This window comes from Oncorhynchus mykiss, chromosome 25, assembly GCF_057628025.1.
Source record: "Oncorhynchus mykiss isolate SJ-2025 chromosome 25, ASM5762802v1, whole genome shotgun sequence".
Taxonomy (NCBI): Eukaryota; Metazoa; Chordata; class Actinopteri; order Salmoniformes; family Salmonidae; genus Oncorhynchus; species Oncorhynchus mykiss.
Genome location: NC_143046.1, coordinates 24637282 through 24707859, shown reverse-complemented (window position 1 = coordinate 24707859; position 70578 = coordinate 24637282). Strand labels below are relative to the sequence as shown.

Genomic DNA, 70578 nt, shown 5'->3' with positions numbered 1-70578 from the left:
AGGAGGCCTCGTACCGGGAATAAATATATTCTACTTTCACCCTTGGTTACAGCCTGAATTAAATCAATCAATCAATCAAATGTATTTATAGAGCCCATTTTTACATCAGCTGATGTCACAAAGTGCTATACAGAAACCCAGACTAAAACCCCAAACAGCATCAATGCAGATGTAGAAGCACGGTGGCTAGGAAAAACTCACTAGAAAGGCAGAAACCTTGGAATAAACCTAGAGAGGAACCAGGCTCTGAGCCAGTCCTGAGCCAGTCCTCTTCTGGCTGTGCCGGAAGGAGATTATAAGAGTACATGGCCATTAAGGCCAGATTGACCACATATGTTCAAACGTTCATAGATGACTAGAAGGGTAAAATAATAAGGTGTTTGTAGAGAGTTGTAGAGGGTGCAGAGGTTGTAGACGGTGCAGCAGGTCAGTAATTCAGGAGTAAATGTCAGTTGGTTTTACATAGCCGAGCATTCAGAGGTCGAGACAGCAGGTGCGGTAGAGAGAGAGAGAGTCGAAAACAGCATGTCCGAGACAAGGTAGAACATCCGGTTAACAGGTCAGGGTTCCATAGCCGCAGGCAGAACAGTTTAAACTGGAGCAGCAGCACGACCAGGTGGACTGGGGGCAGCCAGGAGTCATCAGGCCAGTTAGTCCTGAGGCATGGTCCTAGGGCTCAGATCCTCTGGATGGGGGAGATAGAAAGACTACTGAGATGGAAAGATAGAATTAGAGGGAGCGTACATAAATTAATACAGGACACCAGATAAGACAGCGGAATTACACCAGATTTAACAGACTGACCCAAGCCCCCGCAACATAGACTATTGCACCATAGATACTGGAGGCTGAGACAGGCGGAGTCGGGGGACACTGTGGTCCCATCCGACGCTACCCCCAGACCAGCCCAATCAGGCAGGAAATAACCCAACCCACTTTGCCAAAGCACAGCCCCCACACCACTAGAGGGATATCAACAGGCAACCAACTTACTACTCTTAGACAAGGCTGAGTTTAGCCCACCGCACAAGCCCGAGGTGGCGCAAAACCAGACAGGAACATCAAGTCTGTGACTCAACCCACTCAAGTGATGCACCCCTCCTAGGGACGGTATGGAAAAGCACTAGTAAGCCAGTGACTCAGCCCCCGTAATAGGGTCAGCTGCAGAAAATCACAGTGGAGAGAGGGGAGCTGGCCAGGCAGAGACAGCAAGTGCGGTTAGTCAGATCCAACAGCAGATCTCTTTGTTTCTTGGGACCTAGAACTGGCAACTCTGATTTGTCCGAGTATAAAAGTAAAAAATGTGCCGCCATCCACTTCCTTATGTCTGAAACAAAAGCTTCCAGGGTAGGCAATTTTGGGGCTTCACCATGTTTCATCAGAATGCACAGCTATGTGTCATCCACACAGCAGGGAATGTTGACATTGTGTTTCTGAATGACATCACCAAGAAGTAGAATCTAAAGGGAAAACAATAGTGGTCCTAAAACAGAACCTTGAGGAATGCCAAAACTTACAATTGATTTGCCAGAGGAAAAACCATCCACAGAGACTAACTGATACCTTTCCGACATATACTGTAAGATCTAAACCAGGCAAGACCAATTAGGGCTTCTAATCTCTCTAAAAGAATGTGGTGATGATGGTGTGGAAAGCAGCAAAGGTCTACGAGCATCAGGACAGATGCAGAGCCTTGGTCTGACACCATTAAAAGGTAATTTACCACATGCACAAGTGCAGTCTCAATGCTATGAAGTGGTCTAAAACCAGACTGAAGCATTTCGTATACGTCATTTATCTTCAGGAAAGCAGTGAATTACTGTGCAACAGCTTTTTCATTTTTTTTTGAGGAATGGGAAATTCGATACAGGCTGATAGTTTTTTACATTTTCCAGGTCAAGGTTTGGCTTTTTCAAGAGAGGCTTTATGTCTGCCACTTTCAGTGAGTTTGGTACACATCCGGTGGATAGGGAGCTTGCTTTCTAATGATCATGATCTTTTCATGAATTCATCACTGCTGTAGTGAAAGCCATCCTCTCTTGTTGAATGTTGCTTTTAAGTTAGCTTTGCGACAGTATAATAAATACATTTTGGATTGTTCTTATTCTCCTCAATTAGGTTGGAAAAATAGGATGACCAAGCAGCAGTGAGGGCTCTTAGATATTGCACGGTACTGTGTTTCAAAGAAAGTCGGAAGACTTCCAGTTTGGTGGAGTGCCATTTCCGTTCCAATTTTCTGGAAGCTTGCTTCAGGGCTCGGGTATTTTCTGTATACCAGGGAGGAAGTTTCTTGTGAAAAAGGCTTTTTTTTTAGGGGTGCGACTGCATCTAGGGTTATATTTAGATCCTCAGTTAGGTGGTTAACCAATTTTTGTACTCTGACATCCTTGAGTAGGTGGCGGGAGTCTGGAAGGGAATCTAGGAATCTTTGGGTTGTCCGAGAATTTATAGCAGAGCTTTAGATGATCCTTGGTTGGGGTCTGAGCAGATTATTTGTTGCGATTGCAAACTTAATAAAATGGTGGTCTGATAGTCCAGGATTATGAGGAAAAACATTAAGATCCACAATAATTATTACACGGGACAAAACTAGATCCAGGGTATGACTGTGGCAATGAGTAGGTCCGGAGAAATGTTGGACAAAACCCCACTGAGTCGATAGTGACTCTGAAAGCCTTTTGGAGTGGGTCTGTGGACTTTTCCATGTGAATATTAAAGTTACAAAAAATGTGAATATTATCTGCCATGACTATAAGTTCCAATAGGAATTCAGGGACCTCAGTGAGGAACACTGTATACAAACCAGGAGGCTTGTAAACTGTGGCTGTAAAAAGTGATTGAGTAGAGTACATAGATTTCATGACCAGAAGCTCAAAAGACGAAAACGCAGTAATTTCCTAAAAAACTTTTATTCAATGTAGAGTAGAGTTATGTTTTTCAATTAGTTCAGGAGTAAAACATTTGCTTAACAAATCACACAAAAAATGGCGATTAAATCAATTTTTAACCCATTTTGGAACAAAACTAAATGTGGAAAAAGTCAAAGGGTGTGGATACTTTCTGAAGGCACTGTACATGTACATTATCTCAACTAATTAATACCCCTGCACATTGACTCCATAGCAGTAGTCCTTGTATATAGTCTCATTACTACCTCGTACCCCTGCACATTGACTCCATACCAGTAGTCCTTGTATATAGTCTCATTACTACCTCGTACCCCTGCACATTGACTCCATAGCAGTAGTCCTTGTATATAGTCTCATTACTACCTCGTACCCCTGCACATTGACTCCATAGCAGTAGTCATTGTATATAGTCTCATTACTACCTCGTACCCCTGCACAATGACTCCATAGCAGTAGTCCTTGTATATAGTCTCATTACTACCTCGTACCCCTGCACAATGACTCCATAGCAGTAGTCCTTGTATATAGTCTCATTACAACCTCGTACCCCTGCACATTGCATCCATACCAGTAGTCCTTGTATATAGTCTCATTACTACCTCGTACCCCTGCACATTGACTCCATAGCAGTAGTCCTTGTATATAGTCTCATTACTACCTCGTACCCCTGCACAATGACTCCATAGCAGTAGTCCTTGTATATAGTATCATTACTACCTCGTACCCCTGCACAATGACTCCATAGCAGTAGTCCTTGTATATAGTCTCATTACTACCTCGTACCCCTGCACAATGACTCCATAGCAGTAGTCCTTGTATATAGTCTCATTACAACCTCGTACCCCTGCACATTAACTCCATAGCAGTAGTCCTTGTATATAGTCTCCTTACTACCTCGTACCCCTGCACAATGACTCCATAGCAGTAGTCATTGTATATAGTCTCATTACTACCTCGTACCCCTGCACATTGACTCCATAGCAGTAGTCCTTGTATATAGTCTCATTACTACCTCGTACCCCTGCACAATGACTCCATAGCAGTAGTCCTTGTATATAGTCTCATTACTACCTCGTACCCCTGCACAATGACTCCATAGCAGTAGTCCTTGTATATAGTCTCATTACTACCTCGTACCCCTGCACAATGACTCCATAGCAGTAGTCCTTGTATATAGTCTCATTACTACCTCGTACCCCTGCACAATGACTCCATAGCAGTAGTCCTTGTATATAGTCTCATTACAACCTCGTACCCCTGCACATTGACTCCATAGCAGTAGTCCTTGTATATAGTCTCCTTACTACCTCGTACCCCTGCACAATGACGCCATAGCAGTAGTTCTTGTATATAGTCTCATTACTACCTCGTACCCCTGCACATTGACACCATACCAGTAGTCCTTGTATATAGTCTCATTACCACCTCGTACCCCTGCACATTGACTCCACACCAGTAGTCCTTGTATATAGTCTCATTACTACCTCGTACCCCTGCACATTGACTACATACCAGTAGTCCTTGTATATAGTCTCATTACTACCTCATACCCCTGCACATTGACTCCACACCAGTAGTCCTTGTACAGTATATAGTCTCATTACTACCTCGTACCCCTGCACATTGACTACATACCAGTAGTCCGTGTATATAGTCTCATTACTACCTCGTACACCTGCACATTGACTCCACACCAGTAGTCCTTGTATATAGTCTCATTACTACCTCGTACCCCTGCACATTGACTCCATACCAGTAGTCCTTGTATATAGTCTCATTACAACCTTGTACCCCTGCACATTGACTCCATACCAGTAGTCCTTGTATATAGTCTCATTACAACCTCGTACCCCTGCTCATTGACTTGGTACCGGTACTCCTTGAATACAGCCCCGTTATTGCTATTTATTCTGTTTCTATTTTCTTTAAATATTAAGAAATATTTCCCTCTTAAACTCTGCATTGTTGGGAAAGGGCTTATACATAAGCATTTAATGGTAACTTGTGACTTGGGACAAATAAAATGTTATTGATTGATTGACACACAGACACACACACAGCATACACTACACCAACATAGCACATACAGTTGAAGTCATAAGTTTACATACACTTAGGTTGGAGTCATTAAAACTTGTTATTCTACCACTCCACAAATTTATTGTTAACAAACTATAGTTTTGGCAAGTCGGTTAGGACATCTACTTTGTACATGACACAAGTAATTTTTCCAACAGTTGTTTACAGACACATTATTTCACTTATAATTCACTGTATCACAATTCCAGGGGGTCAGAAGTTTACATACACTAAGTTGACTGTGCCTTTAAATAAATTGGAAAATTCCAGAAGATGATGCCATGGCTTTAGAAGCTTCTGATAGGTTAATTGATATAATTTGAGTCAATTGGAGGTGTACCTGTGGATGTATTTCAAGGCCTACCTTCAAACTCAGTGCCTCTTTGCTTGACATCATGGGAAAACCAAAAGAAATCAGCCAAGACCTCAGCAAACAATGTGTAGACCTCCACAAGTCTGCTTCATCCTTGGGAGTAATTTACAAACGCCTGAAGGTACCAAGTTCATCTGTGCAAACAATAGTACGCAAGTATGTACACCATGGGACCATGCAGCCGTCATTCCGCTCAGGAAGGAGACTCGTTCTGTCTCCTAGAGATGAACGTACTTTTGTGCGAAAAGTAAAGGACCTTGTGAAGATGCTGGAGGAAACATGTATAAAAGTATCCATATCCACAGTAAAATGAGTCCTATATCCACATAATCTGAAAGGCCGCTCAGCAAGGAAGAAGCCACTGCTCCAAACCGCCATAAAAAAGCCAGACTATCGTTTGCAACTGCACATCATACTTTTTGGAGAAATGTCCTCTGGTCTGATGAAACAAAAAATAGTGTTTGGCTATAATGATCGTTGTTAAAAAGGGGGAGGCTTGCCAGCTGAAGAACACCATCCCAACCGTGAAGCACGGGGGTGGCAGCATCATGTTTTGGGGGTGCTTTGTTGCAGGAGGGACTGGTGCACTTCACAAAATTGATGGCATCATTAAGGATGGAAAATTATGTGGATATATTGAAGCAACATCTCAAGACATCAGTCAGGAAGTTAAAGCTTGATCACAAATGGGTCTTCCAAATGGACACTGACCCCAAGCATACTTCCAAAGTTGTGGCAAAATGGGTTAAGGACAACAAAGTCAAGGTATTGGAGTGGCCATCACAAATCCCTGACCTTAATCCCATAGAAAATTTGTGGGCAGTACTGAAAAAGCATGTGCGAGCAAGGAGGCCTACAAACCTGACTCAGTTACACCAGCTCTGTCAGGAGAAATGGGTCAAAATTCACCCAACTTATTGTGGGAAGCTTGTGGAAGGCTACCCGAAACATTTGACCCAAGATAAACAATTTAAAGGCAATGCTACCAAATACGAATTGAGTGTATGTAAACTTCTGACCCACTGGGAATGTGATGAAAGAAATTAAAGCTGAAATAAATCATTCTCTCTACTATTATTCTGACATTTCACATTCCTAATACAAAGTGGTGACCCTACCTGACCTAAAACAGGAATTTTTACTAGGATTAAATGTCAGGAATTGTGAAAAACTGAGTTTAAATGTATTTGGCTAAGGTGTATGTAAACTTCAGAATCCAACTGTATACCCTTACACAGAACGCACTCACTTCAAGCACGTGCCTGCATATAGGAAATCCTTATCCACAAAATATGCCCATCACCTGATCGACTCTAGCTCTTGTATAACTGTGAATACATAACCAGCTGAACTTGGTGGAGTGTGATAATGTTTTGTGAGAAGGTCTCTGTGGATGAGGATTACTTTCCATTGACTGAAGGATGGGGCTCTCGTACTGTACACTACAGCACTGAAGACAGATACCCTCATCTGCTCAGATCTCTCTCTCACTGGATCATTTCTGGGCCTTCCTGAGATGGCATTAGGTTTTATTTTTATGACAGGGTATGCCACCTGTAAAATGAGGCCTGATTCCTGTAGTGTGAGAGGCTATCGTCTGGCTGGGTTAGGGTTATGGCCTGGGTCGGACATAGCGCAGAAAGGCGTGTGACTTGGCCGGACTCGCACAAATTCCTCAAACAGAGTCAGAGGGGATGATGTGGTCAGACAGAACCGTACTACTGCAGATCTCACTCTCCTCTCTTTCTCTCTGTTTCTCTCTGTTTCTGCATTTCTCTCTCTGTTTCTCTCTCTCTCTCTCTCTCTCTCTCTCTCTGTCTCTATCTCTCTCTGTCTCTCTCGTTCTTACACTTTCTGCCCACTGTCTTTCTGTCATTGTCAATACATTTTTTTTTATTAATGGACCTGCCTGGTAAAATCAAGTTTACAATAAGTAAAAAATAAAACTCTCAGTTTTTTCTATCTTTATTTTTTGTGCTGTTTATCTGTACAGTGTTAATATTTGCACACTCTATTTGCACACAGTCTCAGTAAGAGTTGACACACAATCCAGAGACTTCCCATCATACTATAATTGAGACATCATGTGCACTGAACTAAACTTATACCTGACACAAAAAGAGCCAAAGCCACAATTAACACACTTCCATGGAGGTAAAATGTCCTGGAAGCACAGTGAGTGTAACAGTGAGTGTAACTTGTGATGAGTTGTGAAAGGAATTTTATATGGAAAGTCTTTAAACATCCTCATCATCATCCTCCTCCTCATCATCCTCATCATCATCTTCCTTCTTCCCCTCATCATCAACTTCCTCCTTCCCCTCATCATCCTTCTTCTCCTATTATTCATCATCATCATCAGCTTCCTCCTCCCCCTTATCCTCATCTTCATCATCATTATCATCTTCCTCCTTCCTCTCAGCATCATCTTCCTCCTCCCCTCAGCATCCTCCTCATCATCTTCCTCCTCCCCCTCCTCATTCGTCATCATCTTCCTCCTTTTCCTCACCATCCTCATCATCAATATTATTCAATGTCGTTGCATATAGTCTAGTTCTTGTGGCAGTTTTGTTTGGCAGTCAAACCTGGGTTGTCAGCACACTTCAAGACCATGTCAGTACGCTTATCTAAAGCCTAGGCTCGGGTCTCCAGGTCTCAGACGAGATCACTCATTATGCACGCATAGCTCACTGAACCACCTCCGCTCCACTTGTACGCAGAGCGACAGATAATCAGATAAACTATACCAATTAAGCAAATTTGCCCTGCCAATGGAGTCTATAGTCCAGTCAAGTTTTTATCAGACTGACTCAACTTCTACTGACTAAACTCCTACCGAGAATGACTCAACTCTTACTGAGAATGACTCAACTTTTACTGAGACTGACTCAAATTCTACTGAGACTGACTGACTCAACTTCTACTGAGACTGACTGACTCAACTTCTAATGAGACTGACTGACTCAACTTCTAATGAGACTGACTCAACTTCTATTGAGACTGACTAAACTTCTACGGAGACTGACTCAACTTCTACTGAGAATGACTCAACATCTAATGAGATTAACTCAACTTCAACCAAGACTGACTCAACTTCTACTGAGACTGACTCAAATTCTACTGAGACTGACTGACACAACTTCTACTGAGGCTGACTGACTCAACTTCTAATGAGACTGACTGACTCAACTTCTAATGAGAATGACTCAACTTCTATTGAGACTGACTCAACTTCTATGGAGACTGACTCAACTTCTACTGAGAATGACTCAACATCTAATGAGATTAACTCAACTTCAACCAAGACTGACTCAACTTCTACCTAGACTGACTCAACTCCTACCAAGAATGACTCAACTCTTACAGAGACTGACTCAACTTCTACTAAGAATGACTCAACTTCTACTGAGGTTAATGCAACTTCTACTGACTCAACTTCTACTGAGTATGAATCAACTTGTACTAAGTAATCTTAAATAATCTTAGGAAAGGGTTCTTTATAGCACCATACAGGTTCCATTTAGAACCTTATGAGCATGGTTCTTTATTTAACCTTAAAAAAAGGTTCTATATAGCACCAAAAATGGATCTGCAATGGTTACAAGCCAAAGAACCCTAATTTGGCACTAATACAGAACCATTTTCTTTGTATGTATTCTCCCCTCTGTCTCTCTGTTCTGATTGTCTCTACCCTCGACTCTCTCTTAAGAAACTGTCAATCAAACAACACTGTGGACAACCATCACTTTGCATCACCTTAATGTAACCGATGTGAAATGGCTAGCTAGTTAGCGGGGTGTGCGCTAATAGCGTTTCAATCGGTGACTTCACTCGCTCTGAGTCCTTGAAGTAGTTTTTCCCCTTGCTCTGCAAGAGCCGTGGCTTTTGTGGAGCGATGGGTAACGATGCTTCGTGGGAGGCAGTTGTTGATGTGTGCAGAGGGTCCCTGATTCAAGCCCAGGTAGGGGCGTGGAGAGGGATGGAAGCTATACTGTTACATTAACAAAAGTTTATATAGAAGGTTTATGACCACAGTTCCTATGTTATAGAACCATATACATTTAATAAGTGCAATAAAGCTCAGTTACTGTGTGCACAATCAACCCATGCCTAAAAAATCCCTCAGTATTCACTGCCATTAATTTAAGGTGGGTCATCCCTCAGTATTCACTGCCATTAATTTAAGGTGGGCCATCCCTCAGTATTCACTGCCATTAATTTAAGGTGGGCCATCCCTCGGTGGATGTTTCCTTCTATCACCCTTTATTTGTTGCTAAATGATTGTGAGTAATTACTCTCAAGGTCCTCCCTTGGCCAACCCTACAAAGTTATAAACCTCCATGTCATGATTGTAAAATTACAGGGATTGGGACGATATCACTGCCCCACTCACAGTAATAGTTTGATAAAGACTGGACTGAACTATAGACTCCATTGGCAGGAAAGATTGAACATGCTTGACCTAGTTGCTCTTACTATCTGTAGCTCTGCGTGCAAGTGGAGCGGAAGTCGTTCAGTGAACTATGCTTGCATGATGAGGGATCTTGTGTGAGACCTGAAGACCCGAGCCCAAGCTTCATCTCTGTGGAATAGCATGGTCTTAAGGTGTACAACCCAGGTTTGACTGCCAGGTGGTAAGTCCAGACTGCTAGAGTCGCCAAACAAAGTGACCACAACAACTAGACCAGCCTATATGCAAGAACATCTAATAATATTGATGATGATGATGAGGGGGAAGAGGAAGATAATGAGGATGAGGAGGAGGATGATGATGATGAGGATGTTAACAGACTTTCCATATAACATTCCTTTCATAACTCATCACAAGTTACATTCCCGGGTTCTTCATAACCATAACTGATGATAGAAAATAGAAAAGGAAGCTTTACCTCCATGGAAGTTTAAGAATGCCTTGGGTTCTTTTTGATGATGCAAAGTGTCAGGTATTAGTTCAGTTCCTTGCACATGATGTCTCAATTATAGCATGATGGGAAGTCTCTGGAATATGTAAGGACTGGATTACAGTAAAACTTGAGTTCTAGGAAGTAGTCCACATTGCAGTATAAAGTTGGTTGTATGTTACAGTGAAAGGGTGGTTACCCTAGTTGCCTTGGAGACGAGGCCGGGGGTGGAGCCCGCGCTCGCGGAAACTGGCTTTAAATAAGTGCTGGGAGTGAGAAGTTTTACACAGTTTCATTTGGATTCTACTCAGGAACTACTGACGGTAGTAACGGCGTAAACTACCACGATCCGGCCATCGCCTTGAACAGTATCGATTTGGACAAGACAATCAGAACCATGTGTGGTAAGGTCAAATAGAGCTACATCTTTTACTGTGCATCATGGAACTGGCAATCTGGAGTGCCTAATCAGGAGACAGTTTACGCATTATGCAAAAACATGACGGTAGGTTAGTTTAGTTTAGGCTATTACTATTATTGGAATCTGACAATTATTATGTATGTTGTTATTGTAGGCTATTTTAAACCAGTCCGTTCAGACAGTTTGTGTATGTGCGTCACTGAATGCTGAATGAAGTGCCATCCTTGTAGGCAATTTACATGTCAGTGCAGGCACTTTTTATATCTAAATATAAACCTCGATTAAATGTAGAGTTCAGCTGCGGTCCTCAGTACAATATATTGGTGGGACACTGATCCTCCCGCCGTAGATAACATCCCTCTTCCATGCATCCTGAACAGGACGTTGAGTTGCTACGTGTCAATTTACCTCCTCGGGGTAGGCCTGTCAATGACAGCTCAGCATTGTATTGTGAGCAGGTTCTGATGATACACATCAATGTGATATTATCGCCCCATGGAGCTTCATTTTCAAATGTCCAACATTTGGTAAAACGAAACGTAGCCTATGCTTAAAGATGTAGGTGTCACCAGAGTCGTTGGATTCTAGGCCTACGCACATTTATGTTGCTGAAATATGATTATGCATTATCATGAAAATGTAGGATTGTTTAAGCAATAAGGAATGTTGTATATGACCAATATACCACGGCTGAGGGCTGTTCTTATGTATGACGCATCTCGGAGTACCTGGGTACAGCCCTTAGCGGTGGTATATTGGCCGTATATAACAAACAAACCCCGAGGTGCCTTATTGCTATTATAAACTGGTTACCAACGTAATTAGAGCAGTAAAAATGCATGTTTTGTCATACACGTGATATATGATCTGATATGCCACGGCTGTCAGCCAATCACCATTCAGGGCTTGAATGAACAAGTTTATAAATACTATTAAATACTTTTAGTTTAATAGTAACTATTTTGCCCCTAGGTGAGAAATCTAAGCAATGCGTTACAACAGACACTATATCTATGTCGGCCAGTTTGCTTTTCTCAGCCACTCAAAAAAATGCTATCTAGAACCTAAAATGTTTCATCGGCTGTCCCCATAGGAGAACCCTTTGAATAATTATCCCTGTTTTGTTCCAGGTAGAACTATTTTGGGTTACATGGAGAACCCTTTCCACAGAAAGGTTCCACGTTCCACCTGAAACCAAAAATGGTTCTACCTGGAACCAGAAAGGCTTCTCCTATGTGGACAGCAGAAGAACCCTTTTGGAACCCTTTTTTCTAAGCGTGTACTTGGTTGAGGCGAACATTGCGCTCCACTCAATGGCCACCTTAAACCAACCTCCCTCCATTGCACAGCGCGCAGACTGGGAAGTTTAATTTCGCACATCACGGATCCCCTTTGAGGTGCTCCGGATACAGTGAAATGCTTACTTACAAGCCCTTAATCAACATTGCAGTTTAATTTAAAAAATATATAAATATAACAAATAATTAAGGAACCACAATAAAATATTCAGACAGCAGCAACTATTCTGTAAATGCTACCATTATATCCCCAGTTGGATAGAGACTAATTCATTGATATACACTTTAAAAAAAATGTATATATATAAATATTATGATTTAATTTCACTAATTTGTCCCAGTTGGCCATGTCAGTAACCCATCTGCATAGGCCACTGCTTCCATGTTTACAGTATATTATAGAGGAGGATTTTTCCAAACACAGGAAGAGAGGATTGTGAAATACATCAAACAACTGTTGGGTTACTGAGTGACACTTTATCCGTCTCTGCTCTCAAATTCTTACACTACTTTGCTGAGAGTTTTATTCTATATTTGAATGAATACACTGTAAAATATGTATAGTACAGGACTCATCTCATCAACTGATTTGATTTGATTTGAACTGTTTGCTGCACCATAGCAACAGAATAGGATTTACCCCCTGTGCTAACACGACTATGGGAAATGGCAGCCCCTATCCCTAACTCAACAACCCAGTATTGAATGTACAATCTACATTATAACTACACACTGTTGAATATGAAGATTGAAGAAGGAAAGGGAGGGTCAAAAAAGCAGTGAAAAGACCACAGAGCTGATCTATGTCTCTATGCCTCTATCTCGCTGTCTCTGTCTCTATCTTTATGTCTCTATGTTTCTATCTCTGTCTCTATCTTTATGTGTCTATGTTTCTATCTCTGTCTCTATCTCTATGTCTCTATCTTTACGTCTCTATGTCTCTGTCTCTATGTCTCTATCTTTGTGTCTATGTCTCTGTCTCTATCTCCATGTCTCTATCTTTATGTGTCTATGTCTCTATGTCTCTGTCTCTATGTCTATATTTTTGTCTCTGTCTCTATCTTTATGTCTCTGTCTATATGTCTCTGTCTCTATGTCTCTATCTTTATCTGGCTTTATATCTCTGTCTCTATTTCTCTATCTCTATATCTCTATGTCTCTGTCTCTATCTTTATGTCTCTATCTCTATATCTATGGCTGTATGTCTCTATCTCCATGTCTCTATGTCTCTGTCTCTATGTCTCTGTCTCTATGTCTTTGTCTCTATCTTTATGTCTCTATTTCTCTATCTTTATGTCTCTATTTCTCTATCTTTATGTCTCTGTCTCTGTCCTGTCTCTATGTCTCTGTCTCTATATCTCTGTCTCTATGTCTCTATCTTTATGTCTCTATTTTTATGTCTATGTCACTATGTTTCTGTCTCTGTCTCTTTATTTATGTCTCTGTCTCTATGTCTCTATCTCTATGCCTCTATCTTTATGTCTCTATCTCTATATCTATGTCTGTATGTCTCTATCTCCATGTCTCTGTCTCTATGTCTCTGTCTCGATGTCTCTATGTCTCTGTCTCTATGTCTATGTCTATGTCTCTATCTTTGTCTCTATTTTTATGTTTCTGTCTCTATGTCTCTGTATTTGTCTCTGTCTCTGTCTCTATCTCTATATCTCTCTCTCTGTCTCTATCTTTATGTCTCTATATATATGACTGTATCTCCATCTCCATGTCTCTTCTCCATGTCTCTATCTCTATGTCTCTATCTCTATGTCTCTATGTCTCTGTCTCGATGTCAATATGTCTCTGTCTCGATGTCTATATGTCTCTGTCTCAATGTCTAAATGTCTCTGTCTCGATGTCTATACGTCTCTATCTCCATGTCTCTATGTCTCTATCTCTATCTCCATGTCTCTATCTCTATGTCTCTATCTCTATGTCTCTGTCTCTATGTCTCTGTCTCGATGTCTATACGTCTCTATCTCCATGTCTCTATCTCCATGTCTCTATCTCTATGTCTCTATCTCTATGTCTCTGTCTCTATGTCTCTGTCTCGATGGCTCTATGTCTCTGTCTCGATGTCTATATGTCTCTATGTCTCTATGCCTCTGCCTCTGTCTCTGTATCTCTTGCTATCTTTTTCTCTCTCTCTCTCTCTCTCTCTCTCTCTCTCTCTCTCTCTCTCTCTCTCTCTCTCTCTCACTGTAGGGATCTTTGCCTACCTGAATTACTGTGTGCCTCGCACCAGAAAGGAGATATTTGAGACGCTGGTGAAGGGACTGCGAAGGCTGGAGTACAGAGGCTATGATTCAGCAGGTAAATAAATGAATATGTTTTATTTTCGCAGTTACATTTTTGCAGTGAAATGTGTTGTTTTACAGGCTCAGCCATAGTAGTACAGCACCCCTAAATCTTTCACCTTGTCGGCTTGGGTATCACCCTGAACACACACACACACACACACACACACACACACACACACACACACACACACACACTATTAATGTATCCAGACTTACTGTGTAACTGTACAGACAGTTCAAGGCTTATAGCACAACTCAACTCATAGTAAAGCACTATTACATCATAAAACCCTAAGGACTACTGATTTCTGCCCTGTGTGATTCAGGCCGGTTAGACAGTATTTGTACATGCTCTGTGTGGTCATACTGAAGGTATGGTATCTAATCACTTACAAGCCAGCTGAAAGCTCCCAGTTCCTGTCAGTTATAGATCATCCTGCTGAGTGCATTGTAGATCTAGGTCCAGGAAGCAGGGCTATGTTGACACACAGGTAGGACAGGTAAAATGAGGTGGGGTGTGGACATCTGATTACATGCTCCATCTGAAACTGGTGTGGGCACTCCATCTAGCTTTAATACCTTATTACTTCCACTATCTGTTCATAGCTACAGCTAGGGGTTGATTTGGGACAGGGAATAGGTCAGCAACGCTCAGATAAGTCTGATGAGTTGAACTTATAACAGAGAAGGTAGTAGTAGAGAGCCCTCGTGAGGAGAGAATCTGTAGCCTTTAGTTCTGTTCTGAGCCTCACCGTGCACCAATGATATCTGCCTCACTGGTATTTACTATTGCTTTGGCATTCCTCCAATGGCATATTCCAGAGTACACAGACACGCATGAACCCCCCCCCATGTTTGTTTATCCTGGAACACAGCCCCTTTCATGGCCGGTAAAACCCATATGCTACACACACACACAGTCATTACCTGTCATTCTATGTGAGCTGGTTAATATCCACAGGGGTTCCACAGTAATCAGCTCTTTGCTCTAAATTAACAACTGGATTAGGATTTGAAGTCTTTCAAACAAGCTTTCACATTGTCATGACTATTGTCTCAGTTAAAGTTGACCTGATTCATTGACTGGCCCTGCAGCCTACTAGCCAGTTAATATAGCCTGCATTGATGATGATTGGCTTAAGGTTGGTATTGGTATAAGTTTGCCTTGTCTCTCTGGTTTCAGGCATCGCTGTGGACAGTGACAAGAAGACAACGACAGAAGACAACAGCAAAATTGTTCTCATCAAGAAGAAAGGCAAAGTGAAGGCCCTGGATGAAGAGCTCTACAGTAGGTCTCATGACTACCTGCATCCATCACATTCCTGTTGTCCAGCGTCAGTATTATGTGTTGTTGAAGTATTCTATAGTCTGTAGCGCTCTCTCTTCTTGGTAACTCCTCTGTCCTTCTGCCGCAGAACCCTTCCAGTTTACTTCCCTCCTTCTTTGCCATAACTAATACCTGTCTAATGAAAGAGCCGACAGTGTAGGGTTACTGTAAGGGTAGCCTCTGCTGAGACCCCAACAACCGGATGTTCCGGTTTTCAGGGGAAATGAAAAGAGGGCGTGTGACGCGACCTCCGTTTTTCGACGTTGACAAGACGACACAACAGAGTTTCTAAACCTACGTACATACGTAACTGTCTCTGGCGACACTCCATCTTAACTCCTCCTCCACATTTACTGGATTGGTTGAACAGTGCAGAAGAGAACCTCCCCCGACAGTTTTTTTCCCTTCTCGTCAAGACCAGTATATAAGGGGTTCTAGTCTCAGAGGCCTTTCTTTTACACCTGCTACGTTAGGTAATGCTAAAAGGTTGAATTACACTTCCGTAGTCCTCTGTCAGCTTCACCCTTTATCACAGTGCTTTATAATGCACCTTTATGGACCGATGTAATGATTCTCCCTTTCATGTTACTGTGCAGACATTGCCATACATGTAAAATGACATGCTCATGGCATTGATCTTGATGGCATTGATCTTAGACAGGTATCACTCATTCATATATCCTTATGTACATATTCTTTATCCCCTTACACTGTGTACAAGACAGTAGTTTTGGAATTGTTAGTTAGATTACTTGTTATTACTGCATTGTCGGAACTAGAAGCACAAGCATTTCGCTACACTCGCATTAACATCTGCTAACCATGTGTATGTGACAAATAAAATTTGATTTGATTTGATTTGATTTGATGTGTCTTGTGAGCAGAGAAAGACTGCATGGATCTGGAGGTGGAGTTGGACACACACTTTGGCATTGCTCACACACGCTGGGCCACACACGGTGAACCCAGTGCCCTCAACAGCCATCCCCAGCGCTCCGACAAGAACAACGGTAACACACACTACACACACATACGCACACATGCCATACATACAGCTGCAAGAATACGTTTGTGAACCCTTTGGAATTACCTGGATTTCTGCATTGATTACTCATAAAATGTGTCACAATAATAGACAAATACAATCTGACTAAACTAATAACACACAAACAGATGTACTTTTCACATTTTCATTGAAGACATTGAGTAATCATTCATAGTGCAGCCTGGAAAAAGTAAGTGAACCCTTGAATTTAGTAACTTGTAGATCCTACTTTAGCAGAAACAACCTCCACCAAACATTTCCTGTAGCTGCTTATAAGACTTGCACAACATTGAGGAGGAAGATTTTTGAAATATTCCTCCCTACAAATCTGTTTCAGTTCATCAATATTTCTGGGTTGTCTTGATTCAGGTCAAGCCACAGCATGGTTAAGGTCAGGACTCTGACTTGGCCATTCCAAAACACAAATGTTCTTCCTTTCAGTCATTCTTTAGTTGATTTACTTGTGTGCTTTGGGTCATTGTCTTGTTGCATCACCCAACCTCTCTTAATCCTGAGGTCATCTGCCCTGACATTCTCCTGTAAAATGTCTTGATACACTTTTGAATTAATTGTTCTCTCAATGATTGCAAGGCGTCCAGGCCCTGAGGCAGCAAAGCAGCCACAAACCATGATGCTCCCTCCACCACGCTTCACACTTGGGATGAGTTTTTAGTGTTGGTGTTCAGTGCCCTTTTTCCTCCACACACATCGTTGTGCATTTTTCCCAAAAAGTTCAACTTTTGTCTAATCTGTCCACAGCACATTTTCCCAGAAGCATTATGGAACATCCAGGTGGTCTTGGGCAAACTTGAGATGTGCCGCAATGTTTTTTTTTAGACAGCAGTGGTTTCCTTGGTGGTGTCCATCCATGAACACCATTGTTGTTCAGTGTTTTTCTGATAGTGGACACATGAACACAGACTATTGTTGTTTGTATAGTTTTCTGGAGGTTTTTTGCTGTTACCCTTGGGTTCTTTCTCACCTCTTTCAGGATTGCCCTTTGTGCTCTTGGAGTGATCTTCGCTGGACGCCCACTCCTAGGGAGAGGAGCAACAGTCATGAATCTTCTCCATTTGTAGACATTTTGTCTTACTGTGGATTGATGAACACCAAGGTCTTTAGCAATGCTAATGTAACCTTTTCCAGATTTGTGCATCTCTATAATGTGTCTTCTAAGGTACTTTGAAAGTTGTTGGGATCGAGGCATGGTTCAAACTAACCAGTCATTCTGGAGAAGAACAGATTGGTCAGTAACCAGGTTTTGTGTGGCTTTGTTTAAAGGGCAGGGCACATGTGCAACCCACACATGCAACCCACTCATCTGCAACCCACTCATCTCATCTCCTTAATTGAAACACCTGACTCCAAATAGCTTTAGGAGAAGTCGTTAACACAGAGGTTCACTTACTTTTTCCATCCTGCACGTGAAGGATTACTCAAAGTCTTCAATACAAATGTGACAAGTACAACTGTTTGTGTGTTATTAGTTTAGTCAGATTGTGTCTGTCTATTATTGTGACTTAGACGAAGATCATACCACATTTTTATGAGTAATCAATGCAGAAATCCAGGGTTCACAAACGTATTCTTGCAACTGAACATACATACATGCATACTTACATACATACATACTTACATACTTACATACATACACACACCCACCCACGGCTCTGCCACATAGATTTCTGGAACGGAGGGGAGAGAGCTTTTTTTCTGTTTACCGATTGTCCAGAGATGTCAATGTGTAGTTACAGTTACAGCTCACAGAGGTGTCTGGCCTCTGACAGAGTCCAGACAGACAGAGTCCAGACAGACAGAGTCCAGACAGACCGACAGACAGGTTCTACTTCAGTTGACCATAGCCATGTCCTTCCTCAGGAACACATTATCATATTACACATATTTTGTACAATATCTTCACTGTATTCTCTCTCTCTTTTCCCCAGCGTTTGTTGTCATCCACAATGGCATCATCACCAACTACAAAGAGTTAAAGAAGTACCTGGTAAGTCCACTCCCCAGTATGTATTTCTGTAGTTTCACTATTTCAGTATCAAGGCTGTTTTGGGTCAAACCCTTGGTTATGGTCCGAGATATGATCAGAAGTGTCATAGGGTTTCAAGCCTTCTGTCATGCGAAGCTTTGCCTTTGACAATCTTAGGCCTGGGTCCTTTGTGTAGGGCTTTTTGACTGTTGCACTATTCCACACAAATGCAAGTGAATTGAAATGGCATTGAAAAAGTGGCAATGGGCAATGTTTACTTTAGGCAGAAGTCGTACATAGGCTGTGTAGAAAACCCTAAAGCGTTTGTTCAGCTCCCCTCTACATTGTGGACTTCACAGCGTGAGCAGCGCAAGTGATTTATATAAGGAAGGGAGTTTGTAAAATCGAAAAGTATGCACCTAAGAAATTGTTTTCAATATGAACTTTATATGCCCGAACTCAGAATCACTTGGGCTCTCCAAAAATAATATGGTCCCTGTGATAGAACATTTATGTTGATTGCCGATTACAGCTGTAGCAGGCTAACTCTCTCTCCCGCCTCCATTTTAACCCACACCTCTTTCAAGTGCCACACAAGCAGGCCATCCTGAATAGTTACTTATAGCTACCGCTACTGGTATTACTAGTTGCCACTCCTTATTATTGTGGTATATAATGTTGATACCTATACCATTGCAACTACACTGAGTATAAAAAAACATTAAGAACTCTTTCCATGATATAGACTGACCAGGTGAATCCAGGTGAAAGCTAGGATCCCTTATTGATGACACTTACAATAAACATACACCAGCGAAAGTTGCTGGGAAAGTAGCCCTGTTTCTGCCCTAGTCATGACTGTACTATACATGCTGTAAACTACAAAGGGAGAAGCCAAATTCTGAACCACACCCTTTTCAAGTACATACTCTGATACTCTTCACTCCGTTTTCCCCCCCATTTGACCAGATCTCAGCTATTACCAATGTTATCAGTAATTACTAGCAATTAATTTATCAAAAGCAGTTGATATGCTCTAACAATAAGTCAATAAGGTATGTACAAATGAATTTTGTCACTGTGTTCTGTCTCACTGGTTTCTTGTGGCAGATGAAGTCTCAATACGTACTAAAATACACTGAGTATGCAAAACAACTCTTTCAAAGACAGACTGACCAAGTGAATCCGGGTGAAAGCTATGATCCCTTATTGATGTCACTTGTTAAATTCACTTCAATCAGTGTAGATGAAGGGGAGGAAAGAGGTTAAAGAATACTTTTTAAGCCTTGAGACAATTGAGACATGTATTGTGTATGTGTGTCATTCAGAGGGTGAATGGGTAGGACAAACAATTTATGTGCCTTTGAGCAGGGTATGGTAGATGGTGCCAGGTGCACCGGTTTGGGTCAAGAACTGCAATACTGCTGGGTTTTCCAACAGATGAGTTGTTAGTCTAGAGGAGTTGTTAGTCTAGAGGAGTTGTTAGTCTAGAGGAGTTGTTAGTCTAGAGGAGTTGTTAGTCTAGAGGAGTTGTTCTGCTAGAGGAGTTGTTAGTCTAGAGGAGTTGTTCTGCAAGAGGAGTTGTTAGTCTAGAGGAGTTGTTAGTCTAGAGGAGTTGTTAGTCTAGAGGAGTTGTTAGTCTAGAGGAGTTGTTATGCTAGAGGAGTTGTTAGTCTAGAGGAGTTGTTAGTCTAGAGGAGTTGTTAGTCTAGAGGAGTTGTTATGCTAGAGGAGTTGTTATGCTAGAGGAGTTGTTAGTCTAGAGGAGTTGTTAGTCTAGAGGAGTTGTTATGCTAGAGGAGTTGTTCTGCTAGAGGAGTTGTTAGTCTAGAGGAGTTGTTAGTCTAGAGGAGTTGTTAGTCTAGAGGAGTTGTTAGTCTAGAGGAGTTGTTATGCTAGAGGAGTTGTTAGTCTAGAGGAGTTGTTAGTCTAGAGGAGTTGTTATGCTAGAGGAGTTGTTCTGCTAGAGGACTTGTTAGTCTAGAGGAGTTGTTAGTCTAGAGGAGTTGTTAGTCTAGAGGAGTTGTTAGTCTAGAGGAGTTGTTAGTCTAGAGGAGTTGTTATGCTAGAGGAGTTGTTATGCTAGAGGAGTTGTTAGTCTAGAGGTGTTGTTAGTCTACAGGAGTTGTTAGTCTAGAGGAGTTGTTCTGCTAGAGGAGTTGTTAGTCTAGAGGAGTTGTTAGTCTAGAGGAGTTGTTAGTCTAGAGGAGTTGTTATGCTAGAGGAGTTGTTATGCTAGAGGAGTTGTTAGTCTAGAGGAGTTGTTAGTCTAGAGGAGTTGTTATGCTAGAGGAGTTGTTAGTCTAGAGGAGTTGTTATGCTAGAGGAGTTGTTATGCTAGAGGAGTTGTTATGCTAGAGGAGTTGTTAGTCTAGAGGAGTTGTTATGCTAGAGGAGTTGTTATGCTAGAGGAGTTGTTATGCTAGAGGAGTTGTTAGTCTAGAGGAGTTGTTAGTCTAGAGGAGTTGTTAGTCTAGAGGAGTTGTTAGTCTAGAGGAGTTGTTATGCTAGAGGAGTTGTTAGTCTAGAGGAGTTGTTAGTCTAGAGGAGTTGTTAGTCTAGAGTAGTTGTTAGTCTAGAGGAGTGGTTATGCTAGAGGAGTTGTTATGCTAGAGGAGTTGTTAGTCTAGAGGAGTTGTTATGCTAGAGGAGTTGTTATGCTAGAGGAGTTGTTATGCTAGAGGAGTTGTTAGTCTAGAGGAGTTGTTATGCTAGAGGAGTTGTTATGCTAGAGGAGTTGTTATGCTAGAGGAGTTGTTAGTCTAGAGGAGTTGTTAGTCTAGAGGAGTTGTTAGTCTAGAGGAGTTGTTAGTCTAGAGGAGTTGTTATGCTTGAGGAGTTGTTAGTCTAGAGGAGTTGTTAGTCTAGAGGAGTTGTTAGTCTAGAGTAGTTGTTAGTCTAGAGGAGTTGTTAGTCTAGAGGAGTTGTTAGTCTAGAGGAGTTGTTATGCTAGAGGAGTTGTTATGCTAGAGGAGTTGTTATGCTAGAGGAGTTGTTATGCTAGAGGAGTTGTTATGCTAGAGGAGTTGTTATGCTAGAGGAGTTGTTAGTCTAGAGGAGATGTTAGTCTAGAGGAGTTGTTAGTCTAGAGGAGTTGTTAGTCTAGAGGAGTTGTTAGTCTAGAGGAGTTGTTAGTCTAGAGGAGTTGTTATGCTAGAGGAGTTGTTAGTCTAGTTACTGGTACATCTGGGAGTGCTGCTTCATTAAGCTTGTAACATTCATTCTGATCCCCACCCTCTTTAAGAACTCCAAGGGCTACGAGTTTGAGTCCGAGACGGACACAGAGGTCATCCCTAAACTGATCAAATATGTTTACGACAATCGTGAGAGAGAAGACTTGTCCTTCTCTACGCTGGTGGAGAGGGTCATTCAACAGCTGGTGAGTACTGGGACACCTCAACACTGTTCTAATATGTAATTACTATGGTGCTACTAAGTAATGTACTTCTATTACTATTGCTACTCTACTACTACTACTACTACTGGTGCTACTGTTACTGCTACAGCTACTACTATTACTACTACTATTACTATCATTACTCTGCTACTACTACTACTATTACTACTAATACTACTACTACTATTACTATTATTACTCTGCTACTACTACTACTACTAATACTACTACTACTACTACTAATACCACTACTACTACTAATAATACTACTACTACTATTACTACTACTATTGCTATTATTACTCTGCTACTACTACTGCTATTACTACTACTACTACTACTACTATTACTACTACTACTACTACTGCTGCTGCTGCTGCTACTACTACTACTACTACTACTACTGCTACTAATACTACTACTACTATTACTACTACTACTACTACTACTACTACTACTACTACTACTGCTGCTACTACTACTGCTGCTACTGCTACAATTATTACTACTACTACTACTGCTGCTACTGCTACTACTACTACTACTACTACTATTACTATACTATTACTACTACTACTACTACTACTACTACTACTACTACTACTGCTACTACTACTACTACTACTGCTACAATTATTACTACTACTACTACTGCTATTATTACTACTACTACTACTGCTGCTACTACTACTACTACTACTACTACTACTACTATTACTACATTGACTTCTACTACTACTATTACTACTACTATTACTATTATTACTACTACTACTATTACTACATTGACTTCTACTACTACTATCACTACTACTACTACTATTATTACTATTACTACATTGACTTCTACTACTACTATCACTACTACTACTATCACTACTACTATTACTACTACTATTACTACATTGACTTCTACTATTACTATTATTACTACTGCTACTGCTACTACTACTGCTACTACTACTTCTATCACTACTATTACTACTGCTACTACTACTACTACTACTACTATCACTACTACTATTACTACTGCTACTACTACTACTATCACTACTACTATTACTACTGCTACTACTACTACTATCACTACTACTATTACTATTATTAATACTACTACTGCTACTACTACTATTACTACTGCTGCTGCTACTAAACAAAAATGAATTGCTTGACAAAATAACAAGAACCCTCTCAGATTCCATCTTGCACTATGATGAATGCCAGGTCTTAAACAGCATTGTAAAATGGGTTTGTTTTTAACAACAACAGAGCAACAATATCTCCCAGTTCCTCTCGATGACGTCATCATTCCATACCCCTGTCCCGTAGCTCTGTGTCATTGAGTCCAATCTAGCCTAAAATCTGCCCCCCCCCCCCCCCCCCCCCCCCCCATCTATCTCCATTGAGCCCAGTATGACGTTACTTCACTTTCCGTCCCATTAATAGTGTTACATCATCACCAAAACAGTCATCATTGCAACCGCCCTAACAACATCTTTAGTGACATCACATCTGTATCTGGGGACCAGGAGCGAGACAGACTAACGTACTTAATCACTTTTTCACTTACTAGATTGTCCAGTCATTTTCTCTCATTTTCTCTCTGTCTCGCTCAGTTCTAAACACACTCTTTTGTGTTTAATGTTGTTCCGTTTTGTCTTATTGGAGACCGTCCCATCTCAGCCCCATCTCCCCTCTCCCTGGCTCATCCCAGCCCCATCTCCCCTCTCCCTGGCTCATCCCAGCCCCATCTCCCCTCTCCCTGGCTCATCCCAGCCCCATCTCCCCTCTCCCTGGCTCATCCCAGCCCCATCTCCCCTCTCCCTGGCTCATCTCAACCCCATCTCCCCTCTCCCTGGCTCATCCCAGCCCCATCTCATCTCAGCCCCATCTCCTCTCCCTGGCTCATCTCAACCCCATCTCCTCTCTCCCTGGCTCATCTCAGCCCCATCTCCTCTCTCTCTGGCTCATCTCAGCCCCATCTCCTCTCTCCCTGGCTCATCTCAGCCCCATCTCATCTCAGCCCCATCTCCTCTCCCTGGCTCATCTCAGCCCCATCTCCTCTCTCCCTGGCTCATCTCAGCCCCATCTCCTCTCTCTCTGGCTCATCTCAGCCCCATCTCCTCTCTCCCTGGCTCATCTCAGCCCCATCTCCTCTCTCCCTGGCTCATCTCAGCCCCATCTCTCCCTGGCTCATCTCAGCCCCATCTCCCCTCTCCCTGGCTCATCTCAGCCCCATCTCCTCTCTCACTGGCTCCCTGTAAAAGCTCTGAGAAGATCACAGAGGATCAAGAGTATCTTACAGCTTCACATGGTTTGGGCTAATAGAAACCAGACCAGAGCAGACCCTTTACAGTCTAAAGACCACTGCCTCCCCTCTCTTTCTTCTACTATCCCTCCTCCTTCTCTCTCCACCCTCCTCCCTCCCTCTTTTCAATCTTTTCTCTCTTCCCCGTCCTCTCCACTCACTCCCCACTCCTCTGCTCTCCACTCTCCCTGGCTCATCTCAGCCCCATCTCCTCTCTCCCTGGCTCATCTCAGCCCCATCTCCTCTCTCCCTGGCTCATCTCAGCCCCATCTCATCTCAGCCCCATCTCATCTCAGCCCCATCTCATCTCAGCCCCATTTCCACTCTCCCTGGCTCATCTCAGCCCCATCTCCACTCTCTATGGCTCATCTCATCCCCATCTCCCCTCTCCCTGGCTCATCCCAGCCCCATCTCATCTCAGCCCCATCTCCTCTCCCTGGCTCATCTCGACCCCCTCTCCTCTCTCCCTGGCTCATCTCAGCCCCATCTCCTCTCTCTCTGGCTCATCTCAGCCCCATCTCCTCTCTCCCTGGCTCATCTCAGCCCCATCTCCTCTCTCCCTGGCTCATCTCAGCCCCATCTCCCCTCTCCCTGGCTCATCTCAGCCCCATCTCCCCTCTCCCTGGCTCATCTCAGCCCCATCTCCTCTCTCCCTGGCTCATCTCAGTCCCATCTCCTCTCTCACTGGCTCATCTCAGCCCCATCTCCCCTCTCCCTGGCTCATCTCAGCCCCATCTCCTCTCTCCCTGGCTCATCTCAGTCCCATCTCCTCTCTCACTGGCTCCCTGTAAAAGCTCTGAGAAGATCACAGAGGATCAAGAGTATCTTACAGCTTCACAGGGTTTGGGCTAATAGAAACCAGACCAGAGCAGACCCTTTACAGTCTAAAGACCACTGCCTCCCCTCTCTTTCTTCTACTATCCCTCCTCCTTCTCTCTCCACCCTCCTCCCTCCCTCTTTTCAATCTTTCCCCTCTTCCCCATCCTCTCCACTCACTCCCCCCTCCTCTGCTCTCCCCTCTCCTCTCTCCTCCTCCCCTTCCCCTCTCTATCTGGGGCGGCAGGGTAGCCTAGTGGTTAGAGCGTTGGACTAGTAACCGGAAGGTTGCAAGTTCAAACCCCCGAGCTGTTGTTCTGCCCCTGAACAGGCAGTTAGTTAACCCACTGTTCCTAGGCCGTCATTGAAAATAAGAATTTGTTCTTAACTGACTTGCCTAGTTAAATAAAGGTAAAATAAAAAAATATTCCATCTCCCTCCTCTTCCCTTCCTCTCCTTCTCCCCTTCCCTTCTATCTCCCCCCACTGGTTTTATGTTTATCCCTAATCATCCCTCTCTCAACATCCCCATTACTACCCCCCACGAGGATCAATACAGGTTAAGAAGTCTATCCAAAAAGAGACAGGGAATTTCAATGTTGCTCACTGCTTGTCTGTTCGACTGAAACTGATGTCTACATTTTCCTCCCATGTATTTAGCATTTTTACAAATCTTCATCCTTCTTCTCCTTTTCATCTTCATCATCATCATGAACACTAACATATTCTCTCCTCTTTGTCATCCTGTTTTAGGAGGGGGCCTTCGCCCTGGTGTTCAAAAGCCATTATTTCCCCGGAGAGGCTGTAGCCACCAGGTCAGTATACATGTCCACTACCTCACACGTCTCTCTCCGTCTGGTCTTGTCTGTGAGTTCTCCACACACTAACGTATGGAAACATGATCAAAAAAATAATCAAGACCCATTGGCATTGACTCATCATCTATTGCCACAATAAAGCAATAAAACCTGATTAGCCATATATTGGTGTTCAGATTGTGTCTCTGCCTACGTCTATTCCGTCTATTCCATGGGTCACGTTTGATGACAGGAAGTTGAAACAGTCAGGGTTTACAGGAAAGGGGTGGAAGTGTGAGGTGGATCTCTCTTTAAGTGTGTGTGTGTGTGTGTGTGTGTGTCTGTGTCTGTGTCTGTGTGTGTGTGTGTGTGTGTGTGTGTGTGTGTGTGTGTGTGACTTTTAGATCCAGACAGGGGAGTGTGGTCCAGGTTCAGTCACTCCTTGCTGGGCCTCTCTAAAGCTGGCTGCTGGCCTCTTGCCTGGCTCTCCTCTACTCTACTCTCTGTGACTCATTAGGCTCTGCTCTGTTTCCTCTTGCTTCTCAGGGAGAAAACCCTGGCCAGCACCTATTACACTCAATCACCTCTGACGTCTTGATTTCTTCAATTATTTCTCTCTGTTTCCTCGTTGGTAGACTGAGAGAAGAGGGCGAGGGCTGTTGACCTATGGTTTATAGTACACAGTAAAGAGGATGATTGGTTGATGTTGGTGCTGTTGCCAGGGTTCAGTTAGTCCACCTGTTGTTGCTCCACCTGGATATAGTGGGTTTCACTGAATAATATAACTCTCTCTCTCTCTCTCTCTCTCTCTCTCTCTCTCTCTCTCTCTCTCCCTACCCTCTCTGTCTCTCTCTCTCTCCCTACCCTCTCTCTTCTCTTCTCTTCTCTCTCTCTCTCTCTCCCTCCCTACCCTCTCTCTTCTCTCTCTCTCTCTCTCTCTCTCTCCCTACCCTCTCTGTCTCTATCTCTCCCTACCCTCTCTCTCTCTCTCTCTCTCTCTCTCTCTCTCTCTCTCTCTCTCCCTACCCTCTCTGTCTTTCTCTCTCTCTCTCTCTCTCTCTCTCTCCCTACCCTCTCTGTCTCTTTCTCTCATTTTCTCTCTGATAGTTGCCTGCTGTTTTTAGCTTAGTCTTGTATTGAGAGCCAGGACTGAGCTGACAGTTAATGTCTTGCATTGTTAGCGCTGTCTCCCAGGGTAGAGGGAGAAACGGAGGGAGGAAGTGATTAAGCAGTGATGCTAGCCCCTGCTCCCTCTCTTTTTGGCAGAACTTATCAGCCCTCCATCAAGGCTTGCCTGAGAATCACTGTCTCTACATCTCTCTCTCTCTCTCTCTCTCTCTCTCTCTCTCTCTGTACCCTGCCATCACACCTGCAACCCTGTACATGTGACTATTAAACACTGTACCCTGCCATCACACCTGTAACCCTGTACATGTGACTATTAAACACTGTACCCTGCATCACACATGCAACCCTGTACATGTGACTATTAAACACTGTACCCTGCCATCACACCTGCAACCCTGTACATGTGACTATTAAACACTGTACCCTGCCATCACACCTGTAACCCTGTACATGTGACTATTAAACACTGTACCCTGCATCACACCTGCAACCCTGTACATGTGACTATTAAACACTGTACCCTGCCATCACACCTGGAACCCTGTACATGTGACTATTAAACACTGTACCCTGCCATCACACCTGCAACCCTGTACATGTGACTATTAAACACTGTGCCCTGCCATCACACCTGCAACCCTGTACATGTGACTGTTAAACACTCTGAATCTGAAAAGAACAGCACAGCATACTGTCTTTCAGCCTGACGTCACTCTGCCCAAGTGTACAGCTCCTTGTTCACTGCTCCCAGCTCCACGTACAGGGCTGACAGAGAAGACAAGGATACAGGGAACAGAGGGAAAGAAAAGAGTGTAATTGAGAAACTGCTGTTTTCTTGGAGCCTCAGGTGGGAATTACTCCAGCCAAGTGTAAGCTGTCAAACAGCACAATGCTACATACATAGGTGTAATTGAGATGTAGATATTTATGGAGTGTTAAGTACTTTTATCAGGTGCTTGGTGTACAGTGCACTCTGTCATAGGTCCTACTTGATCTATATACAGGTTAGGTTTGCCACGCCCTCTCTCCTCACCTGTTATGCACACACACACACACACACACACACACACACACACACACACACACACACACACCAGCCAATCAGAGAAGCACACATGGAGCACTGGAGACAGAATGCATGGCTGATGAGCTAGAAACATGAGCAGGAACTGACTCAACCACCTGTAGGGGAGAGGGAGGACAAGGAGCAGGAACCTGCTAAAAAACAAGAGAGAGACAGAGGGAACGAGGAAGAGGAGGAGGGGGAGAGGTGAATTAGGGGACAGACAGGCAGAGAGTAAAAGTAAGAGATAGTATGACAGAGACACACAGAGGAGAAAAAGGAGAGAGAGCGAGGAGTGCTCCAGGTACTTCATTATCGTGGAGTGAACAATGGGAGTCATTCAACAGCGACACTCGGGAGAAAGAGTTCAGCTGAGGTGTGGAGACCAATCCCAGCTCATGTTCCCCTGCTGAGGGAAATGTTACACTCACAAGACATTTTTTAAGACATTACACTGTGTGCTCGTTTGTGTTCTCTCACACAAGATAGAAATCTAACCATTTCTCCCCTTCTATCCCCTCTGTCTTTCCCCTTCATCCCCATCCCCCTATCATCCCCCTCTCATTCCCCTATCATCCCCATCCCCCTCTCATCCCCCTATCATCCCCCTATCATTCCCCTTTCTCTCTCTCTCCTTCAGGAGAGGAAGTCCTCTTCTCATTGGTGTGCGGAGCAAGTATGAGCTTTCCGCAGAGCACATCCCGATCCAGTACAACAGTGGTGAGCTCTGTTCCTCTCTCCCAAGCCTCTTCTCCAGCTGACGTTCTCACTTCACAGTGTTCTCCAACCTCGCTGTCTGCCCACTGTCCTCACAGAAACCTGACTGTGTTAGTTAACGCATCTGAACACGTTCTGTTCCATAATATTCATGGTCAGATCTCTAATTTGAGACACAAGTGTGTAACTGGAACTGACACATACATCATGCATTGATATTAATGAGGTTATATGTCTGTATCTCAAGTCATGATTCAGGTCAGTAGGAGTACACCCTTGCATAACAAACTAACCAACCTAATCAATCAATTAAGTAACTGTGTCCTAACCCTAACAGTAGCAGTACTTACTGTGAGCAGTACCCATATCTGTCCTAACCAAAGCAGTAGCAGTACTTACTGTGAGCAGTATCTGTATCTGTCCTAACCCTAACAGTAGCAGTACTTACTGTGAGCAGTACCCATATCTGTCCTAACCAAAGCAGTAGCAGTACTTACTGTGAGCAGTATCTGTATCTGTCCTAACCCTAACAGTAGCAGTACTTACTGTGAGCAGTACCCATATCTGTCCTAACCAAAGCAGTAGCAGTACTTACTGTGAGCAGTATCTGTATCTGTCATAACCCTAACAGTAGCAGTACTTACTGTGAGCAATACCTGTATCTGTCCTAATCCTAACAGTATCTGTATCTGTCCTAACCCTAACAGTATACTAACCCTAACCCTGTCCTATCCGTAGCACCATACTACTTTGTCCTGAGGGACTGTGCAGTCACCCCAGTGTCTACAGAGCGACAGGGGGCTGCTGAGCCCGTAGGTGCGCTAACTACCAAATAAACACGTGGGTGTTGTGGGTTCTGACCTCTGATTGGATTGAACCGCCTCATAAGAGTTGCATGACTAACAACAATCAGAATCCCTTTAATCAGACACACGTCTCCAATGATTCCACTGTTAAATGATTGTCTACTTGTGCAAAAATGATGCAGAATCACAAAAATTATGGTTATGAGAAATGAGACTCTTGCTTCTTGTGGAAATGCTGCCAGTACTGTGTGGAACCTCTATGGGTTATTATAGGTTAACATCATGATCACACTCAGTGGAAAGTAGTGTCAGGTTAATAACATAACAATAAGACATTATGTCTCTAAAGCGCCCTTTCTTCTGATGAATAGGGTGCTGAATCCTCATCCTCTAACTATTACCTAGAAACGAGGAGTAGGACAGCCCTCTCCAAATGATAGATTTCAAATTGACCTTGATATGCATGTTATAAAAAAATCTGCTCCTTACATACTCATTGGCCAGTTAATAAGAGTTCTGCGTTCTCTGTGTGTGTCAGCTATCTAAAGAATAGCCCGTAGATGTGTTGACTGCCTTCACCCTGCTATCTGTTAACTTAGCCCAGCTCCACTTTAATAGTGATGTATCCTGCCTGCTGGAGTCCAAAGTCTGAGGCCCAATGAGAAAGGAACCCGGAAGAGTAGGAGGACACTGGGTTGCATCTCAATGCTATAAAGTGGCTTCCTCCTCTCTGCTCCTTTCCCTCATCTCCTCTCATCTAAAAACACAAGATAGGTGAGGCAACATAGTGGATGGAAATGTATTTTCGCCTGTCGAGTGCAGATGAAGGAAAGAAACAAGGAAACAAGATGTCACTTATCACTATTAGGGACTAAAACTGTGACAAAGGACAAAGGTCACTGTGTGTGAGTCACCTCATAAATACCATGGACAAATCAATACAGATTGCAAATTGAACTCCCATATCCACCTGGTTATTGATTCCAGAATCTTCTGAGATGAACCAATGTAAACATATGATTAGCTTGTTTATTGGTGGTCAAAGGACCCTTGACTCCTCTCCTCTGCCTGTCAATCCCGATCACCTGTCAACTCTCATCCCACCTGTTATGTTTTGGTTTAAATCATTGGGTTGTTGATTAAATCCCTCTCTGTTTGTCATTGTTCACTGTTCACACTCGCAATCGTTAGTTTACAGCACTTTACTTGAACCCTCCACCTTGAAGGCTAAGTATCAAATCAAAACAAATCAAATTGAATTGGGCACATACACATGGTTAGCAGATGTTAATGCGAGTGGAGCGAAATGCTTGTGCTTCTAGTTCCGACAGTGCATTAATATCTAACAAGTAATCTAACAATTTCAAAACAACTACCTTATACACACAAGTGTAAAGGAATGAATAAGAAGAATATGTACATATAAATACATGGATGGGCGACAGCAGTGCAGCATAGGCCAGATGCAGTAGATGGTATAGAGTACAGTATATACATATGAGATGAGTAATGTAGGGTATGTAATCATTAAAAAAGTGGCATTGTTTAAAGTGACTAGTGATACATGTATTACATCCAATTATTAATTATTAAAGTGGCTAGAGATTGAGTCAGTATGTTGGCAGCAGCCACTCAATGTTAGTGATGGCTGTTTAACAGTCTGATGGCCTTTAGATAGAAGCTGTTTTTCAGTCTCTCGGTCCCAGCTTTGATGCACCTGTACTGACCTCGCCTTCTGGATGATAGCGGGGTGAACAGGCAGTGGCTCGGGTGGTTGTTGTCCTTGATGATCTTTTGGCTTTCCTGTAACATCGGGTGGTGTAGGTGTCCTGGAGGACAGGTAGTTTGCCCCCGGTGATGCGTTGTGCAGACCTCACTACCCTCTGGAGAGCCTTACGGTTGTGGGCGGAGCAGTTGCCGTACCAGGCGGTGATACAGCCCGACAGGATGCTCTCGATTGTGCGTCTGTAAAAGTTTGTGAGTGTTTTCGGTGACAAGACAAATTTCTTCAGCCTCCTGAGGTTGAAGAGGCGCTGCTGCGCCTTCTTCACCACGCTGTCAGTGTGGGTGGATAATTTCAGTTTGTCCGTAATGTGTGCGCCGAGGAACTTAAAACTTTCCATCTCCTCCACTACTGTCCCGTCGATGTGGATAGGGGGTGCTCCCTCTGCTGTTTCCTGAAGTCCACGATCATCTCCATTGTTTTGTTGATGTTGAGTGTGAGGTTATTTTCCTGACACCACAATACATAGGTATTCCTCTTGTCCAGATTTGATAGGGCAGTGTGCAGTGTGATTGCGATTGCGTTGTCTGTGGACCTATTGGGGCGGTAGGCAAATTGGAGTGGGTCTAGGGTATCAGGTAGGGTGGAGGTGATTTGATCCTTGACTCGTCTCTCAAAGCACTTCAAGATGACGGAAGTGAGTGCTACTGGGCGGTAGTCGTTTAGCTCAGTTACCTTAGCTTTCTTGGGGACAGGAACAGTGGTGGCCCTCTTGAAGCATGTGGGCACAGCAGACTGGGATAGGGTTGATTGAATATGTCTGTTAACACACCAAACACACCAGTAGCCACCATCATGATCATGACATACAGTATAAGCAGTTATATGCATGTCACAAGCAGTCACTAGTTAATTACAAATGACTTAAACAGTCTAGGTGAAAAGTTCAAGTAAAGCCAGAAGTGTTGATTACCCTGACCCAGTCTGAACCATGCCCTCTGTCCTGTAGGTCTGTTCAAGGAGGGGGTCCAGGATAAGAACAGCCACAACCGGCCAGACAAGCCAGACAACTCCACTGCTGTGAATTCAGCTGGAGACGGCAAGGCTGTAGAGTACTACTTTGCCTCCGACGCCAGGTGAGCTGAAAGCCCTAGGTGTGTGTGTTTGTGTGTGTGTGTGTGCATGCATGCTTGTGTGCTTGTCTTATGCTCCCACCTGTCCCTGCCCAGTGCCATCATAGAGCACACCAACAAGGTTATCTACCTGGAGGATGATGACATTGCAGCAGTGGTCGGGGGCAAGTTGTCCCTCCATAGGCTGAACAGCCTGGCAGGGGAGAATCCAGTCCGGGCAATCCAGACCCTCCAGATGGAACTACAGGAGATTATGAAAGGTCAGAGGTTAATCATAGGGCTCATCGCCGTGGCAACCTGGGAGTTTACTTGGAGTAGGATATAGTGTCCCAGGCCCTACACAGTAATGTAAGATCTGTTTTGTGCCAGGTTAGGATATGAGGAGGGTAGGCGAAACCTCATTGTAGATCTGTGTGCCTAAGGGTAACAAATACCTGGAGTGGTCAATACCAATACACATTCCTATTCACACAGAGATCATATACCTGGAGTGGTCAATACCAATACACCTTCCTATTCACACAGAAATCATATACCTGGAGTGGTCAATACCAATACACCTTCCTATTCACACAGAAATCGTATACCTGGAGTGGTCAATACCAATACACCTTCCTATTCACACAGAGATCATACACCTGAAGTGGTCAATACCAATACACCTTCCTATTCACACAGAAATCATATACCTGGAGTGGTCAACACCAATACACCTTCCTATTTACACAGAGATCATATACCTGGAGTGGTCAATACCAATACACCTTCCTATTCACACAGAAATCCTATACCTGGAGTGGTCAATACCAATACACCTTCCTATTCACACAGAGATCATATACCTGGAGTGGTCAATACCAATACACCTTCCTATTCACACAGAGATCATATACCTGGAGTGGTCAATACCAATACACCTTCCTATTCACACAGAAATCATATACCTGGAGTGGTCAATACCAATACACCTTCCTATTCACACAGAAATCATATACCTGGAGTGGTCAATACTAATACACCTTCCTATTCACACAGAAGTCAAAGATAGGGTATTGTGTCATACCTGAGAAACGTAGTCTGATTTACAGAGAGACAGGCCCATGGTTAACCATACTTTAATGCAGTCACTAGCTACAAGAACAGGAGAGCAAGATCTCCCCCTGTTGACGTTAGGGAGAACCTACACCAGTGTGCTATGAGATTGAAACGCAGTCATCATGCTCCGTGTCCCTCGTCTCTCTCTCTCTTTCTGTGCAGGTAACTTTGAGGCATTTATGCAAAAGGAGATCTTTGAGCAGCCAGAGTCTGTCTTCAACACCATGAGGGGACGGATCTGTTTTCACACCAACAAAGGTAGCTTACCATAGTGATGTCATATTCTGATTGATGTCACTCTGTTGTTTCGGGATGTCGGTGATACTGTGCTGTATCTTCAATCAATACTAGCACAGCAACTCACGGAGGCAAGCATAGGTTATTAACAGTTACTACATGGATGTATAGCGTGATTCCTCAGGAAACCCAGACAAAAATAATACTAAGATTTGGGGGGGGGGGGATTTTCACGAATTGTAATCCATAGAAGGGTCCTTTGGAGGAAGGAATATTTGACGTTTGTATTTTAAAGCATAATTGAGTAATAATTCATCAACGTTAGCATATTTATTGCAGGCCTCCTTTAAGACTCCATAGTCTGTAGGTGCCACAAAGAAAACATGCCATATGAGGCTTTACTGCTTGCTCTGTAATGTGATTAGTATTTTGATTTCCAATGTTAGTAGTAAACATTTTTTTATTTTTTATTTCACCTTTATGTAACCAGGTAGGCTAGTTGAGAACAAGTTCTCATTTACAACTGCGACCTGGCCAAGATAAAGCAAAGCAGCTCGACACAATCAACGACACAGAGTTACACATGGACTAAACAAACATACAATCAATAATACAGTAGAAAAATCTATATACAGCATGTGCAAATGAGGTAGGATAAGAGAGGTAAGGCAATAAATAGGCCGTGGTGGCAAAGTTATTACAATATAGCAATTAAACACTAGAATGGTAGAATGTGCTGAAGATAAATGTGCAAGTTGAGATACTGGGGTGCAAAGGAGCAAGATAAATAAATAACTACAGTATGAGGATGAGGTAGATTGGATGGGCTATTTACAGATGATCTACTGTATGTGCAGTGATCTGTGAGCTGCTCTGACAGCTGGTGCTTAAAGCTAGTGAGGGAGGTAAGAGTCTCTAGCTTCAGAGATTTTTGAAGTTCGTTACAGTAATTGGCAGCAGAGAACTGGAAGGAGAGGCTGCCAAAGGAAGAATTGGCTTTGGGGGTGACCAGTGAGATTTACCTGCTGGAGCGCGTGCTACCGGTGGGTGCTGCTATGGTGACCAGCGAGCTGAGATAAGGGAGGACTTTACCTAGCAGAGTCTTGTAGATGACCTGGAGCCAGTGGGTTTGGCGATGAGTATGAGGCGAGGGCCAGCCAACGAGATCATACAGGTCGCAGTGGTGGGTAGTATATGGGACTTTGGTGACAAAACGGATGACACTGTGATAGACTGCATCCAATTTGTTGAGTAGAGTGCCATATAGAATGACACATTAACACTATAAACCAGCTCTGTGAAACATGAATATTGAATTGGAAAATTGTTTCACTATATTGTTGAACATAATATACTCTATGGGCATATCAACGTTCTAGAGGGGGATCTCTTCTTGTGTTAAAGTTATGGCCCATTTTATATAGACAAACGTCGTTGTCAATGTAACCAATCACAGTCCCCCTTTCACTTGTATCCTGGCACATCCTGCAAATCACCAGCAGAGAGCGACCATTTTGAATCCATTTTCACATTCACTCTGTTGGTAATACTTACAAATTGGACCATAACTCTAAAAGTAGCAGAGATCCCACTCTGGAACTTTGATATGCTTGTTTCTCTCCTGAACTTACTTTGTGTCGTCAACGTAGTGTGATGTAAAGAGGCTCATAGTTACCCCTCTTACCTCCTTGGACAAATATGAATGCTGATGGTCCCCCCTCTCCTCTCCTCTCCTGTCTTGTTCTCAGTGATCCTGGGAGGGCTGAAGGATCACCTGAAGGAGATCAAACGCTGCAGACGCCTCATCGTGATTGGCTGTGGAACCAGCTTCCACGCTGCCGTGGCTGTAAGTGAACCAACCAGAAGTGTGATTGAGGAAGAGGAGGAGAAAGAAAAGATGATGATGACCATTGTAATTATGATAAGGATGAGTCTCTCTCTCTCTTTCTCTTTCTCTCTTTCTCTCTTTCTCTCTCTCTCTCTATCTCTCTCTCTCTCTCTCTCTCTCTCTCTCTCTCTCTCTCTCTCCAGACCAGACAGATTCTGGAGGAGCTGACAGAGCTTCCTGTCATGGTGGAACTGGCTAGTGACTTCCTGGACCGCAACACACCCGTCTTCAGAGATGATGTCTGCTTCTACATCAGCCAATCAGGTAATTCCTCAGAGCGATTAATCTGCTACACAATTTTGTATTGCTGGTGTTTCATAAAACTCTCTCTGGTGGAGACTAGATGCTCTAATAGAGAGAACTCTCTCTCTGGTGGAGACTAGATGTTCTAATAGAGAGAACTCTCTGGTGGAGACTAGATGTTCTAATAGAGAACTCTCTGGTGGAGACTAGATGTTCTAAGAGAGAGAACTCTCTGGTGGAGACTAGATGTTCTAATAGAGAGAACTCTGGTGGAGACTAGATGTTCTAATAGAGAGAACTCTGGTGGAGACTAGATGTTCCAATAGAGATAACTCTCTGGTGGAGACTAGATGCTCTAATAGAAATAACTCTGTTGGAGACTAGATGTTCTAATAGAGAGAACTCTCTGGTGGAGACTAGATGCTCTAATTGAGAGAACTCTCTCTCTGGTGGAGACTAGATGCTCTAATTGAGAGAACTCTCTCTCTGGTGGAGACGGAATGTTCTAATAGAGAGAACTCTCTGGTGGAGACTGGATGTTGTAATAGACAGAACTCTCTCTCTGGTGGAGACTGGATGTTCTAATAGAGAGAACTCTCTCTCTGGTGGAGACTAGATGTTCTAATAGAGAGAACTCTCTCTCTGGTGGAGACTGGATGTTCTAATAGAGAAAACTCTCTCTCTCTCTCTCTCTCTCTCTGGTGGAGACTGGATGTTCTAATAGAGAGAACTCTCTCTGGTGAAGACTGGATGTTCTAATAGAGAAAAGGCTGGTATGGATACTGTGGGTAATCTGTTGACTAAGGGAGAATTCTAGTGTGTTTTGCTGGTATAAATGATGACATGCCTTGGCTATCTCCGTCCTTCTCCACTCAGGTGAGACAGCAGACACTCTGATGGCTCTGAGGTACTGTAAGGATAGAGGAGCTCTGACCGTGGGGGTCACCAACACAGTGGGCTCCTCCATCTCCAGAGACACAGACTGCGGGGTGCACATCAACGCCGGTCCAGAGATCGGTGTGGCCAGTACCAAGGCCTACACCAGCCAGTTTGTGGCTCTCATCATGTTTGGTCTGATGATGAGTGAGGACAGGATCTCCCTGCAGCCGAGGAGGCTGGAGATCATCAATGGACTTAGGATTCTCCCAGGTGAGTTCCTCTATGAAAGCCATGTAGAATGACACATTAACACTATAAACCAGCTCAGTGAAACAAAACTGCATCTGTAACCATCACACACTATAGCCAATAGATTACTGCCAGGTGTTACAAAATGGATTGAGTGAACAAAATAGTTGAATGAGAGTGAACCAAACCCTCTCTCCCTCCTCCTTTCGCTCTCCCTCACCCTCTCTGTCTCTCTCTTCTTCCTCTCTCAGACATGATCAAGAAGGTTCTGACTCTGGATAATAAGATCAAGTCCATAGCAGATGAGCTGTATCAGCAGAAGTCTCTGCTGGTCATGGGACGAGGCTTCAACTACGCCACCTGTCTGGAGGGGGCACTGGTGAGGACAGATCTACGATCAGCTTACCCACCCCAAATCCTGACCCTAAACCATTATAGGAAACTTGCCAAACTGACGTTAAATCAGTTTCTAGGGGCAATGTTTTGCTTTTACTCCTATTTTTCGCTCCTTTATATATCATTAAACATCTCACTTTATATTGACATGCCTGTTAATCTATATGAATTATAGACTATTATAGACTATTGATTATTTTATGTCACTGATTGATTCTTCCCAAACAGAAAATCAAGGAAATCACGTACATGCATTCAGAGGGCATCCTGGCTGGGGAGCTGAAGCACGGCCCTCTGGCTCTGATTGACAAGCACATGCCCGTCATCATGATCATCATGAAAGACGCCTGCTACACCAAGTGTCAGAACGCACTGCAGCAGGTCACAGCCAGATCGGTACGTCACATTCCTCACATCACATATTCAAATGCACGTAGACACAACTAAATACCCACCTCGTATGCACGCCCATGACTTAACTGGCTCACGCGCAGTACACAGGCAAAAAAACGAATAACACACACACAGCCTCACTATCAAAAGCTTTGAATAATGAATTCAAATGAATTGATCGATATACTTCGGTAAACCGCTCTGTCTTTCTCTCCTTCCCGTTCAGGGGCGGCCGATTATCCTGTGCTGCCAGGACGACCAGGAGATGTCTAAAAATGCGTATAAGACCATTGAGCTGCCTCACACAGTGGACTGTCTCCAGGGCATCCTCAGTGTCATCCCCCTGCAGCTCCTGTCCTTCCACCTGGCCGTGCTTCGGGGATACGACGTGAGTCTACCACTACCTGCTCTTTCCTTATGGACTTTAATTACCTAGATTTGAATATGTTTTATTCCAATTTCATTACTAAAAGCATCAATATCAATGGTTACAAGTACACACTAAATCAACTACCCACACACCAGTGGCGGTCAGTGCCGTTTTAAGATGAGGGAGGATCATTATTTGTTTTCTATTACAGCATATTGGATGACTGTCATTCATATTCCAGTCACCCAGCTCAATGTAACATTGATAGGTTTAGGCTGCTACATGATACTCACATCCTGTACCCATCATGAGGTTGCTACAACCTAGCCTATGAATGAAAGTTTACAACGTAGGTGCACAGGTCGAGAGAAATTTTAATAATCAAGGTGACAGCCATCAAGACCGCCTTGCACAATTTTGCCTGCATCTAGCTGATCTAGGGTATAATCATTAATCCAACAGAAACGAGAGTTTCTATTGGACTAATTCAGGTATGTTTAACCCCATTTTGTTCCATATGCTTCCGGTTAGGAAACATTTTTCAACAGAATTGGTGGAATGAATACACCCCTGATCACATGCGAACACAGTTCACTTTCATAGCAGCCACATACAAACAGCATGATACCTGTGATCATTGTATAATTCCTTCTCGCATCTACGTTCTCTCCCCTCACCTTATATATTCGCTTGTGGACTTCAGTGCACAACACATCAGCTGTATGTGACCAAGTCAAACCTTCATATCATAACCGCAAACCGCTATACACAGCCTACATCGTTATTTGCTATTAGCTAATGTTAGCTAATGTCATAGACAACATAGCTACTCGAACTAAAATGTTAGTAAACCCGCTACAATCATGCAGTACAGTGTACAGTCAACAACAAGCAGTTTAGCAGATACACTGGCGGGCCCCGGTGGCAATAAATGAATAAAACCAAAAGCTTACCTTGACTTGGAAGAAATGCAATGTTGGCTAGCCATAGACAGCTAGCTAACATATGTTTGAGGATGCTAAACTAGCTAGCTGCATTTGGTAGCTAAGTGAAAGTGGAAAAAAATGAAATATAGCTAGCTCTCTCTCTCTATCTCACTCTTGCTTCTCCTTCATTTTTTAAGAAATTGGTTCAAAACTGTTCAACTATTGTCTTTCCCTCTCTTTGAGTGAACTACTGACAACATGTTATGCACTGCAGTGCTAGCTAGCTGTAGCTTATGTTTTCAGTAGTAGATTCATTTTCTGATCCTTTGATTGGGTGGACAATATGTCAGTTCATGCAAGAACTCTGATATGTTGGAGGACGTCCTCCAGACGTTGTCATAATTATTGTATAAGTCTATGGAAGGGGGTGAGAACCATGAGCCTCCTAGGTTTTGTATTGAAGTCAATGTACCCAGAGGAGGCCGGAAACTACTGTAGATGTCCTCGGCTACACCATGGTGTTACCCTGCAGAGTGCTTTTGAGGCTACTGTAGACCTTCATTGCAAAATATGTGAATATATTTAGTATAGTTTTATCTCAAAATCAGAACTTTTTTTAATGTTTCACTATTTTTATTTTTCTGAGGAGCCTCCACTGCCATATGCTGTATGTGTATGTAGTCTTGTCTCCTTTACTCATCAGTATTGATCTGATTTAATGGCTGTCTCTCTCCTCTGGTTGCAGGTGGACTGTCCCAGGAACCTGGCCAAGTCTGTCACTGTGGAGTAATAGCAGACAGACAGACAGGAGGCAAACAGGACAGGAGGCAGTAGAGACCATAACACTCTGCTCAAGAGAGACACTGAGTGGAGGCTTACACATAAAAGTGCAATTGTGTGTGTGTGTGTGTGTGTGTGTGTGTGTGTGTGTGTGTGTGTGTGTGTGTGTGTGTGTGTGTGTGTGTGTGTGTGTGTGTGTGTGTGTGTGTGTGTGTGTGTGTGTGTGTGTGTGTGTGTGTGTGTGTGTGTGTGTGTGTGTGTGTAAATCTCACGACTGTTTGACCATCTGTCCAATCAGCAGCATTATCACCAATAATGTTTCCAAAGCAAGAGACTATACACTACTGTGCCTTGTACCCAATTGGTGCCTTGTCCACAAACAGTTGAGCCAAAAACACCAAATGTTGGAATAATGCATTGACTTGGTAGATTGAAGTGCTTATAACTCTGCAATATGTGAAAAAGTACATTGTGAATGTTTATGATAATATTATCTTCATGTGTATTGGGCTCTCTGTCCTGTGGCAGTCTATTATCTTCACTTTGTATCTTGGGAAGTGTAGTCTATTCCATAGCATTCCTTTATACAGAATAGCCTATCCTATAGAGCCCCACAGTGGAAGTGTCATAATATCCATAAAACCTAGCGGTCAAACAGGGAAATGGTTCCAATCGTTTTTCCCTTCGGGGATTTTAGAAACACTTAAAATAAGGTCTGTGTTTTGTGAAGGCTTACCCTGGTGTGATGTTTTGATAACCATGTAAATCTCTCTCGAACAAGGTGACTTTTATCAATATATTCAGCTCTATTTACTCTCAGATTCGAAAATGCTAATTAGCATTAAAGTATACTACAAATCCCTGCAAGCTCCTGCATGTCATCTCAACTAACAGGTATTATATCAAGAAAAAAATGTATTGCACAAGACAGTTCACAGAATTGTCGTTTTAAAGAAATGTTGCCAATTTATTCATGACTAAATTTAGCTAACTTTAGAGAGTTAATCCAGAGATTCTTACCTTTGCTTCGATTCGGCAGTCTCGTCCAGATCATCATGGTATTTGTAGTTTTTTTTAATAGCCACATTAGCAGCTAAATAGCATTTCATTTGTGGGGGTAAATACAGGCTAATATATTGATAAAAGTCGCCTTGTCCTAGAGAGATTTACATGGTTATCAAAATGTAATGCCAGGGGAAGCCTACACGAAACACTGTCCTTATTTATTTATTCTTTCTAAAATCCCCTATGGGCAAAATGAATGGTGGAAAAACAATTGCAACCATTTCTTTGTTTGATTGCTAGGTTTTATGGGTATTATGACTCATACTGTGGTACTCCATAGCTAGGACATTGTAAGGAACTATTCCAGAAAGCGCTATTGATGTACAATGTATGTACATCATAACACTTATGGTGTTATGATGTACACACTTTGCTTTGATGTACTGTATACAGCCTCTATTCATTGTGCTTGTAGTCCTTTTTAATCCTTCTGAGTGAAATTTTTACTCCTGAGGGGATTACTGTTAATCTACACTCCAATCTGTTGAAAAGGGCTGGATGATACTGCTACAGTTTAGTCTCTCAAGACACCATAATAATTATTCTTAATTTAATTCACTACCCTTTCATGAATCCTTATTCTGTGTTGAGTCGTTGTGTGGTGGTCATCATCATCATCATCATCATCACAATCTTATTCTATTTTCTGTCATGCAGCATTGTGGGGGACATCTGTCACATTCTCTGAAGATTGTCTGCGCTTCATTGTCTTATTTATCCCATGTATGATGCCCACTTTCTTTTATATTGTATTTCATCTCCCATAATGCCAGTGTTGACCTAACTATTGTTTTCATGAGGCACTACCCTGACATCTCATAGGAAGAGTGATATGCAGAAGCAAGATATAACATGAATTGTAGTTTTGGCAGTTTCACTACGTGTACTGTATAGGGTAAAACATGTTAGATGTACTGTGTAGGGTAAAACATGTTAGATGTACTGTGTAGGGTAAAACATGTTAGATGTACTGTGTAGGGTATTTCATGTTATATGTACTGTGTAGGGTAAAACATGTTAAATGTACTGTATAGGGTAAAACATGTTGTACTGCAGTTGGTGTATTTATCAGGTTATTTTATGACGATTAAAAAAAGTGATGCTGATTTATCGCTTTAACTATGATTGTATTTTATACCGTAGGTTTTCTAGCAACCAGATATTCAATGAATGAATGAATAAAGGAAACTTTAGGTGAAAATGGAAAGTGTGCTTACCTTGACCTTTTACTGTGCCTCTATGACCCATTTCAGAAAAAAATACAACTTTATATGACCCCTTTCAAACAGCCCCTTGTTGACCACGTATTTGCAGGAATACCCCTTTCATACATACAGTATCAGTGGGTAACTGGCAAATAGGGAGAGGTGGTGGGTGTTGTTAAACCATGAGGGCTGTTTGCAGTTCAAATTAGGGAGGTGTTAAAACAATGGAAGTGTTCATGAATTTAGCTGCTAAAAAATAGAGAACCATTCACATAGACCCAATACCTGTATTTTGGTTAAAGGCTAGCTCTTTAGGTGGGTTTTATTTGTCCATGTTTTTGACCCCCTTGACCCCAGATATACCAACAGATGGTATGAAGAAGCCGGCTGGTATATTAATGGGATTTTGATCTTTGTATGACAGGGATAATACAGTGGGTGTTGGGCCACCATGAGCCACCAGAACAGCTTCAATGCACCTTGGCATGGATTCTACAAGTGTCTGTGTGAGGGACATTTCTTTCATGACAACTTCCATCATTTGGTGTTTTGTTGATGGTGGTGGAAAACGCTGTCTCAGGTGCCGCTCCAGAATCTCCCATAAGTTTACATTTAGGTTGAGATCTGATGACTGAGACACACACACACACACTCACACACACACACACACACCCTTTAAACCCCCTATGCTCCTTTGAGACCCCTGTTTCAAAGTCACTGAGATCTTTTGTGTAACGGTTTTCTTCGTGAGAAGGAGAGTCGGACCAAAATGCAGCGTGTGGTTTACGATCCATGTTTATTAATACGAAACACGAATCTCCAATTCAATACTACAAAACAAAACGTAACGAAAACCTAAACAGCCTATCTGGTGAAAAAAAACACATAGACAGGAACAATCACCCACAAACACACAGTGAAACCCAGGCTACCTAAATATGGTTCCCAATCAGAGACAATGACGAACACCTGCCTCTGATTGAGAACCATATCAGGCCGAACATAGAACTAGACAAACTAGACATGTAACATAGAATGCCCACTCAGATCACACCCTGACCAATCAAAACATAGAAAATACAAAGTAAACTATGGTCAGGGCGTGACAGTACCCCCCCCCCAAGGTGCGGACTCCGGCCGCAAAACCTGAACCTATAGGGGAGGGTCTGGGTGGGCATCTGTCCGCGGTGGCGGCTCTGGCGCTGGACGTGGACCCCACTCCATGACAGTTTTAATCCCCCTCCTAAACGTCCCTAAATAGGTTACCCACCACAATGATAACATGGGACAGAGGGACAGCTCGGGACAGAGGTAACTCGGGACAGATGGGTAGCTCAGCCCTGAGAGGAAGCTCAGCACTGAGAAGAAGCTCAGCACTGAGAAGAAGCTCAGGCAGGTGGTTAGATCCGGCAGATCCTGGCTGGCTGGCGGTTCTGGAAGATCCTGGCTGACTGGCGGATCTGGGAGAATCTGGACGACTGGCAGATCTGGGAGAATCTGGACGACTGGCAGATCTGGGAGAATCTGGACGACTGGCAGATCTGAGAGAGTCTGGACGACTGGCAGATCTGGAAGAGTCTGGTCGACTGGCAGATCTGGAAGAGTCTGGTCGACTGGCAGATCTGGAAGAGTCTGGTCGACTGGCAGATCTGGAAGAGTCTGGTCGACTGGCAGATCTGGAAGAGTCTGGTCGACTGGCAGATCTGGAAGAGTCTGGTCGACTGGCAGATCTGGAAGAGTCTGGTCGACTGGCAGATCTGGAAGAGTCTGGTCGACTGGCAGATCTGGAAGAGTCTGGTCGACTGGCAGATCTGGAAGAGTCTGGTCGACTGGCAGATCTGGAAGAGTCTGGTCGACTGGCAGATCTGGAAGAGTCTGGTCGACTGGCAGATCTGGAAGAGTCTGGTCGACTGGCAGATCTGGAAGAGTCTGGACGACTGGCAGATCTGGAAGAGTCTGGACGACTGGCAGATCTGGAAGAGACTGGTCGACACAGACTGGCTGCTCTGGCTGCTCCATGCTGACTGACAGCTCTGGCTGCTCCATGCTGGCAGACTGCTCTGGCTGCTCCATGCTGACTGGCTGCTCCATGCTGACTGGCAGCTCTGGCTGCTCCATGCTGACTGGCTGCTCTGGCTGCTCCATGCTGACTGGCTGCTCCATGCTGACTGGCTGCTCCATGCTGACTGGCGGCCCTGGCTGCTCCATGCTGACTGGCGGCCCTGGCTGCTCCATGCTGACTGGCGGCCCTGGCTGCTCCATGCTAACTGGCAGCTCTGGCGGCTCCTTGCAGACTGGCAGCTCTGGCGGCTCCTTGCAGACTGGCAGCTTTGGCGGCATCCTGCAGACTGGCAGCTCTGGCGGCTCCTTGCAGACTGGCAGCTCCATGCAGACTGGCAGCTCTATGCAGACTGGCAGCTCCTTGCAGACTGGCAGCTCCTTGCTAACTGGCAGCTCTAAGCTAACTGGCAGCTCTATGCTAACTGGCAGCTCTATGCTAACTGGCAGCTCTATGCTAACTGGCAGCTCTATGCTAACTGGCAGTTCTGAACAGGCGGGAGACTCCGGCAGCGCTGTAGAGAAGGCAGGCTCTAACAGCGCTAAACAGGCAGGAGACTCCGACAGCGCTGAAGAGAAGGGAGGCTCTGGCAGCGCTGGACAGGCGAGGCGCACTGTAGGCCTGATGCGTGGTGCTGGCACTGGTGGTACTGGGCCGAGGACACGCACAGGAAGCCTGGTGCGGGGAGCTGCTACCGGAGGGCTGGGGTGTGGAGGTGGTACTGGAAAAACCGGACCGTGCAGGCGCACTGGAGCTCTTGAGCACCGAGCCTGCCCAACCTTACCTGGTTGAATGCTCACGGTCGCCCTGCCAGTGCGGCGAGGTGGAATAGCCCGCACTGGACTATGCAGGCGAACCGGAGAAACCGAGCGCAAGGCTGGTGCCATGTAAACCGGCCCAAGGAGACGCACTGGGGACCAGCTGCGTAGAGCCGGCTTCATGGCATTAGGCTCGACGCTCAATCTAGCCCGGCAGACACGCGGAGCTGGAATATACCGCACCGGGCTATGCACCCGCACTGGAGACACCGTGCGCACCACTGCATAACACGGTGCCTGTCCGGTCTCTCTAGCCCCCCGGTAAGCACAGGGAGTCTGCCCAGGTCTCCTACCTGGCGTAGCCATACTCCCTGTTAGCCCCCCCCCAATAAATTTTTGGGGCTGCCTCTCGGGCTTCCTTGCCAGCCGTGTTCCCTCATATCGCCGGCTCCTCTCTCCGGCTGCCTCTGCTCTCCTAAGTGCCTCCACCTGTTCCCATGGGAGGCGATCTCTTCCAGCCAGTATCTCCTCCCAAGTGTAACAGCCCTTGCCATCCAAAACGTCCTCCCATGTCCATTCCTCTTTACGCTGCTGCTGCTGCCTGTTGACACGCTGCTTGGTCCGTTGGTGGTGGGTGATTCTGTAACGGTTTTCTTCGTGAGAAGGAGAGTCGGACCAAAATGCAGCGTGTAGATTGCGATCCATGTTTTAATGAACAAAACGTAAAACACGAATCAATACAAACACTACAAAATAAAGAACGTGATGAACGTAAACAGCCTATCTGGTGAAAAAAAACACATAGACAGGAACAATCACCCACAAACACACAGTGAAACCCAGGCTACCTAAATATGGTTCCCAATCAGAGACAATGACGAACACCTGCCTCTGATTGAGAACCATATCAGGCCGAACATAGAACTAGACAAACTAGACATGTAACATAGAATGCCCACTCAGATCACACCCTGACCAATCAAAACATAGAAAATACAAAGTAAACTATGGTCAGGGCGTGACATTTTGGTAGCCAATAATGCTTATTTAACTCAGTGTGGAAGCACCTGCTTTCAATATACCTAGTGTCCCTCATTTACTAGGTTTTCCCCTAATATGTTCATAGAATACTGGTGCTTGCTGTTATAGTTACATTTCAGATGTGATATGAAATTGAAACAATGTTTCTTTTGCCAATACAAAAGTTAGTCACAAACGTTCAGGATCTCATGATTACGTCATTCGCTTGTTGTACCAAGACTAACCTCCACCCCATATAATTAGGAATTTCAATACTTAGAATATTAATTAGAATAGTAATGTAAAAGGATCTCTACGCTCCTCCCCCGCCCCCAGTTGTCACTAATTACCACAGCCACAAAGTCAAAATAGGTATCCTAAAAATTCACATTTTTTGTTTTTGTTTTAAGGTTAGGGTTATAGGCATAAGGTAAGCAGTGTGGTTAAGGTTAGGTTTAAAATCAGATTTTAAAGAAGATCAACGTAGGGTAGGGTAAGGTATCGCGGATTACCAATGGTATGCAGTGTTATAACCCGGGTGGCGAGGAAGTGGTGGGTGATTACTTCATCAGTCAAACTCTCTGTGTGTGCCTATTTAATCGGTATAAAGAGTGAGTGAATGTAATTGAATGAGAGAGAGAACTATTCATTCATTCATCTGAGTCATCGGCAGTTCTCACTGTGGACCTATGCCTCATCGTCACATTATCTAGGGCCATGTGTGTGTGTGTGCGTATGTGTCACGTGTGTGTACCAACAGCTGCTGTGTATTTACATGCAATCGTGGTTGCATAACATGTGTATGTATGTATGTGTAGTCTCTGTGTGTCTGAACTTGTTTCCACTAATTGCTATTTTGACCAATCTCATCAGATATTTTCACAATATATCTTTTTCAGAGCTGATCTGATTGGTGAAAAAAAAGATCAGAATTGGGATGCCTGTGTAAACTCAGCCTTTGCGTCATTGTCTATGAGTGTTGTTGTAATGCTGTCTTAGTGCATGTTTTAAAGTGCTGTAACTCCTATCTATGCCTTCCCTTTCCCTGGCTCTGGCAATGGGAGTGACTGAAAGGCTATAATGCAGCCTAGTCCAGTTCACATCTGGGTATGTGTCATGGTACACTGCTAACCACAGTGTGGGAATCTGCTATTACACACACGCATGCACTCACGCACACACATGCACACACACACACACACAGGAAAACATGGATCTCAATCAACGGAGATGAACTGTTGTGTCAGTGTTTGTGTGTACATTTACGTTGCATGTGTGTGTCAGGGTGCATGTGCTTGCCGGAGGCAGCAGAGGAGCCAAATCAAATCATACCTTATTTGTCACATGTTGATGTGTAACTGGGTGAGAGCAGACACTGTAGTGTTGTTGTGTAACTGGGTGAGAGAAGGCACTGTAGTGTTGTTGTGTAACTGGGTGAGAGCAGACACTGTAGTGTTGTTGTGTAACTGGGTGAGAGCAGACACTGTAGTGTTGATGTGTAACTGGGTGAGAGCAGACACTAGTGTTGTTGTGTAACTGGGTGAGAGCAGACACTGTAGTGTTGTTGTGTAACTGGGTGAGAGCAGGCACTGTAGTGTTGATGTGTAACTTGGTTAGAGCAGACACTGTAGTGTTGTTGTGTAACTGGGTGAGAGCAGACACTGTAGTGTTGCTGTGTAACTGGGTGAGAGCAGACACTGTAGTGTTGTTGTGTAACTGGGTGAGAGCAGACACTGTAGTGTTGTTGTGTAACTGGGTGAGAGCAGACACTGTAGTGTTGTTGTGTAACTGGGTGAGAGCAGGCACTGTAGTGTTGATGTGTAACTTGGTTAGAGCAGACACTGTAGTGTTGTTGTGTAACTGGGTGAGAGCAGACACTGTAGTGTTGTTGTGTAACTTGGTTAGAGCAGACACTGTAGTGTTGTTGTGTAACTGAGTAAGAGCAAGCACTGTAGTGTTGTTGTGTAACTTGGTTAGAGCAGACACTGTAGTGTTGTTGTGTAACATGGTTAGAGCAGACACTGTAGTGTTGTTGTGTAACTTGGTTAGAGCAGACACTGTAGTGTTGTTGTGTAACTGGGTGAGAGCAGGCATTGTAGTGTTGTTGTCTAACTAGGTTAGAGCAGACACTGTAGTGTTGTTGTTTAACTGGGTTAGATCAGGCACTGTAGTGTTGTTGTGTAACTGGGTTAGAGCAGACACTGTAGTGTTGTTGTGTAACTGGGTGAGAGCAGACACTGTAGTGCTGATGTGTAACTGGGTTAGAGCAGACACTGTAGTGTTGTTGTGTAACTGGGTGAGAGCAGACACTGTAGTGCTGATGTGTAACTGGGTTAGAGCAGACACTGTAGTGCTGATGTGTAACTGGGTGAGAGCAGGCATTGTAGTGTTGTTGTGTAACTTGGTTAGAGCAGGTACTGTAGTGTTGTTGTTTAACTGGGTTAGATCAGGCACTGTAGTGTTGTTGTGTAACTGGGTGAGAGCAGACACTGTAGTGCTGATGTGTAACTGGGTGAGAACAGAAACTGTAGTGTTGTTGTGTAACTGGGTGAGAGAAGGCACTGTAGTGTTGTTGTGTAACTGGGTGAGAGCAGACACTGTAGTGTTGTTGTGTAACTGGGTGAGAGCAGACACTGTGGTGCTGATGTGTAACTGGGTTATAGCAGACACTGTAGTGCTGATGTGTAACTGGGTTAGAGCAGACACTGTAGTGTTGTTGTGTAACTGGGTGAGAGCAGACACTGTAGTGCTGATGTGTAACTGGGTTAGAGCAGACACTGTAGTGCTGATGTGTAACTGGGTGAGAGCAGGCATTTTAGTGTTGTTGTGTAACTTGGTTAGAGCAGGTACTGTAGTGTTGTTGTGTAACTGGGTTAGAGCAGGCACTGTAGTGTTGTTGTGTAACTGGGTGAGAGCAGACACTGTAGTGCTGATGTGTAACTGGGTGAGAGCAGACACTGTAGTGTTGTTGTGTAACTGGGTGAGAGCAGACACTGTAGTGCTGATGTGTAACTGGGTTAGAGCAGACACTGTAGTGTTGTTGTGTAACTGGGTGAGAGCAGACACTGTAGTGTTGTTGTGTAACTTGGTTAGAGCAGACACTGTAGTGTTGTTGTGTAACTGAGTAAGAGCAAGCACTGTAGTGTTGTTGTGTAACTTGGTTAGAGCAGACACTGTAGTGTTGTTGTGTAACATGGTTAGAGCAGACAATGTAGTGTTGTTGTGTAACTTGGTTAGAGCAGACACTGTAGTGTTGTTGTGTAACTGGGTGAGAGCAGGCATTGTAGTGTTGTTGTCTAACTAGGTTAGAGCAGACACTGTAGTGTTGTTGTTTAACTGGGTTAGATCAGGCACTGTAGTGTTGTTGTGTAACTGGGTTAGAGCAGACACTGTAGTGTTGTTGTGTAACTGGGTGAGAGCAGACACTGTAGTGCTGATGTGTAACTGGGTTAGAGCAGACACTGTAGTGTTGTTGTGTAACTGGGTGAGAGCAGACACTGTAGTGCTGATGTGTAACTGGGTTAGAGCAGACACAGTAGTGCTGATGTGTAACTGGGTGAGAGCAGGCATTGTAGTGTTGTTGTGTAACTTGGTTAGAGCAGGTACTGTAGTGTTGTTGTTTAACTGGGTTAGATCAGGCACTGTAGTGTTGTTGTGTAACTGGGTGAGAGCAGACACTGTAGTGTTGTTGTGTAACTGGGTGAGAGAAGGCACTGTAGTGTTGTTGTGTAACTGGGTGAGTGCAGACACTGTAGTGTTGTTGTGTAACTGGGTGAGAGCAGACACTGTGGTGCTGATGTGTAACTGGGTTATAGCAGACACTGTAGTGCTGATGTGTAACTGGGTTAGAGCAGGTACTGTAGTGTTGTTGTGTAACTGGGTTAGAGCAGGCACTGTAGTGTTGTTGTGTAACTTGGTTAGAGCAGGTACTGTAGTGTTGTTGTGTAACTGGGTTAGAGCAGGCACTGTAGTGTTGTTGTGTAACTGGGTGAGAGCAGACACTGTAGTGCTGATGTGTAACTGGGTGAGAGCAGACACTGTAGTGTTGTTGTGTAACTGGGTGAGAGCAGACACTGTAGTGTTGTTGTGTAACTTGGTTAGAGCAGGTACTGTAGTGTTGTTGTGTAACTGGGTTAGAGCAGGCACTGTAGTGTTGTTGTGTAACTGGGTGAGAGCAGACACTGTAGTGCTGATGTGTAACTGGGTGAGAGCAGACACTGTAGTGTTGTTGTGTAACTGGGTGAGAGCAGACACTGTAGTGCTGATGTGTAACTGGGTTAGAGCAGACACTGTAGTGTTGTTGTGTAACTGGGTGAGAGCAGACACTGTAGTGTTGTTGTGTAACTTGGTTAGAGCAGACACTGTAGTGTTGTTGTGTAACTGAGTAAGAGCAAGCACTGTAGTGTTGTTGTGTAACTTGGTTAGAGCAGACACTGTAGTGTTGTTGTGTAACATGGTTAGAGCAGACAATGTAGTGTTGTTGTGTAACTTGGTTAGAGCAGACACTGTAGTGTTGTTGTGTAACTGGGTGAGAGCAGGCATTGTAGTGTTGTTGTCTAACTAGGTTAGAGCAGACACTGTAGTGTTGTTGTTTAACTGGGTTAGATCAGGCACTGTAGTGTTGTTGTGTAACTGGGTTAGAGCAGACACTGTAGTGTTGTTGTGTAACTGGGTGAGAGCAGACACTGTAGTGCTGATGTGTAACTGGGTTAGAGCAGACACTGTAGTGTTGTTGTGTAACTGGGTGAGAGCAGACACTGTAGTGCTGATGTGTAACTGGGTTAGAGCAGACACTGTAGTGCTGATGTGTAACTGGGTGAGAGCAGGCATTGTAGTGTTGTTGTGTAACTTGGTTAGAGCAGGTACTGTAGTGTTGTTGTTTAACTGGGTTAGATCAGGCACTGTAGTGTTGTTGTGTAACTGGGTGAGAGCAGACACTGTAGTGTTGTTGTGTAACTGGGTGAGAGAAGGCACTGTAGTGTTGTTGTGTAACTGGGTGAGAGCAGACACTGTAGTGTTGTTGTGTAACTGGGTGAGAGCAGACACTGTGGTGCTGATGTGTAACTGGGTTATAGCAGACACTGTAGTGCTGATGTGTAACTGGGTTAGAGCAGACACTGTAGTGTTGTTGTGTAACTGGGTGAGAGCAGACACTGTAGTGTTGTTGTGTAACTGGGTGAGAGCAGACACTGTAGTGCTGATGTGTAACTGGGTTAGAGCAGGCACTGTAGTGTTGTTGAGACAGAGGTCCTAGGAAGTCCCAATCTGTCCCAACTAGTCTTTTTATTGATTACAGTTATTGATCATGATTATTGAACATGCCAAATCATCAAGTTCATCAATCCCATGTATTAATCATTTTAATATTGATGATGGTTGTTGAATGTGGACGGTATTGCCCTGTGGTCTGTTGGCCGCAACACACTGTTATGAAATAGTTCAAATGCAGGAGTAGGGCGGGACAAGTTGAGATGGGATGGGAAGGACAGGGTGTTGAATGTTGATGGTAATGCTCTGCAGTCGACCTGTGGTCTGTTGGCTGCCTCATGGCTTAGATGATTGCACACAAAATCCTATTTTCTGGAAAATACTTTACTGTTCCGTGTGTGTGTGTGGGGGGGGGGGGGGGGGGGGGGGGTGAGAATGTGTATTTGGGTGTGTGTATTTGGGTGTGTGTGTGTGGGGGTGTGTCTGTGGGGGTGTGTCTGTGTGTGTGTGAGATAATGTGTATTTGGGTATGTGTATTTGGGTGTGGGTGTGTCGGGGTGTGTCTGTGTGTGTGTGAGAGAATGTGTATTTATGTATGTGTATTTGGGTGTGGGTGTGTGGGGGTGTGTGTCTGTGTGTGTGTGAGAGAATGTGTATTTGGGTATGTGTATTTGGGTGTGGGTGTGTGTCTGTGTGTGTGTGAGAGAATGTGTATTTGGGTATGTGTATTTGGGTGGGGGTGTGTCTGTGTGTGTGTGAGAGAATGTGTATTTGGGTATGTGTATTTGGGTGTGGGTGTGTGTGGGGGGGGGTGACAATGTATATTTGGGTGTGTGTATTTGGGTGTGTGTATGCTACACTTATGAAGCATCACTTTATTAGGATAATGTTTATGTAGCAGTGTTACATAGTGAATGGTATGCCATGTACTGTATATGTGTTGTGTATATGATTAACGTATAGCTAAACCTAACTTCCTGTGGAAGTGAAGGCTAATTGTTCCAGTGCATCAAAAGTTTCCCATTGACCTTTTAAGAGAAAATACCTCTTTAAATAATCATAGGGTTGAAAGTGGGAGTAGTTTAGGACCATTCTGTTGGAAGCACACAGTCCAACGCAAACACGACTCACCCACTGACCTCATCACATCCTACTGTAACGGCTACACACACACACACACACACACACACACACACACACACACACACACAAACAGAGACAGGTGTGTAAACTGATAAGCAGTGCTCCTTAGCATGAAAGGGGAGCCTGGAAGGCTGTTAGTTAGCCTGTCCCCTCCTAATCCTGCATTTTAACCATTTCATAACTGAAAGTATTATTAATTATTTTATTCATCTTTAACCACTGTCTATCTGTGATTTTGATGATCTGTGTTATGTGATTCATTTTGTTTCACAAATGATACTCCCAACCGTATGTTCATGTTTGTTTGTTTTTGTTTTCTTCCTGTCCACAGTGGACATCTGGTCAGTGGGGTGCATCGTGGGAGAAATGGTGAAGGACAGTGTTGCCTTCCAGGGCACGGAAGGTATCCTTTATTCACCATCCGTGCCATGAGTCATCTCTTACTCGTTTCTTTCATTGTCTCTATATCTATACTTCGACATAGTGTTAGATTAGATCCATGTGGATGTCTGGGCTTCATGTGTGTTTCCTTAACAGTTCAGATGTGTGTCAGATGTCTACACTGATCGTGTGAAAACAGTTCAGATGACTCACTGATGATTATCATTTATATTGACTGTTTCACCTTTTGGAAGGGTTTGGCACCCTTTCTCTCCTATGTCTGCCAGAATCTTTTCTTCACAGTTTTGTAGTTAAGGTATGTGAGTATCAGGATTGAGTGGATTACATAAACAATGTAATCTGTAACAGATTAGTTACATGACAAATTAAGTAATCGGTAACCTAATCCTCTGGATTACTCAAAATGATTACCGTAATCTAATTACTTTTGGATTACTTTATCTTCTAACGCCGACATCTTTTAAAATGTTTAAAAATGGTAAACTAATATTTTTTTAAAAAAGTGTAATTTGAGTATTTTCAAATTGGGGACTAGTGTTCTATCTATTAATTGTTAAAGCAGAGTCACAGGCCTGCATGCAAAACATTTCAGTTAGTGGCACCAGCCCATGATTTGGTTGCACCACAATTACTGTGGGGTAGCCTCATAGTCTTCTTAAGTAATTCAAACTGTTTCATTAAGAAATGTACTAGACTACTAAAACAGTAGGATTCAAAAAATACATTGCTTATTCTAACATTATGTTCAAGCATGAACTGCTATGTGGCCAGCCGGACCTAGGTTTCTGTGACCTGTAGCAGGATAAATATATACTAATGGTAATATATACATGTAAACAGGAGTAATAGTGACCAGTATCAGGATAAATAGATACTAATGGTAATAAATACATGTAAACAGGAGTAATAGTGACCAGTAACAGGATAAATAGATACTAATGGTAATATATACATGTAAACAGGAGTAATAGTGACCAGTAACAGAATACATAGATACTTTAATTGGCTTGCGTGATTTGGATCTGAGCTTTTACTCCACCTGACCTCCAGGGGTCTCTGTGGTTGCAGAGTTAGTTTTATGTCCTTATAAACGTACTGGTATGTAATAGGATTCATGGTAAAGATCTGAAAATGTGTATGTCCTATACAGCACCCAATGTCACAGGAAGGCCAAAAAGATCATCAAGGACATCAAACACCCGAGCCACGGCCTGTTCACCCTGGTATCATCCAGTACAGGTCAGTACAGGTGCATCAAAGCTGGGGCAGAGAGACTGAAAAACAGCTTCTATCTCAAGGCCATCAGACTGTTCAATAGCCCTCACTAGCCGGCTACCACCCGATTACTCAACCCTGCACCTTAGAGGCTGCTGCCCTATATACATGGAATCACTGGTCACTTTAATAATGGAACACTAGTCACTTTAATAATGTTAACATACTTCTTTACTCATCTCATATATATACTGTATTCTACTGTATTTTAGTCAATGCCACTCTGACATTGCTCGTCCTAATATTTATATATTTCTTAATTACATTATTTTACTTTTAGATTTGTGTGTATTGTTGTGAATTGTTAGGTACAACTGCACTGTAGGAGCTAGGAACACAAGCATTTCCCTACACCCACAATGACATCTGCTAAATATGTGTATGTGACCAATAGAATTGGATTTGATTTGATTTTAATGAACATACAGTTGAAGTGGGAAGTTTACATACACATAGGTTGGAGTCATTAAAACTTATTTTTTTACCACTCCTAAAATTTCTTGATAAAAAGCTATAGTTTTGGCAGGTCGGTTAGGCCATCTACTTTGTGTATGACACAAGTCAATTTTCCAACAATTGTTTACAGACAGACATTTTCACTTCTAATTCACTGTATCACAATTCCAGTGGGTCAGAAGTTTACATACACTAAGTTGACTGTGCCTTTAAACAGCTTGGAAAATTCCAGAAAATTATGTCATGGCTTTAGAAGCTTCTGGCTAATTGACATCATTTGAGTCAACTGGAGGGGTAACAGTGGATGTATTTCAAGGCCTACCTTCAAACTCAGTGCCTCTTTGCTTGACATCATGGGAAAATCAAAAGAAAACAGCCAAGACCTCAGAAAAAAATGTGTAGACCTCCACAAGTTGGGAGCAATTTCCAAATGCCTGAAGGTACCACATTCATCTGTACAAACAATAGTATGCAAGTATAAACACGATGGGACCACACAGCTGTCACACCGCTCAGGAAGAAGTCTCCTAGAGGTGAACGTACTTTGGTGCGAAAAAATGCAAATCAATCCCAGAACAGAACAGCCCTTTAAAGATGCTGGAGGAAACAGGTACAAAAGTATCTATATCTACAGTAAAACGAGTCCTATAGCGACAACCTGAAAGGCCGCTCAGCAAGGAAGAAGCCACTGCTCCAAAGCCGCCATAAAAAAGCCAGACTATGGTTTGCAACTGCACATGGGGACAAAGATTGTACCTTTTGGAGAAATGTTCTCTGCTCTGATGAAACAAAAATAGAAAATTGTTATGTTTGGAGGAAAATGGGGGAGGCTTGCAAGCTGAAGAACACCATCCCAACCGTGACGCACAGGGGTGGCAGCATCATGTTGTGGGGGTGCTTTGCTGCAGCAGGGACTGGTGCACTTCACAAAATAGATGGCATCATAAGGATGGAAAATTATGTGGATACATTGAAGCAACAGCTCAAGACATCAGTAGTAGTTAAAACTTAGTCGCAGGTAGTTAAACTTAGTCGCAAATGGGTCTTTCAAATGGACAATGACCCCAAGCATACTTCCAAAGTTGTGGCAAAATGGCTTAAGGACAACAAAGTCAAAGTATTGGAGTGGCCATCACAAAGCCCTGACCTCAATACCATAGACAATTTGTTGGCAGAACTGAAAAAGCATGTGCGGTTAAGAAGGCCTACAAACCTGATTCAGTTACACCAGCTCTGTCAGGAGGAATGGGCCAAAATTCACCCAACTTATTGTGGGAAGCTTGTGGAAGGCTATCCAAAACGTTTTACCTAAGTTAAACAATTTAAAGGCAATGCTACCAAATACCAATTGAGTGTATGTAAACTTCTGACCCACTGGGAATGTGATGAAAGGTATAAAAGCTGAAATAAATCATTCTCTCTACTATTATTCTGACATTTCACATTCTTAAAATGAAGTGGTGATCCTAACTGACCTAAGACAGGGCATTTTTACTAGGATGTCAGGAATTGTGAAAAACTGAGTTTAAATGTATTTGGCTAATGTCACGTTCTGACCTCTATTTCCGTTGTTTTTGTATTTATTTAGTATGGTCAGGGCGTGAGTTGGGTGGGTAGTCTATGTTTGTTTTTCTATGTTTTGGGGCAGTTCTATGTTTTCGGCCTAGTATGGTTCTCAATCAGAGGCAGGTGTCATTAGTTGTCTCTGATTGAGAATCATACTTAGGTAGCCTGGGTTTCACTGTGTGTTGGTGGGTGATTGTTCCTGTTTTTGTGTTTGCACCAGACAGGGCTGTTTTGAGTTCTCACTTTTCTTGTTTTTTCGTTAGTTTGTTCATGTGTAGTTTCGTCAATAAAATACAATGAACAACCACCACGCTGCTCTTTGGTCCGCCTCCACTTCACAACAAGAGAACCGTTACAGAATCACCCACCACAACAGGACCAAGCGGTGTGGTAATGGGCAAAGGAAAAAGCAGCAGCAGGAGCAGCGCGAGGAGGTATGGACATGGGAGGACGAATTAGACGGAAGAGGACCCTGGGCTCAGCCAGGAGAATATCGCCGTCCCAAAGAAGAACTGGAGGCGGCGAAAGCGGAGAGGCGCTGGTATGAGGAGGCAGCGCGGCGTCGTGGATGGAAGCCCGGGAGTCAGCCCCAAAAATTTCTTGGGGGGGGGCTAACAGGGAGTATGGCTACGCCAGGTAGGAGACCTGAGCCAACTTCCTGTGGTTACCGGGGGGCTAGAGAGACCGGGCAGGCACCGTGTTATGCTGTGGAGCGCACGGTGTCCCCAGTGCGGGTGCACAGCCCGGTGCGGTACATTCCAGCTCCGCGTATCGGCCGGGCTAGAGTGGGCATCGAGCCAAGTGCCATGAAGCCGGCTCTACGCATCTGGTCTCCAGTGCGTCTCCTTGGGCCGGCTTACATGGCACCAGCCTTGCGCACGGTGTCCCCGGTTCGCCTGCATAGCCCAGTGCGGGCTATTCCACCTCGCCGCACTGGCAGGGCGACCGGGACCATTCAACCGGGTAAGGTTGGGCAGGCTCGGTGCTCAAGAGCTCCAGTGCGCCTGCACGGCCCGGTCTATCCGTCACCACCTCCACACCCCAGCCCTCCGGTGGCAGCTCCCCGTACCAGGCTGTCTCTCCGGCCCATCCGTCCAGAGCCTTCCTCTTGTCCGGCGCCTCTGCCGGAGCCTTCCTCTTGTCCGGCGCCTCTGCCGGAGCCTCCCGCCTGTCCGGCGCCTCTGCCGGAGCCTCCCGCCTGTCCGGCGCCTCTGCCGGAGCCTCCCGCCTGTCCGGCGCCTCTGCCGGAGCCTCCCGCCTGTCCGGCGCCTCTGCCGGAGCCTCCCGCCTGTCCGGCGCCTCTGCCGGAGCCTCCCGCCTGTCCGGCGCCTCTGCCGGAGCCTCCCGCCTGTCCGGCGCCGCTGCCGGAGCCTCCCGCCTGTCCGGCGCCGCTGCCGGAGCCTCCCGCCTGTCCGGCGCCGCTGCCGGAGCCTCCCGCCTGTCCGGCGCCTCTGCCGGAGCCTCCCGCCTGTCCGGCGCCGCTGCCGGAGCCTCCCGCCTGTCCGGCGCCGCTGCCGGAGCCTCCCGCCTGTCCGGCGCCGCTGCCGGAGCCTCCCGCCTGTCCGGCGCCGCTGCCGGAGCCTCCCGCCTGTCCGGCGCCTCTGCCGGAGCCTCCCGCCTGCCCGGCGCCTCTGCTGGAGCCCCTCTGTCCCGAGCAGCTGCCCCTCTGTCCCGAGCAGCTGCCCCTCTGTCCCGAGCAGCTGCCCCTCTGTCCCGAGCAGCTGCCCCTCTGTCCCGAGCAGCTGCCCCTCTGTCCCGAGCAGCTGCCCCTCTGTCCCAAGCAGCCCCTCTGTCCAGTGGGGTCATTGAGAGGGGTGGGCAGGGTGAGTAAGCCACGGAGGCGGACAATAAGGCGGACTAGGACAATGGCGAAGTGGGGTCCGCGTCCCGCGCCAGAGCCGCCACCGCGGACAGACGCCCACCCAGACCCTCCCCTATAGGTCAAGGTTTTGCGGCCGGAGTCCGCACCTTTGGGGGGGGGTACTGTCACGTTCTGACCTCTATTTCCGTTGTTTTTGTATTTATTTAGTATGGTCAGGGCGTGAGTTGGGTGGGTAGTCTATTTTTGTTTTTCTATGTTTTGGGGCAGTTCTATGTTTTCGGCCTAGTATGGTTCTCAATCAGAGGCAGGTGTCATTAGTTGTCTCTGATTGAGAATCATACTTAGGTAGCCTGGGTTTCACTGTGTGTTGGTGGGTGATTGTTCCTGTTTTTGTGTTTGCACCAGACAGGGCTGTTTTGAGTTCTCACGTTTCTTGTTTTTTCGTTAGTTTGTTCATGTGTAGTTTCGTCAATAAAATACAATGAACAACCACCACGCTGCTCTTTGGTCCGCCTCCACTTCACAACAAGAGAACCGTTACAGCTAAGGTGTATGTAAAATGCTGACTTCAACTGTATAACTAGCATATGTGTTAATGTAAGACATTCAATATATCAATAGAAGCATCTTCCTATAGTACAAACCTTATGGCATAAGGTACTGACTAGCAATGTGTATATCCACATATCTTTATCCTCTACATTTGAGAGTACAAAAAAATGTATTTGTGTATGTATATGTTTTTTTGCACACCACTGATCATGTTTAACTCATGCAAGTAAAGGCCCTTGTCAAACGGCTCATTGATGACAAAATGCATGGGCTCCTACTCAAAACCATTCCATCAGTAACGTAATTCCTTTGACACAAAACATATAGAAATTGGGCATCTGGAGACATAACAACACAACAAGTGAAAGGGTATGGAAAAGGGAAAGGTGCTTAGGCAACACCTCCACTGAGACCTCTTTGAGGGTATCCATGAAGGATTTAGGTTAGGGTTAAGGTCGCTGAATTAGCCTATGTGACAGTGGGATATCATTGTCCCTGTGTGCTGTATTCGTGTTCGGCTCCACGAGGTAGAGGGCTTGGCTCCCTCCGTTCAAACCTTAGCCCCCTCTGTTAAATGTGTATGTCCCTATATAAAAATAGCAAAAAGGTGAAAATGATTGAGTAACAGGTTGACGCAAAACAAATCTGTCTCTCCGCTGCACTTTGTCAGCACAATGGACAGGGTGCACCGTGATGTGTGTAGGGGGGCTATGGAAAGCCATTGGGTGGTTAGGTATGCCTCCTTTGAGGTTCCCATAAAAAGCAGGGAAAAACTCACACGTTCCTACAACACAGAAGTAAGACTGGAGGCTACAGGGCTGCTGAGGGTGGTGATGGACCCACAGCTTTAAGTTTACAGTCACCATGGTGCACAGAATCCTCAGTCTTCTCCATCCTCCAAACAAATCACTCCAGGCAAAAGCAACAGATCTTTACGCTGGAGTCAAAGTGGTCTGCAGTGCATTGGAGTGCATCAAGAAGCTGAGTGGCAACAGCGAGTTTGAAGCCATTTGGGCGCAGTGGCAGTGGCACTGACGCATCGTCAGCTCCAAGCAAACAGCAACGTTATGTAGGTACAAATCTCCAACCATACCTGGTGGACAGTACAGTGGGCCAGCAGGACAGTGGATAAGAGACTGAGTGTAAAAGACTGTTCTTCAGCACGTTGGATGCTGTTATTGGTGAAACAGCCAAATGGTGGAGGCCTTGTGTGCTCTTGACCCAGAGAACCATTACTTTCTAGATTTGAAAATCACTGCTGGATCTAAAGCAAAAAAACTTTGGTGGAAACAGAGTTTAGTGTCGCTCTCCAGTTTTTGCAGACTGAAATAGTCAGCTCGTGCCCAATGAGGACAAATGGACCACACTTGATATCCTGCAACAATTCTCTGGGCCTCTCTCCTCTATGCCGACCGTGTTTACTGCACTGAAACATGGACTGTCTTTTGGGGCGTCCACAGCTACATGCGAGAATTAATTTTCCACTTTGACAGACGTCTTCAGTCAAGAAGCATGCTACACCCGAGGAAAGCTCAACTAATCCAACTGGCATTTGAGAGGGATCTTACAAGAAGATTTTGGGGAGAATGGAATGATCGATTACCATGATTGGGTAGGCTACTTTCTAAATGTAATCTGTTACAGTTACTTGTTACCTGTCCAAAATTGTAATCAGTAATGTAACCTTTGGATTACCCAAACTTGGTAACGTAATCTGATTACATTCGGTTACTTTTAGATTACTTTCCCCTTAAGAGGCATTAGAAGAAGACAAAAATGTATGTTACCAATTGAACGACATCTATTGCAGGATAAATCAATGTTAAAGTTTACATAGCTGGCCATCAATGGATGTTACATTTTCCTTTATGGTTTGGTTATGTAGGCTTCTTCTAACCCATCGCTTTCTACTACACATAATAATATGATTAAATTTACATTAAAAACCAAAGTCCATCCAGTAAATTCCAATAAATGTTATAGCCCTTGATCTTCAAGGGGACTTGATTATTGTTTTATTGTTTTACCTGAACATGAACACTAAGCACTTATTAGTCCGGCCCTACTCTGTTGTTTATGATTTTGCTGTCATGGAGGACTGATTGGGCTCATTGATTCAAGTTGAAAAATAAATGCTGCGCTCATAGAATGTCATGCATTGAGTACTACTGAAGAAAAAAAAGCCCCACTTTTATTCCATAGGTTTGGATCCCCAGTGTGCAGTTGTTGCAAGAGCACATTTTTCACTGGCTGTCCACTGGTTTCAAAAACAATGATTGATAGGCAGGTTAAACTTCTTGAATTCAACCATTATTGGGTTCAAATACACATTTAGACTTGTGAACAGCCATCCACAACAACCACAATCTATATATGGCTTCCACTAGATGTCAAAAGTCTAGGGTTTCAGTCGTGTTTCTTGAAAAATGAATGAGTAGTTGTAGTTCATCCAAAGTGTTCTCATCAGGAAAGGTAGGCTTTTGGCTCGCTTGAATGAGGGCGCGCTCTTCGTTATTTTAAGCCCTGCCTTATCTCAGCTCACTGGTCACCATAGCAGCACGCGCTCCAGCAAGTATATTTCACTGGTCACCCCCAAAGCCAATTCCTCCTTTGGCCGCCTTTCCTTCCAGTTCTCTGCTGCCAATGACTGGAAAAAACTGCAAAAATCACTGAAGCTGGAGACTCATATCTCCCTCACTAGCTTTAAGCACCAGCTGTCAGAGCAGCTCACAGATCACTGCACCTGTATATAGCCAATCTGTAAATAGCCCATCCAACTACCTCATCACCATATTGTTATTTATTTTAGCTCCTTTGCACCCCAGTATCTCTACTTGCACACTCATCTTCTGCACATCTATCACCCCAGTGTTTAATTTGCCATACTGTAATAATTTCGCCACTATTCCCTATTTATTGTCTCACTCCCTTCATCCTACCTCATTTGCACACACTGTATATAGACTTTCTCTATTGTGTTATTGACTGTATGTTTGTTTATTCCATGTGTAACTCTGTGTTGTTGTTTGTGTAGCACTGCTTTGCTTTATCTTGGCCAGGTCGCAGTTGTAAATGAGAACTTGTTCTCAACTAGCCTATCTGGTAAAATAAAGGTGTAATAAAAAATGTAAAAATTGTTTCACTTGTTTGGACGAAGTTTACCGGTATGCATGTTGAAGGATTGGATTACTGTAATCAATGGCACCAATGGCACCAACTAAACAGACTTTTTTGGATATAAAGAAGGAGTTTATCGAACAAAACAAACATTCATTGTGTAGCTGGGAACCTTGGGATTCCAAACAGAGGAAGATCTTCAAAGGTAAGTGATTTATTTTATCGCTATTTGTGATTTTTGTGAAGCCGCTGCTGGTTGAAAAAGTATTTTGATGTGGAGCGCTGTCCTCAGATAATCGCATGGTATGCTTTCACCATAAAGCCTTTTTGAAATCTGACACAGTTGGATTAACAAGAAGTTAAGCTTTTAAATGATGTAAGACACTTGTATGTTAATGAATGTTTAATATAATGATTTTGTCATTTGAATTTGGAACTCTCCAATTTCACCGGATGTTGTCGGAATTATCCCGCTAGCGGGACACCTAGCCCAAACCTCTGCAATAGATTATCCTTAGCACTGAAATTACACAGAGAAATCATGGCACATCAACAGCAAGCCAGAGGGGGTACAGGGGTAGGACCAGTCTGCTGGAGAGGCTCCTCTGGATGTCAGAAGCCTGTAGAGGTGGGACCAATGGCTGGAGATGGGAGACTTTTGCTGGGAGTTGGGGCTGTGGTTGGATCATTGGCTGGAGTTGGAACATGGCTCTTCCTGGCCTGGGTTAAAGTCTAGTTCTGGTTCTGTTTCCTGTTCTTGGTACTGGTCTAGTCCATTGCTCGTGCTGCTCCCTTTTAGGAAAATCTCACAGGATAACTAGGAACTACTCTCCCCTCTGACCCCTCCGTCCTCCATCAGCACTGAGAACGACACCAGGATTCTCGAGAAGCACTGGGACCCTGGGAAGGTCACGTAGTTTCCATGGCAATGTCCTCGTGGGAGTCACTGCATGGAGGTTGTCGTAGACAGAGAGAGCGCTCTTGTGTGTTTCTCCATCGCTGTGGCTCTGGCTTGGGCTCTGCTGCTGCAGAACACTCTCCTCCACCTCCCACGCTCCCTCTTTACCTCCTCATGTCTCCCTCCTCCTCTCTCTCTTCCTCTGCTTATCCCCATGTCCCAGCCCTGCCTTCCCAGGCCTCCCCAGTTGCAGTGACTGTGAGCTGGCAATGTGCCAGCCCCTCAACCCATCCTCTCCCATCTCTACCTGTCCCAGTGTTGAAACCACAGCCACAGCCACAGCTGGGGCGAGGGCAGGGGGATAGGAGGGGTGAAGGACTCAGCAGGGGGTGCTAAAGGTCAGAAGGGTGCAATAGTGACTCCTTGCTCTGCTGTCAGATGGGTCAAGGAGATGTCTTAAGTCTGGTTTCGAGTCCGTCTGCAGGTCTGGAGGTGTAAGGGAGGGTCCCTATCGGATGTGCCCTGGAAGGAGTTGCGTGTCCTGGGGAGAGAAGTGTGTGCAGAACCCCCCTGCCTGCTTCTTCTCGGTGTCCTGACTCGGTTGCGGGTCTGCAGGTAGCAGGAGTACTGTGGGCGTCTGAGGAAAGGACTGCAGCTCACACTCAGAAGCTGTGTGGAACAGGGTGTGTGTGTGTGTGTGTGTGTGTGTGTGTGTGTGTGTGTGTGTGTGTGTGTGTGTGTGTGTGTTTCTGGTTTTACTATCCTTGTGGGCACCAGAAGTCATCACAGGGATAGTAAAACAAGGAAAATGGGGACATTTCGCAGTCTTCTGGCAGGCTACTGGCCTGACACAATACACATCAACATGTCAACTGAGGCTCAGAAAATTTGAATAATTATAATGTGGATTATAATTAATGGACAGTTTTGTAGTGGTTGATACATTTTTTGTGAGGGAAAATCAAGTCTGAAATTTCAGAGTGGAAATTACAAACTTCAGAAGCCTTTTAAAACCTCAATACACTACAGTCGTGGCCAAAAGTTTTGAGAATGACACAAATATAAATGTTCACAAAGTCTGCTGCTTCAGTGTCTTTAGATATTTTTGTCAGATATGACTATGGAATACTGAATTATAATTATTTCAGAAGTGTTGAAGGCTTTTATTGACGATTACACGAGGTTGATGCAAAGAGTCAATATTTGCAGTGTTGACCCTTCTTTTTCAAGACCTCTGCAATCCGCCCTGCCATGCTGTCAATTAACTTCTGGGCCACATCCTGACTGATGGCAGCCCATTATTGCATAATCAATGCTTGGAGTTTGTCAGAATTTGTCGGGTTTTGTTTGTCCACCCGCATCTTGAGGATTGACCACAAGTTCTCAATGGGATAAAGGTCTGGGGAGTTTCCTGGCCATGGAACCAAAATATTGATGTTTTGTTCCCCGAGCAACTTAGTTATCACTTTTGCCTTATGGAAAGGTGCTCCATCATGCTGGAAAAGGCATTGTTCGTCACCAAACTGTTCCTGGACGGTTGGGAAAAGTGGCTCTCGGAGGATGTGTTGGTACCATTCTTTATTCATGGCTGTGTTCTTAGGCAAAATTGTGAGTGAGCCCACTCCCTTGGCTAAGAAACAACCCCACACATGAATGGTCTCAGGATGCTTTACTGCATGACACAGGACTGATGGTAGCGCTCACCTTGTTTCTTCCGGACAAGCTTTTTTTCCGGATGCCCAAAACAATCGGAAAGGGGATTCATCAGAGAAAATGACTTTACCCCAGTCCTCAGCAGTCCAATCCCTGTACCTTCTGCAGAATATCAGTCTGTCCCTTTTTCCTTTGCTGCCCTTCTTGACACCAGGCCATCCTCCAAGTCTTCCCCTCACTGTGCGTGCAGATGCACTCACACCTGCCTGCTGCCATTCCTGAGAAAGCTCTGTACTGGTGGTGCTCCGATCCCGCAGCTGAATCAACTTTAGGAGACGGTCCTGGCCCTTGCTGGACATTCTTGGGCGCTCTGAAGCCTTCTTCACAACAATTGAACCGCGCTCCTTGAAGTTCTTGATGATCTGATAAATGGTTGATTTAGGTGCAATCTTACTGGCAGCAATACCCTTGCCTGTGAAGCCCTTTTTGTGCAAAGCAATGGTGACGGCTCATGTTTCATTGCAGGTAACCATATTTGACAGAGGAAGAACAATGATTCCAATCACCACCCTCCTTTTGAAGCTTCCAGTCTGTTATTCAAACTCGATCAGTATGACAGAATGATCTCCAGCCTTGTCCTCGTCAACACTAACCCCTGTGTAAAACGAGAGAATCACTGACATGATGTCAGCTGGTCCTTTTGTGGCAGGGCTGAAATGCAGTGGAAATGTTTTGTTTTTTTGTGATTCAGTTCATTTGCATGGCAAAGCGGGACTTTGCAATAACACTCTTCATAACATTCTGGAGTATATGCAAATTGCCATCATACAAACTGAGGCAGCAGACTGTGAAAATTAATATTTGTGTCACTCAAAATTTTTTGGCCATGACTGTACACGTTTTAAATGGCCTATACTGAATAAGATTCTGTACTGAACACAACATGTAAAGTGTTGGCCCCATGTTTCATGAGATGAAATAAAAGACTCCATACATTTTCAATATGCACAAAAAGCTTATTTCTCTCAAATTTTGGTTTACAGTTGCTTGCGAAAGTATTCGCCCCCCTTGGCATTTTTTCTATTTTGTTGCCTTACAACTGGAATTAAAATAGATTTTTTGGGTGGGTTGTATGATTTTATTTACACAACATGCCTACCACTTTGAAGGTGCTAAATATTTTTTATTTTGAAACAAACAAGAGCAAAGTCAATACTTTGTAAATCCACCTTTTGCAGCAGTTACAGCTGCAAGTCTCTTGGGCTATGTCTCTATACGCTGGGAACATCTAGCCACTGGGAGTTTTACCCATTCTTCAAGGCAAAACTGCTCCAGCTCCTTCAAGTTGGATGGGTTCCACTGGTGTACAACAATCTTTATGTCATACCACAGATTCTCAATTGGATTGAGGTCTGAGCTTTGACCAGGCCATTCCAAGACATTTAAATGTTTCCCCTTAAAGTGTTGCTTTAGCAGTTTGCTTAGAGTTTTTGCCCTGCTCGAAGCTGAACCTAGGTCCCAGTATCAAATCTCTGGAAGACTGAAACAGGTTTCCCTCAAGAATATCCCTGTATTTAGCGCCATCCCATAATTTCTTCAATTCTGAACAGTTTCCCAGTCCCTGCTGATTAAAAACATCTCCACAGCATGATGCTGCCACCACCATGCTTCTCTGTGGGGATGGTGTTCTCAGGGTGATGAGAGGTGTTGGGTTTGCGCTAGACATAGCGTTTTCCTTGATGGCCAAAAAGCTCAATTTTAGTTTCATCTCACCAGAGTACCTTCTTCCATATGTTTTGGGAGTCTCCCACATGCCTTTTGACGAACACCAAACATGTTTGCTTATTTTTTTCTTTAAGCAATGGATTTTTTCTGGCCACACTTCCGTAAAGCCCAGCTCTGTGGAGTGTATGGCTTAAAGTGGTCCTATGGACAGATACTCCAATCTCCGCTGTGGAGCTTTGCAGCTCCTTCAGGGTTATCTTTGGTCTCTGTTGCCTCTCTGATTAATGCCCTCCTTGCCTGGTCCATGAGTTTTGGTGGACGGCCCTCTCTTGGCGTGTTTGTTGTGGTGCCATATTTTTTCACATTGTTAAAAGTTTCTGATATTTTTTTTTTACCCAACCCTGATCTGTACTTCTCCACAACTTTGTCCCTGAACTGTTTGGCGAGCTCTTTGATCTTCATGGTGCCGCTTGCTTGGTGGTGTTGTGATGTTGCAGACTCTGAGGCCTTTCAGAACAGGTGTATATATACTGAGATGTGATAGATCATGTGACACTTAGATTGCACACAGGTGGACTTTGTTAAATTAATTATGTGACTTCTGAAGGTAATTGGTTGCACCAGATCTTATAGGGGCTTCATAGCAAAGGGGTGAAAACATTTGACCGCACCACTTTTAAGTTTTTTATTTTTTAGAATTCTTTGAAACAAGTAATTTAAAAAAATTCACTTCACCAATTTTGACTATTTTGTATATGTCCAATACATGAAATCCAAATAGAAATACATTTCAATTACAGTTTGTAATGCAACAAAATAGGAAAAACGCTAAGGGGGATGAATACTTTTGCAAGGCACTGTACATCCCTGTTAGTGAGCATTTTTCCTTTGCCAGTATAATCCATCCACCTGACAGGTGTGGCATATCAAGGAGCTGATTAAACAGCATGGTCATTACACAAGTGTACCTTCTGCTGGGGACAATACAAGGTCACTCTTAAATGTGCAGTTTTGTCACACAACACAGTGCTACAGATGTCTCACATTTTAAGGGAGCGTGCAATTGGCATAATGACTGCAGGAATGTCCACCAGAGTTGTTGCAAGATCATTTAACGTTAATATGAGAATTTGGCAGTACGTCCAACCGGCCTCACAACCGCAGACCAAGTGTAACTACGCCAGCCTAGGACCTCCACATCTGGCTTCTTCACCTGCGGGATCGTCTGAGACCCACCATCTGGACAGCGGATGAAACTGTGGGCTTGCACAAAGGAATAATTTTTCAGAAGAACTGTCAGAAACCTATCAGTTCCACGTCATAACTGACGTCATAACTGACTTAAGTGGGCAAAAGCTCACATTTGATGGGCACTGGCACGCTGGAGAAGTGTGCTCTTCATGGATTAATCCCATGTTAAACTGTACCAGGCAGATAGCAGACAGCGTGTATGGTGTCGTGTAGGAAAGAAGTTTGCTGATGTCAACACTGTGAACAGAGTGCCACATAGTGGAGGTGGGGTTATGGTATGGGCAGGCATAAGCTACAGACAACGAACACAATTGCATTTCATCAATGGCAATTTGAATGCACAGAGATACAGTGAGGATATCCTGAGGTCCATTGTCGTGCCATTCATCCACCGCCATCACCTCATGTTTTAGCATTATATTGCACAGCCCCATGTCACAAGGATCTGTACAAAATTCCTGAAAGTTGAAAAAACTGCCTAATTAACTCTATGCTAAGGAGATGTGCTGCACATGAGGCAAAAGCTGATCCACACCCCTACCTTTTTTAAGGTATCTGTGACCAACAGATGCATATCTGTATTCTCAGTCATGTGAAGTCCATGGATTAGGGCCTAATGAAATTATTTAAACTGAATGACTTTTAAATGAACTGTAACTCAGTCATTCTTGGTTTATGCTACCTGTCCATGCTAAAGCTGTGGGATGCAGTGAACCAAGTCTAAGGCCCATTTAATAGTATGTGGAGAGCCATGGTGGTCAGTCACCTCACAGTTTAGCCCAGACCACTCAGCTGATTTATGGAAGCTACTCACTTTTTTTTTTTTTCTCTCTCTCTCTCTCTCTCTCTCTCTCTCTCTCTCTCTCTCTCAAATTCAAATTCAAGCTGCTTTATTGGCATGAAAAACATTGTGTCAATATTGCCAAAGCAACAATGTATACAATATACATTGTAACAAATCTCTCTCTCTCTCTCTCTCTCTCTCACATACACACACACACACACACACACACACACAAACACACACACACACACACACACTATGGAAGGTAGGTTACTTTTAAATGTAATCCGTTACAGTTACTAGTTACCTGTCTAAAATTGGAATTGGAATTTTTGGATTGCCTAAAGTCAGTAACGTAATCTGATTACTTTCAGCTACTTTTGGATTACTTCACCCATAAAACACATACGTTTGAGCCACTAAGCAGAGACACACTAGAACACATCACAAAACATTGTGACAAAAATGTATTTAAGCCCTGTATACCTGCCTCTAACATGCGTCCTTCATCATTTGTCCCATTTACACCTATAAAATCTGATCACAGTCACACCACAATGTGTTTTTCTATCATATACACCTGTCTACAAATGTGGGCACAAACACAATGTGCAGAACAAAAGATACATGTTAAAACCAAGTACAGGTAAGTGCTTAAGTAACATAAGTAACTTAAGTAACACAGCAGCGTGGATTGTGCTAAACACTTATCCCACGGGACACCGGTACAAAAAAGTATAAAAAAGTGTATGCACTCAGGATAAGAGCATCTGCTAAATGACAACATGCAGAGTGTAATCACACATTTATTCCACCAAGTACTTGTTTAAGTTTAGCTAGGTGCAATAAACCCACATATCATACATTGCATTGCAGTAGGCCTATTCTGAAGCTAGCCTACTCAGATGATTGAAGGAAGAACTTGCTGTTGTATCCCAGCAAGAGGACATGCTCTAGATGAGCATCAGACATTCTGTTTTGTTGAAAAGTGCTCAACTGGGACATTGGAGGGCAGTGTAGTCTTGTACTTCAGAAACAAGTTCTGGACTATGGGGGACGATTTCAAGGAGTCAAAAGACTTGTCTTTGTCTTCGAGGTACTTCCTCATCCTCTGCAGTGCCACTGGCCCTTGTTGTTGTACCTCCGAACACAACAGAATTGTCTTCTGACTCATCAGACTCATTCTGTCCTCCCTCATCAAACTCTTCGGAGTGTGTGTTCTCCATAGAAGCTGCTTCTTGAACTAATGTGCTCCGCATCTCCTCTCTCTTTCCATGGTTGAGCCAAAACAGTCAAAACTTTGGCACAACTTTGACAACTTGCAGCTGTCATTTTTGCTTCATGGGTACTTAGCATAGGTCCAAACCTGTGGTCTATAGCCTCAATGGCTGCAGTGGTGGATGTGTGCAGAGAATGTTGCAAGAGGTACAGTATTTTCTCTGAGAGCTTAGTTTATGATTGTTGGGGAAAGCCAAGAAAACACTTCCTCTCCCCGAAGAAGATCAATAGAGAACGTGAGTGGCTGTAGGACTGTACTGTACTTCTTGAGAAAAGCAATCTCACAAGGATGTAGTTTGCTGCTCACACCTAGGTCTTCACAGATTTGCCCCAGCTGGTCATCTGTGAGGGCCATGAGTTTGGAGATGGCACGGTACTCTGAGCTCCATCTTGTCACACATGGCACAGTTACTTTCATGCTTGCAATGTCCTCTATTGCATCTGAAGCTCATGTGGACCTGTGTGCTTTGCTCCAAATGCTGGAACATTTTGACATTGCACTTCTGTACAATTTTCGTGATGGACCTTGGGATGCAGCTTTGTCCACCTCATTGGTGGCGATGAGGTTGAGGATGTGTTCAGTTCCTGCTCAACCTCCCCAAGAACAGCATCCACATCATCAAACCTCACTCCATCATCTGTCTCATCTTACTCCTCTTAATTTCCACTGAACTCCCGGAATCCCTTTACAAAGTTGCTTCAATTGTCTGTCACTGTGGCCCTCACTTTGTGCTGAATTTTTAAGTTTGCATGTATTTCACTTAACTTGGCAGCAGTCACATCATAGGTATGACGTCCTCTCAGTCTTGCACAAGTCAAAGCAGCTGACATCCTCTACAAGGTGTCCTCCTCAATCCAGTGGCATGTCATGCCATAGAAACGTTGGTTATGGGCAGACCAGATGTCTGCTCTGGTGCAGACTGACTTTACGCTCGGGAGTTTGGTGGAGAGAGCTTCTTTCATGGACTCAAATTCCTTTTCAATTTGTGGCATCAATGTCTTTCTAAACATGACCTTTCTCCCACCACTGATTCCTTCTACTAGCTTGTGGAATGAAGGCACCTCTACTAGTGAAATGGGCTGCACATCCTCTATGATGAAGTCAAATACCAGGTGATTATCCCGGCTTTGTGAGGTGTGTGCTCCTCCCGGTTGTAGTTTTTCTTGATTCAGTGGTGTACAAGATGTCCATTTTTGGCCATTTGTGACTCACAATCTGGATTCTGTCTTATGTAAAAACGTTTTAATTTCTGTTTTTTACATTAGATAAAAGTAGAGACTGGTATATCATACACTGCATTTGAGGAAACAATGGGAAAGTAATTCTGCTTTTAAAGTTGATTAACCTGTAAACTCACTTTTGAGAA

General features: G+C 44.0%; 1 protein-coding gene and 1 pseudogene across 2 annotated transcripts; one reads left to right on the top strand and one right to left on the bottom strand.

Annotated features, from left to right (window-relative positions):
- Positions 1–10394: 10394 nt before the first annotated feature.
- On the top strand, positions 10395–42246 carry LOC110504813 (glutamine--fructose-6-phosphate aminotransferase [isomerizing] 2). Of its 2 annotated transcripts, XM_036969993.2 has the most exons (19): positions 10395–10666; positions 14181–14288; positions 15459–15563; positions 16487–16612; positions 18594–18652; positions 21876–22010; positions 25905–25966; positions 28780–28859; positions 29595–29672; positions 32395–32521; positions 32615–32778; positions 33776–33871; positions 35599–35696; positions 35882–36002; positions 36858–37130; positions 37361–37488; positions 37734–37901; positions 38125–38286; positions 39940–42246. In XM_036969993.2, the coding sequence occupies exons 1-19, from the start codon at positions 10660–10662 to the stop codon at positions 39982–39984; spliced, it is 2142 nt and encodes a 713-aa protein (XP_036825888.1). In that variant the 5' UTR covers positions 10395–10659; the 3' UTR covers positions 39985–42246. The 2 variants fall into 2 exon arrangements, with proteins under 2 accessions (XP_036825888.1, XP_036825889.1); XM_036969994.2 differs by lacking the exon at positions 29595–29672 and having other exon boundaries at positions 10486–10666.
- Positions 42247–62171: 19925 nt separating this feature from the next.
- LOC149971571 (uncharacterized) lies at positions 62172–69629 on the bottom strand (annotated as a pseudogene).
- Between the last annotated feature and the right edge of the window lie 949 nt (positions 69630–70578).

Excerpts from the sequence above, each read along its gene's own strand:
- LOC110504813 (XM_036969993.2), top strand. Across the intron at positions 25,967-28,779 it reads GGAGAGGCTGTAGCCACCAG|GAGAGGAAGTCCTCTTCTCA; the intron begins GTCAGTATACAT and ends TCTCTCCTTCAG. Across the intron at positions 37,131-37,360 it reads TGGACTTAGGATTCTCCCAG|ACATGATCAAGAAGGTTCTG; the intron begins GTGAGTTCCTCT and ends TTCCTCTCTCAG.